General features: G+C 44.9%; 1 protein-coding gene across 1 annotated transcript; it reads right to left on the reverse strand.

Annotated features, from left to right (window-relative positions):
* Nucleotides 1–9,923: 9,923 nt before the first annotated feature.
* Nucleotides 9,924–60,283, reverse strand: LOC138774378 (interferon-induced, double-stranded RNA-activated protein kinase-like). Its single transcript, XM_069955172.1, has 18 exons — nucleotides 60,098–60,283; nucleotides 54,609–54,719; nucleotides 54,094–54,229; nucleotides 52,757–52,806; nucleotides 52,485–52,533; nucleotides 45,754–45,857; nucleotides 42,918–43,050; nucleotides 40,601–40,665; nucleotides 38,616–38,685; nucleotides 37,189–37,244; nucleotides 37,036–37,104; nucleotides 35,925–36,047; nucleotides 33,658–33,765; nucleotides 32,007–32,181; nucleotides 29,702–29,845; nucleotides 29,321–29,416; nucleotides 28,123–28,185; nucleotides 9,924–11,650 (listed from the first exon to the last, which is right to left on the reverse strand). The coding sequence occupies exons 2-18, from the start codon at nucleotides 54,710–54,712 to the stop codon at nucleotides 11,540–11,542; spliced, it is 1,656 nt and encodes a 551-aa protein (XP_069811273.1). The 5' UTR covers nucleotides 54,713–54,719; nucleotides 60,098–60,283; the 3' UTR covers nucleotides 9,924–11,539.
* Between the last annotated feature and the right edge of the window lie 1,516 nt (nucleotides 60,284–61,799).

Consider the following 61,799-nt stretch of genomic DNA (forward strand, 5'->3'; position numbering starts at 1 on the left):
ACTTTGGACCCGTCTATGGATAACTCCTCGGGTCGATCGTCTATCTCCTACACGGCCATAAAGGGGGTCAAGCGAGCCTTTCTATCGCTGCAACTTTATGATGCCTGGCGGCTGTCGCACTCAGCTGATCGGGACTATAGTTTCTATTCCAACCCCCATGGGACTTATAGTCGCATTGACCACATTCTCATACAGCATAGTGCCCTGCCATGGCTCTCCTACACCTCTATTGGCAACATTTTATGGTCAGACCATGCCCCTGTCTTCTGCTCCCTCACACTCCCTTTCCTGTCCAAGCCTCACTGGACCTGGCGTTTGAATGAGTCCCTCCTCTTGGACACCGTTTGTGTTGCTGACCTTAAACAATCGGTCACGCACTTTTGTTCCGATCATGCTGTGGATACTACTTCCCCTATTATTCAATGGGAAGCTCTCAAGTGTGTCCTCCGAGGAGTCCTCATTAAACACGGTTCCAGACTTAAGAGCGAGAAGGCGGCTTCCCTGACAAAAGCGCTTGCTAAGGTTTCCTCCCTTGAGCTCGCCCACAAACGTGCTCTGTCTCTCCCGATTCTGAGGGACTTACAAGCTGCACGCTCGGAGGTTAAACGCCTCTTAGAGGCATCGTGGGGCCGTCTATTGCAGTCCTGTCGTAGTAAATTTTATGAAAATGGCAATAAGTGTGGACGCATGTTGGCGAGGGCTTTAAGGGACAAACTGGCGCAATCGCATATCCCCTGTATCCGGACCACTGCGAATGTAACTACCCATATCACCCCGGAAATAGCATCCACATTCCATTTCTACTACACTACCCTTTATAATCTTCCTAAACCCTCGGCCTCAGTGCCTGAGCCCTTCTCTCCCCCTCTTATTGCTACTCAGATCTCCAGCGATACGGCAGTAACCCTGGAGGAGCCGTTCGCGTTGCACAAACTCAATTGTGCTATTGCACAACTCCCGGGAGGGAAGAGCCCGGGCCCAGACGGCCTGACAGCCCAATTCTACAAAGTGCTTCAGGAATCCCTAGGCCCCACCATGCTCTCGGCCTTCAACTCCATATCCGTCACCGTCCCCTTTCCGCAACACACTACTATGGCCCATGTTGCCCTTATTCCTAAACCGGGGAAGGACCCGCAGACCTGCGGGAGCTACAGGCCCATCTCCCTCCTCAATGTGGACCTGAAACTTTATGCCAAACTAATTGCCAACAGGCTGAACCCACACCTGCCGGCTCTCATCCATGCGGACCAAGTGGGTTTTGTACCAGGGAGGGAGGCCCGCGATAATACTCTCAAGACATTAGACATAATTCATTACGCTCAATCTAACAACATACCCCTGATGGTTCTCTCTTTAGATGCCGAGAAGGCTTTTGATAGAGTCTCGTGGTCCTCCCTGGTACAAACCCTACAACGTGTGGGCATAGGCCCTCGAAAATTCTAGCCCTTTATAACACTCCCTCCGCTCAGTTGAAAATCAATGGCACGTTGTCGGCACCCTTTTCTATTTCCAATGGAACGAGACAGGGGTGCCCCCTGTCCCCCCTCCTTTATGTCCTGATCATGCAAAATCTAATGTCCACCATCCGCTCTGACCCAGACATACGGGGGATCACCATTGGATCCCACGAGTATAAATGCTCCGCTTTCGCGGACGACCTCTTGCTCTATGTCACAAACCCTCGTTTGTCCCTCCCTTCCCTTATGTCTTGACTAGACCGGTTTGGTGTATGGTCAAATTTTAAAATTAACCTTGCTAAATCTGAAGCCCTCAATGTCTCCTTGGACAGCGCCACGGTGCGCTCTCTTCAGGAAAATTTTCCATTTGCATGGCCCCCCGCAGGCATATCATACCTGGGCATACGCATCCCTCCCACATTGTCCCAACTCTTTGATGCTAATTTCCTGCCTCTGTTAGGCCGTTTTCGAACGGACCTGACAGCCTGGACCAAGAAAGATTTCTCTTGGTTCGGGAGAATTAATATCCAGAAAATGACCCTTCTCCCTCGACTGCTCTATCTCTTGCAGACCATCCCAGTCCGCATCCCCGTTTCCTTTTGGAAAAAAGTGCAGAATTGCTTTTCTTCCTTCGTCTGGTCCCCTGGCCGCCCCAGAATCAGACGCGAGGTTCTTTCTGGTCCTAAGGATGCGGGGGGGGGGTTGGTCTGCCAGATTGCCGCCTTTATTATCTATCTTGCGTCCACGTGAGGATCTTGGACATGTTTCATCATTCTACTTCCAAGCTGTGGGTACAGTTGGCACAGGCCCAGTGCCCTCGGCCTTTGTCCACGCTCCCATGGACATGGTCCCCTACCTTGGCAGACCGCACACCTCTGTCCTACACAACTCGCCATACTCTTGCATCTTTACCAGCCGCCGGGTCTCCTTGTGCTCTGTTGGATAGTCGTGGTCCTATGACCCCCGTCACAGATAACCCTGACTTTCAACCAGGTATGTCCCGGACCTTCTTAGGCATGCCTAGGGACACCCCTCTCCGCTTTTATCACGTGGTCAAACGGGGAGCACTGTTACCCTTATCCGAGATTCTCCCCTCCGCACCCCCCTTGTCCAGACACCTGTTTGAGTATATTCAACTGCAGCATTTCTACACGACCACCTCACGTACTCACGCTCTCCATAATACGTTGTCGGACTTTGAAAAGTTGTGTGTGGCGTCTTCCTGTCCCCCACATGCCATCTCTCTCTCTTATCAACTGTTGCTCTTCTCTAGACTGGACCATCTGCCCTCCTTCTGCTCGGCATGGGAGACAGAGTTGGGAAAAACTTTTACGCCTCAACAATGGTCAAAGGCTTTTTATCTATCTCACAAAGCTACTATGGCATGTAAGACACAGGAGACCAGTTATAAGATTTTGTCCCGTTGGTACCGGGTTCCAGCTGCCCTTCATTGCTGGTACCCCTTGGTCCCTGACATTTGTTGGCGTTGTGGGGGCGTGGGAGGCACCATGACACACATTTGGTGGGGATGCCCCAAATTGCGGTCATTTTGGCCCACGGTCTTGCGCCTCATTAAGGAAATTACCGGCATCACTATCCCTAATACCCCTAAAGCGACACTGCTTTTCATGTTCCCCACAGCCCAGTCGCGCTTCAAAAAATCTCTGGCACGCCATCTGCTCCAAGCTGCCAAGTCAGTCCTCCCTCGGAAATGGAAATCCGTCGACCCTCCGACTATTGACGAATGGTTTGCGGAAATAGCCCAGACACATTACATGGAGGACCTCATTGCTGTTACCCCGGCAGCAGTGAAGAGGTACACGGCCACTTGGGGCCAATGGCTCCTATTCCTAGATTCTGATTCTTATAGAACCGCCACGGCCTGAAACCGTCCTTCTGTCCCTAGTCGCCCGAAGGGTGCCCCCCCCCCCCTCTTTTGCCGCCAGGGACAGCCTCTCTTTTATGATCCTCTTGTTGTCTTGTTCTCTCCTGTCCGGTGTGTTTTGTTTGTCGTCTTCTTGCTTCTGTCTCTCCTATCTCTGCAGTACAGCTTGCATATGATAGTACATTGTTTTTGTAATGACTTATGCTGAGATCGACCGGAATACTGATCCCGTTTTTTTCTGGTCATGTTACGGATGTTGACATTCCTACTGTTCTTTGTTACAGTTCACGATTACGATTGCATTCTGTGCATTTACATCATTCCTTGTATTTACCCCTTCCCCCCAGAGGGACTTGCCGTCCCGAGTTCCCATTTGTATTGTATACTCTCTTTTCTTGTCTTTGAAAATAAAAAACTTTAAATTTAAAAAAAACAAAAAACAATATGAATTCACTGAAGTACTAGGACCACCGTAGGACAATTAATACATAACTTTTATTAAGTCAATAAAAATATGGTCCACACAAACATAAACACCAAATTACATGCTCTATATACAGTGTAGTTTCCTGGTGGGCACTTGTAGATATAAGGGAAAGATAATTCTAGTACAACATCAAGGGTAATGAAAAGAAAAAAAAGGGGGAGGGAAGAAAAGGGTTATGGTGCACCCTACTCTATACCCAAACAACCACACTCTCTACCTTTGTGGGGTGCCCACCTCCTTAATACGGTGGCCCCAACCACGATGGCGGTCCCTCTCCTGTTGTAAGTGCCCAGGAGAAAATGAAAAATGTGAAAAAGGTAAAAAAAAATCCCAAACCACCAAGTTTATCATGATTAGGTATTTATTATGTCACACATTTCATTACTACAACACAATATGATTATTTAGTAATTTATCATTTTATTTATATTCTAAAACATGTTGGCATGATAAGACACATAGTGGAACATAGATACTGTTTAATAGTCACTGATGAATCTACATTCCTCACAAACAAAATACTAGCTTTTCATGGTTAAGAAACATGGTCAAAACGTATTGCTAGTCTATCCTCAGGAAAGGCCATTGATAGCAGATCAGTGGGGTGCAGACACCAGGCATCCCCAACAATCAGCTGCTGCATACACAGAAGAACAGCCAGAAGCAGAAGGCTCCATTCTCTATAGAGTGGCCATGATGGGTTACTTTGGCTCAAGTCACATTGAACTGAATCAAAGCTGAGATGTAGTAATCCAGCACAACCACTACCTGAAGAATGGGGCTATCTGCTTCCAGGTCAGTTTTTCTGTGTATGACAGATATTGACATCCTATAATCAGGGTAGGTTATCAATATGTTGAGTCCAGAACACACCTTTGAGTCAAAACGCACATTTTTGTACCATGAAAATCAGTAGTAACCTCTATTTTACAGTGACAAGCCGCAAATAAAATAGCTTACAAGTGTAGGCCCACGGTTCCCTATAGCCTAGCTCTCTGGATGCCTAAATATGATAGGGGTAGGATATTGGTCTATACTAGCACGCTTAAAGTGACTGTACTACCAGGCCCAGGCAGAAGCACTGGAGGCGGGCCCACCCACCCTTAGTGGGAAGAAACCCCAGCCCCTCCATGACGTGACTCCATTAGAATCAATGGAACCCTATCATAGAGGGGCTAAGGTTTCCTCCCACTAACGGTGGGTCGGCCCGCCTTCAGTGCTTCAGCCTGGGCCTGGTGGTACAGTCACTTTAAAGGAACCTGTCATCACTTTCATGCTGCCTGAACCGCAAGTCATCAGGGCAGTTCCCGATGGATTCAACCTAATCCACCAGCCTTGATTAATAGATCTCTTCCTCTTTGATAACCATTGGTTCATACTGCATAAAAGTGATGACGGGGCCCTTTTAAGAATTAAACTGTAGCGTAACAAATTTGGCTTGACACAAAGAAAACAATGACAGTACATAACAAAAATAATGTTAGTAGTATAAGAAATATTACACCCTAAGGGTGCGTTCACGCCTACAGGATCTGCAGCAGATTTGATGGTGCAGATTTAATGTTGTGTTCAGTTATTTAAATGAAATCTGATGCGGATCTGCAGCAGAAAATCAGCTGCAGAACCTGTAGGTGTGAACGCACCCTAAAGGAAAGGAGAAGCCATAATTTTATGTGTATGCCAAGGTCTTCCTCTACCATGAACAGACTGACTACAAAGGCATAAGATCACTATGGCTATAATTATGTTACAGACGTTTTTGCCACTGAATATCAGCCCCATTAATCTGACTAGGGTTACTTCTGCAGCAAGAACTTAGACTTGTACACATCCCATTGAGATGAGGACAATCAGAAATTTCTGCAACTAACCTGCCATGTATGAATAGACCCTATTGTACTACAGAACATTAAGCTTTAAAAAGCTTGTAGTTGTACTTTGTAGAATTATTTTTGGCTTCTTGCCATTGGAGTACACTCTAATGGTTCAGCCAAAAGAGCACTGAGGCTACCTACAGAAACAGAATGCTTAGATGGTGTTTCTGAAGGAGGCACAGGAATCATAAGCCTCAGAACATGTCTGTTCAGAGAAATAGCAGTAAAAGGACAATGCTGCCACCAAAGCCTTAAATTCATAATAATTGTATATTAGGGGCTGAAGAGCCACCCACACTAATGTTAAAGCACATCTGTGAGCTTTATATGCTTTCCAATGTAAGGGCTGCAAATAAGAGCTACTAAACCATACTACTAGTAGGAAAATGGCACCAAAAATGTTGGGTATTGGAAATAAAAGGTATTCCACTCAGGTAAAATACATGCTGAATCATCCCCCCTCCAATGGAGACTAACAATTCATTCCATGCATGTCATTACCTTATATGTCTCTTTACCCCGGTTCAGAGCCTGCTGCTTAGGGCTGAAGACACAGAAAACTGTATAAGAGCTGTTTACTCCATCCCCGTCCTCCCTTTGGAGACATTCCATATAAACAATGTCCCTGTTACCTATACAATCTGTAATGCAGGACAGTTAATCTAAGGTCAAGTTACTTGTTACTTTAGTGTGATTAACCCACCCAGCCTCACGGAGAAAGGAAATCCTGCGGATACAGTTGGCCAGGAACACTGTTTACATGAACTGTCTCCGAAGGGAGGGGGGAGACAGACAGAACAGCACTAATACAGTTTTCTGTGTCTTTAGCACAAGGTAACAGGCTCAGAACTGGGGGAAAGGCAGAAAATGGAATGACATGTATGGAATCAATTGTTAGACTCCAGGAGGGGGGATGATTCAATGTGTATTTTACCTGAGTGAAATGCCCCTTTAAAGTGTCACTGTCACCATGAAAAACTTTTGACATACCATAGAGACACGTCAAAAGTTTTGATCAGTCCGGGTCTGAGTGTTCAGACTAACGATTGGGAGAACGAGCCAGGAGAAGACCGCACTAAGCGATCCTCTCCCAGCTCTGTGTCACGAGGCTCATAACATAAGTCTATAGAGTCCTACTGATTGTGTTGACACAGAGCGTGGGGAGCAGATGTGCTGCAGCGCAGTCCTCTTGTCGCTCGTTCTGACAATCGGTAGAGGTCTGAACACTCATGCCCAGACCGATCAAAACTTTTGACATGTCAACCTTTTCTATGATGACAGTGACACTTTATGAATGCAGTAGCCATATGGTGTATTTATAAAGGGAGTGCAGCCCTTGCATAAGTGATTACAAGCTTACACAACAGCAGGCCATAGACTGCAGCTTGTCAGCCATTGCAGAATTAGTTTAGTTCCCTCCTTATGAATACTGTATCTGTGAGCACTGTATACTTTTAGAGCTCCTATTACCCAAAGGGTTAATTTTTGTGGCATTCTGGTTACTAGGAATACAGACTTGTAACTGCAATATGCTGCCCTTACATATTAAAGAAACACTGTCACTTAAAAAAAAAAACAAAAAACTTTTGACGTGTCCCATAGACATGCCAAAAGTTTTGGTCAATAGGGATCTGTGTGTTCAGGCCCACACTAATCGCTAGATAGAGCCGGGAGAAGTGTGTGGCTGAGTGCTTCTCTTCTCGTTCCATAGACCTATTATAGAACTTGACTTCTGCACAAGATGGGCAGAGCTCAGCCGTGTACTTCTCCTGGCTCTATCTAGCCATCAGTAGGGGTCTGAACACTCAGACCCCAACCAATCAATAATTCTGGCATGTCTTTTTTAAAGCAACAATAACCCTTGAAAATGACAAAGCCCCTCTAATCTGAACAAAATAATTCATGAATTACGATTAACTATTTGATGTGCCCCGAAAATTCCCAGAGGTGACCTCAGGATGTGTTCAGTCAGAAACACTCCAGATTCTTTACCCATGTATACCCAAGTATACAGCAGCCCAGCATGAAATAAATAGTTACTGCTTGTCATGAGGGCATTTCTCCTGTGATCTGAAGCCTTCCTGTTGAAAGTAAATGGATTGGATTTAGCATTACATCCTCCTAAGAAGTAAGCTGCTCCAGCTCCATATTACTGCACTACATCAACAGTGTTGTGTAGTTATGTATCACAAATCTATGAGAATGCAACAGATACTACAACACACAAGCAACTAAGATAGCAGGATTCCTTCTAGGGGTGATACATACAGGTGCATTATGGTTCTGTGTATGGACTGTGTATAGTAGAGCCAAGGATGGGATTGGATCCCATCTGGAGAGGTCAGAAATGATTTTCTAATTTCTCAGGATGGGATCCAATCACATCCTTAGCTCAACAATACACAGTCCATAAACTGAACCTCAATACATCTGTGTGCAGGAGCCCTTACACTACCTGGAGCTTACATATATGAAGGTGCAGTGTCCTCCTATAAGCAGTAGTTACTCTCTATTCTACAACGATTTGCTGGGCATTTACAGTCTGTGTCCATTACTTTCTTATTGGTAGCCCAGCAACTGTAAATTTTTCTGTATTTGGAAAAAAAAAAAAAAGAATAAAGGAAGCATAGAAATCTATAGTCTTCCACAGCTGTGACAAAGGAACTATCCTTTGAAGCTTCTTTCCTGCATCATTTCTCTCTCTGAGCCCCACCTTGCCATATAGTTGCTCTCTAAAATATGATTAAAGAGGTTTTCCCAAAAAGGACAATTTCTACCAATTCACAGGGTGTTATAAATGGGTGATCACTGGGACCCTGCCAAACACTAGCATGAGGGTCCTGAGCCCATTGGGCAGTGAATAGAGATGAGCGAACCGGGTTTGAGTTGATCCGAACCCGAACGTTCGGCATTTGATTAGCGGTGGCTGCAGAACTTGGATAAAGCTCTAAGGTTGTCTGGAAAACATGGATACAGCCAATGACTATATCCATGTTTTCCACATAGCCTTAGGGCTTTATCCAACTTCAGCAGCCACCGCTAATCAAATGCCGAAAGTTCGGATTCGGATCGACTCGAGCATGCTCCAGGTTCGCTCATCTCTAGCAGTAAAGTATGAATGGGTATTCCATACATGTGGCTCTCGCCGCTACGTCCAACACCTATCTCCAGATTGAGGGTCTCCTCCATGCCGCCTGCAGCAGCTAGAGATGGTTGAGAAGCTGAAAACAGCTAGATGGTCTGTTTTATGCAGTTTACCTAACACTCATAGACATTAAACCGCATGGCTCCCCAAACAGCGGCCCTCCAGCTGTTGCAAAACCACAATTCCCATCATGCCCAGAAAGCTAAAACTTTGGATTTGGCTGTCCAGGCACAATGGGAAATGTAGTATTGCAACAGCTGGAGGGCCACAGTTTGGAGACCCATATTGCTCTCCACAGTTCAGCTGGAGGGATGCGGCTCTTGCCAGGCAGTCAGGTTGCTGAAGAAACGTCCCATGACCAGTGAGCCTGACCCGAGCCTGTGAACATCACATGACAATGTATAAAGGCAGCGGCCGTTTCAAGGTGTGAGCCAAAATTAGAAAAGCAATATCACACCCAAACTAAAGACAAGAGTGGTGCTGGAAGAAGGCAGCCATGCTGTTCTAAGCCTGGACAACTTCCCAACTTCTATGGGAGATAAGTAAACTGTGTAAACAAAGCAACAGTCTGTTTTCGGTTTTCTAACCACGTCCAGCGCTGCAGGATGGTTGGAGGCGCCCTCAATCGTGAGATAGGTGATGGTCATAGAGGGGGGACCACATCTATCGAACACGTATGGCATATCCTGTAGAGATATCCATCAGATGGAAATACTTTTTGAAAATAATCATTTTACACTTTAAGGCTGGGTTCACACTACGTATATTTCAGTCAGTATTGTGGTCCTCATATTGCAACCAAAACCAGGAGTGGATTAAAAATACAGAAAGGATCTGGTCACACAATGTTGAAATTGAGTGGATGGCCGCCATTTAATGGCAAATATTTGCTGTTATTTTAAAACAACGGCTGTTGTATTGAAATAATGGCAGTTATTTACTGTTATATGGCGGCCATCCACTCAATTTCAACATTGTGTGAACAGAGCCTTTCTGTATTTTTAATCCACTCCTGGTTTTGGTTGCAATATGAGGACCACAATACTGACTGAAATATACGTAGTGTGAACCCAGCTTTAACATACAATTAATATGCTAATTAACTTCCCAAACAAATTACTTATTTTTACTGATCGGAACTTAGACCAGCGGCACATTTAGTACTTAAGGCTATGTTCACACTACGTATATTTTCGCGGCCGGACATATACGTGTTAAACTTCGGCCGGGAATTTACGCAAGTTGCGGCTGGCTACGTACGGACTCCGAACTTACGCCCGTAGTCTACTTACGCTTCCCGAGCGCCCTACGTAGCGATCTGACAGCGGTCTTTTACTTGGAAATCTTCGCCTAGCGCCGGACATCCCACAGAACCTTTTGGATCGGCAAAGAAAAGTAGAAAACTGAAGAAATCGCCACTACAGACGGGACCGCATGTTACGCTACGGGCGTAAGTTACGGCATTTTCGTCCTCAAACAATGGTCTGGTTCATTTTTTTACGGCGCGGCGTACGATACGGGCGTAAGTTCGTACGTAGTGTGAACTGTGCAGCCGTACATCGTATACTTTCCATTATCCGCAAACTACGTAAATCTCCGGCCACTTATTCACGGAACGCCCTACGTCCGGAGACTTACGTAGTGTGAACATAGCCTAAGCCTGTATGCTTGCTTACTTTATGAACAGCAATATGATGGCGTCAACACTGTTATTCTACATTAAAAGGGCCCAGACCAGCAGTTACAGGTCCGTCTGTCAACAGTTGTAATTGATGACAAGGACTATGAAATCGTTCTGGGCTATAATACTGTCTGTAACTAAGGATCTGTAAGGGTATGGGCACACTAAGGAATTCTCACCGATAACTTGCCGTGGATTCCGCCGCTTGTCCCCACGCTCTCCTGCTTCACTCTCCGCCTGTCCCATAGACTCCATTCTATGGTCAGGCAGATTCTGCGTCCTCCCAAAGAATAGACACCTTCAATCTTTGGGCAGACGGGGGAAACTCCCTGAACATAGAATAGAGTCTATGGGACGGGCGGAGATTTAAGCAGGAGCTCGCGGGGACAAGCGTCGGAATCTGCAGCAAGTTATCCCGGGAGAATTCCTTAGTGTGCACCCTAAAATCAATCAGCTGATTTTACTATTATGCTCAGCTGATGACGCGCTGGAGGGGGTCGGCATGAGGGAGGGCTGTAGCAGTCAGGCCGGCCTCCTGAAGATGACATGATTGTCCCAAGATGGCGGCCGGCGTCGACAGTGATTCCGTAAGTATACTGCATCACACTTTCGGGTCCGCGGTCAGGGGGTGGAGGTTGGCAGGGGGAAACATAGGGAAAGGGGCCATTAACTTAAACAACACACATTACAATGTTTGTATAACTTTGTAATGTGTGTTATTTTGTGAAAAAAATGTTTTAGACCGCACTACCCCTTTAATGACAGGGACACTTTAAGCTTACCCAAAGGATAGGCTATCAGTGTAGACTTTGAAAAACCTTTTACTGCTGATGCATGACAGAGGTCGATTTTTTTCATGAACTGTAATGAGTATAAAATCCTGGGTGTAAAAAGGACTCATCTTAGGTGTGCGTAAATTATGCTATGCTGTGATTTTTTCTTAATGACGTTTGTAGTTATTGGTTCTCCAGTGAAGGCTAGCATTTCATCGAGTCACGTGTCGCTATAGCCTATCGGGTTTTTGAATAAAGAAGAGATTTTTCTCCAAAATATTTCCTCAAATAGGTGGCACTTGGTCTTTTCTTAGGTTCCTTTGACAACATCAACTTGATAATTGATTCCTTAAATTAGGGAGAAAACATAAAAACAAAGCAATTATGACTTAGATATTTACCTGAAGTCAAACATAAAATTTAGTGCACAGAACATTTTTTGTATCTTAGGTGTCATTCACATCACATCCATGGCACATGGTACCATATACAGTGGGGAAAATAAGCATTTAATAAACCTGATTTTGCACGTTTTGCACCTACAAAGTATGGAGAGATCTGTAATATTTATTGTTGTTACACATCAACTATGAGAGACAGAACTTATAAAAAGATTTCAGAAAATCACATTGTATGATTTTTTATTATTTTGCATTACATAGAGTAGAAATAAGTGCTGAAAGCCAGAATTTTTGCTGGTTGCTAGGTGATCAAATACCTTTTTCATACAATAAAATGCTAATTATTTTATTTTATTAAATCATGTTTTTGTGATTTTCTGGATTTGTTCTATAGATTCCGTCTTTCGCAGGTGAAGTGTACAGACGATAAAAATTACACATCTCCCCATTCTTTGTAGGTGGGAAAACTTGCAAAATTGGCAGTGTATAAGATATTTATATTCCCCACTGTATGTGCATGGACAGACACAGGCCCCACTAACTTTAAAGGGGTTATCCACCTAAAATGAAATGCTAGCTGGTCTTACTCACATAGTCCCCCTGAGTATTTTATCTTTCTAGCTGCTGCCATTTCTGAGGGACAAGTTTTTCTAAAAGCAGATCTATATCCAAGATAGGAAACAATATTTCCCATCATGCATCTCCCTCATTGGTCCATTTGCGTATTCGCCCCCTTAGCTTTCTTTCCTGACCACTGCTGTCATTACTATTGCACGGTAAACACAGGACTGTTTTTTTTTATCACAGATTGTGCATCACATCACCCCAGTATGTATTCCATACTAATTGATGATGTAGCAGAGCTTACATGCGCATGGTGTAGCTATGTGCTACATAACAGGCATCTGTTTGCCGGGAATGGGGGGTGTAGTGTAGGTTTAGATCTCTGCTTGCTGACTGTGGATGAAAACATTCTGGGTCCATCCAGACTCTAAGAACATCCATACCACTTACAATATACAGAAATGTGACACAGACAGGTACATATGCCTGCATTCACTGACCGCAAGCAGAGATAGAACTATAACTTTTCATATTACAGAAACAGGTCACATGTAAGTCTATGCAAGCAACACAGGTGCATGGAGATAATACAGATCATGTCTTCAAGTCAATAGACAGCTAACCCAGCCCCCCAGAGAGGAGATCCCATGTCCAGTGACTACAAAGCAAGGGAAAGAGAGGGAGCGGAGCTTGATCAGAGTGGACCCAAAGTACAGGATTTTAGATATCCAGAGTAGATAAGAATGAGAAAAAAGACAGGGAAGGGGGTGCAAGATAGGTTATACATGTACATTAGAAATAGGGTGGTATTGGGAAGGGGATTTGTTTAGAACAGTGTTGTCAATAAGACCTTGAGAGGATTCACATAAACATTTTAAAGAGTAACTGTCATGTTTTTTTTTTATTGCAGAAATCAGTAGTATAAGCGATTTTAAGAAACTCTGTAATAGGTTTCATCAGCCAAAAAAGCCTCCTTCTGTGCTCAAGAAGCAATCTCCCAGCCTCCCCCCCTGACTTCTTATCTGTCCATTATCAGGCAAACACGTCTTCATTACAGAGAAGCCAGTGAAGACGGGTTCTGCTCTCTCCATTGTAAGCCTATGAAGGGAGTAGGGGCCGAGGGAGATGAGGGAGCAGGAAGAGGTGACATGAAGGTCAGCTGTTTGTAGACTCTCTGGGCACCTAAAAAGAGGATTTTTTACTCACCGTAAAATCTCTTTCTCGTAGTCTTCATTGGGGGACACAGATACCATGGGTATAGGCTGCTGCCACTAGGAGGCGCTGACACTAAGAAAGAAACAAAGGAAGTGACTCCTCCTGAGCAGGATATACCCGCCCACAGGCACTGAGCTAAACCAGTTTGTACAAGAGCAGTAGGAGAAGTCAAGAACAGGTAAAGTAGGAATAACACCAAAACGGAGAAAACTACCATACCGAGGAAAAACCCAAAAGAAAAATGGGTGGGTGCTGTGTCCCCCAATGAAGACTACGAGAAAGAGATTTTACGGTGAGTAAAAAATCCTCTTTTCTCGTGCGTCTTATTGGGGGACACAGATACCATGGGACGTCCAAAAGCAGTCCATGGGGTGGGAAAGATAACCGCTAGACAAGAGCGCTTGGCGAGAAGGCACAGAATAGCACCAACACAACCATCAACTAGGAATAGAGCAAGGGAGGATGCTGAATGCGTCAGAGAAAACCCCGACAGGTCCGCGGCAAAGGAAAGCAGGTCTAGTCCCTGGAGCAACGTGCTGCACTGCAGAGTGGGTTGTGGCCTTCCTGGAAGCCAGCAACATGATGTAACATTGAGTCCAACAGAACTAGTAAGCTAGATGTGGGGAAAAAAGCAGACGCCCAGCCAAGTAGGCGACCACAGGCGGCAGGGACTTACTCTGAGGTGGAACAGAAAAAAGGCAAATACAACCATGACGGGAGAGACTGGAAAATGTTTCGTGGCACCTAGAGGCCTAAGGCGTCAAATAAAGGAGAAAGGACTGAGAGTCTCTCATAGAAGGTGCCACATGAGATGCAGGAGAAGCTGCGTCCCTGACTATGGAGCAGGGAAGAATGGCCCGGCTGGAAACTCCATAGGCCTAGGAGTACAGTCTTCACTGAGAAGAGAAAGCCATGGCCTATGACATGAGTTACCCCATCTGAGAAACACATACATGTTAATAAGAATAAAGCTTTCCAAGCGTAATGCAGTCCAGGGAAAGAAGGAGAGGGAGAAAAGAAAACCATGATCTGAATCTTGAGCAAGTTGTCCTGAAAAGAGTACAGTAGTACCAGGTACCCCGCAGTGTCCGGCAGAAAAGATGAGCAGAGGAAGCCGGTAGGCCGGGAAAAGAGGATTTTTTACTCACCGTAAAATCTCTTTCTCGTAGTCTTCATTGGGGGACACAGATACCATGGGTATAGGCTGCTGCCACTAGGAGGCGCTGACACTAAGAGAAACAAAGGAAGTGACTCCTCCTGAGCAGGATATACCCGCCCACAGGCACTGAGCTAAACCAGTTTGTACAAGAGCAGTAGGAGAAGTCAAGAACAGGTAAAGTAGGAATAACACCAAAAACGGAGAAAACTACCATACCGAGGAAAAACCCCAAAAGAAAATGGGTGGGTGCTGTGTCCCCCAATGAAGACTACGAGAAAGAGATTTTACGGTGAGTAAAAAATCCTCTTTTCTCGTGCGTCTTATTGGGGGACACAGATACCATGGGACGTCCAAAAGCAGTCCATGGGGTGGGAAAGATAACCGCTAGACAAGAGCGCTTGGTGAGAAGGCACAGAATAGCACCAACACAACCATCAACTAGGAATAGAGCAAGGGATGATGCTGAATGCATCAGAGAAAACCCCTACAGGTCCGCAGCAAAGGAAAAAATGTCTAGTCCCTGGAGCAACGTGCTGCACGGCAGACAGAGTGGGTTGTGTCCATCCTGGAAGCCAGCAACATGATGTAACATCGAGTCCAACAGAACTAGTAGGCTAGATGTGGGGAAAAAAAGCAGACGCCCAGCCAAGTGGGTGACCACAGGCGGCAGGGACTTACTCTGAGGTAGAATAGAATAAAAGGCAAATACAACCATGACGGGAGAGACTGGAAAATGTTTCATGGCACATAGAGGTCTAAGGCGTCAAATAAAGGAGAGAGAGGACTGAGCGTCTCTCATAGAAGGTGCCACATGAGATGCAGGAGAAGCTGCGTCCTTGACTATGGAGCTGGGAAGAATGGCCAGGCTGGAAGCTCCATGGGCCTAGGAGTACAGTCTTCACTGAGAAGACAAAACTTGAGCACAAGAGAAGCCATGGCCTATGACATGAGTTATCCCATCTGAGAAACACATGTTAATAAGAAGAATCAAGCTGTCCAAGCATAATGCAGTCCAGGGAAGGAAGGAAAAACAAGATCAGAATCTTGAGTAAGTTGTCCTGGAAGGAGTACAGTAGTACCTGGTACCCCGCAGTGCCCGGCAGAAAAGAGGAGCAGAGGAAAGCCGGTAAGCCGGGGAAAAAACAACTCCATGGGCTGTTAGAGCCTTAGAAAGGAGGTTGATCATATAAAACACTCCGCTCCAAGGAAGCCTAGAGGTACTCGAGAGCCTGGAGTCCCAGAAGAAAACTGTCAAGGGAGGTCAAGGTAAGGCTGATGGGCATGGGAGTTGTCACAGGACAATGGGCACAACAGGTAATACATAGACTAGAGTCCATATGTAAACTAGATCCAGAAACCAACGCCTCAAAGGGTGAGCAGAGACGTTGCTTGGTAAGAGCAGAACAGCAAATGTAAGTCCTGCCAGAATGGGCCAGTGAACAACCCTGTTTCCAAGGAGAGGAAACCCTTAAGGGATTAAGTTCTCAAGGAATCCACATGGGAGACAACATAAGGGAGGGGGATGGCCAGTCAACAACAAGACCAAGGACAAGGAATTCAAGCAGGAGTGCTCATAGAGGCCAGTGAGGGTCAGAAACCCACACCTGCCTGTCGGAAGAAGCTATTACGGAATAGCAGTCCTCAGGAGGATACTTATACTAAATATTCCATCCTCCTGGAGGAGGGAAGGGCTGCTTGAAGATTTTCTGAATGAGTGGTAAAAAACCAAACCCAGGATGGGGGGGTCATGCACAACAGTGCATTAAGCCAGGGAGAAGGAGTAATGGTGTAAGCGGGAGCACTGCAAAACCCTGAACTGAGAGCAATGCTTCATAGTCCATATGGCCAAGCAAGGACACCTGGAGAAGCTAGACCACGAAGAGACCATACACCTATGCTTAGGACGGTAGAGAAACCGTACAGGCAGTAAACATGAAATCCTCACCCTGTGACACTGCAGCTGCCTAAGAGAGAAGACTAAATACTTGCCATGTTGGCCATAGGCAGATGCAGAAGGAGAAGTCCTAAAGTAGCACTGTGATAGACATGTAGGCAATTGATGTCCTACATACACCAGGGGTAGAAGAAACCCTTTACTGTTTTACCTGAGGAGCAGAGAGGCCTCACTTCATCCAGATCAAAGAGGGGACGGCCTAAGCAATTCAAGCCATACTACTGGGGAACAGCCAGCGAGACAAATGCCAGAACATGGTAGTTATGCCCAGACAAAGGACAGAAGAACTACCCTGACAGTACCAGGATGAAATAGTGACCGGATCTGTATGCTGCCGGCCACTCAGAGGACCAGAGTATGAGAGTCCAACAGTCCAGGGGCAGGTAAAGCGAGGGGTTCTGTACCTCGTGTAGTGGGACACGTAGCAGGATGCTTGGGCTTTAGAAACGATACAGCCCAAGAGGAATACAACAAGGTTACGCTGCCTGAGAGCAGGTAATGAGACTTGTTAGTGGAAACATATAGAAGACAACATGGTGTAGTAACAAGTTACCCCATGATGATCCCCTGAAGTGACAGGCACAGATCATGGAAGTCCTACGAGGATGAAAGGTAATATACAGGGTAACACGAGCAGAGTAGCTGCAAGCAGTAAGTAACAGAAGACCAGCATTCAAGAGATACAAATACCTGGACTGGAAACAGGTAACGTGCCTGGTCAGACCTGTAAACAGAAGCCTACAGTGTGTGCTCTGGGAGCAGGGAAGAGAACAGGACTGTGTCCCAATGTAAATGAGGACTGGATACGAGAACTGCCCAGCATCACCAGGATAGTGAGCAAACCTGAAGGTTGTGTATTACATCGTGTAACAGAATACCACAATCTGTGCACACCGAACTACAGGTAATGTAGTTGGAGCCATATCATGCAGCAGAGGGGAGAGGTCTGAATAACCTTGTACCACCACCTGGGAGGGGGTAACATGTCCAGTTCTATGTCTGTGACATCATGTAGTAAAGGAATCTATGTCATGAAGATGAGAGGCAGGTCTGAAGCACCGCCCGCTAATGGGTGATGTGAGTGACAGGACTGGAAGCTCTGAGTAACACCGGAACAACGACTGGCAATGGGTGATGAGTCTGGTCCCATAACCTGTCTAACAAACCATGTAGCAGACGGTTCTGTTGTGAGAGCACAGGAACACAGCATAGTAATAGGTAATGTGTCTGGTTCCATGTCCTGCTTGCGACATCATTTAGCAAAGGATTCTGCCTCAAGAACACAGTAGTCCCCTTAGGAACGGTAATGTGTCTGGTCTCATGTCCTGCTTGTGAAACCATGTAGCAGAGGGTTCTGCTCAGAGATAGTTTGTCAACGAGTAACGTGTCTGGTTCCATGTACATACCGTGACACTGTGTAGCAGAGGGTTCTGCTCAGGGCACAGATACACTGTCTGGAAACAGGTAACATGTCTGGTTCCGTGTACTTACCATGATACTGTGTAGCAGAGGGTTCTGCTCAGAGCACAGATACACTGTCTGGAAACAGGTAACGTGTCTGGTTCTGTGTACTTACCATGACACTGTGTAGCAGAGGGTTCTGCTCAGAGCACAGATACACTGTCTGGAAACAGGTAACGTGTCTGGTTCTGTGTACTTACCATGACACTGTGTAGCAGAGGGTTCTGCTCAGAGCACAGATACACTGTCTGGAAACAGGTAACGTGTCTGGTTCCGTGTACTTACCGTGACACTGTGTAGCAGAGGGTTCTGCTCAGAACACAGATACACTGTTTGGAAACAGGTAACATGTCTGGTTCCGTGTCCTGCTCGTGACACCGTGTAGCAGAGGGTTCTGCTCAGAGCACAGATACACCACCTGGATAGCGGGTAACGTGTCTGATTCCATGTACTTCTCGTGACACCATGTAGCAGAGGGTTCTCAGAGCACAGGTACGCCACCTGATAGCGGGTAATGTGTCTGGTTCCATGAACATCTCGTGACACCATGTAGCAGAGAGTTCTCAGAGTACAGATACACCGCCTGGATAGCGGGTAACGTGTCTGGTTCCATGTACTTCTCGTGACACCATGTAGCAGAGGGTTCTGCTCAGAGCACAGATACACCGCCTGGATAGCGGGTAACGTGTCTGGTTCCATGAACTTCTCGTGACACCATGTAGCAGAGGATCTCACTGAGGGCACAGAAACACTGTATGGTGATGGGGAATATGTCTGTGCGTATGTGGTTGGAGGGGAACCAGAGTGTCTGTATATAAGTATTAATGTAATCTTATATATATAAAATCTGACACAGAGGTGTCAACCAGCACCAAAAATGCTGGATCTGCAGACCAAGGGTTGCTGGAACATTATATGGAACATTGGCCATAATAAAACATGATGCAAGCCATTCTCATATATGTAATGGTGTAATAACCACTTCCACCAGTAGGTGGCAGGAGAGATGCATCAAGTGTCCCAAGCTGCTGGAATAGAAGGGCAGTGTGTGTGGTAGCTCCATCAGGAGACCGCACACACACACATGGCAGGGGGAGGGGGAAGCAGCATCCCTCAGTGCAGGCTCTGGAGAGAGCCAAAAGGGGGAATGCCACGGTCCGCGCTGCACCCGAAAAGGGGCGGGGCCTACCGGGAGGGGGCGGAGCATCTTACTGTGAAGGCTCCACGGAGAGCCACAGGTAAGATTAAGGTGGGATGCTGAGGCCCACCCGACTCCCGAAGGGGGCGGGGCCTGCCGGGAGGGGGCGGAGCATTCCAGTGCAGGCTCCACAGTTAAGAAAAAAGGCGCAATTCTCCGGGCCGCGCGGCACCCGGAAGGGGCGGGGCTTACCTGAGAAGGCGGGGCATCCCCAGAGCAGGCTCCAGTGAGAGCCAAACATAATGAGAAGTAATGAAGAGGGCCGCGCAGCGCCCGAAAAGGGGCGGGGCATATCAGGAGGGGGCGGAGGTAGCCCTGTGTGTACTCTGGAGAGCCACAATATAGGGAAAAAAGGGCAGGATGCCGCGGCACCCGGTAAGGGGCGGGGCTTAGGGAAAAGGGGCGGAGCATCCTTTAGTATGGTCTCTAGAGCCACATGAAAAGGAAAAGTGCGGGAAGCTGCGGCCTGCGCAGCACCCAGTCAGGGGAGGAACATCCCTCACAGTGGCACCCAGAGAGAGAGACACTAATAAAAATAAAATGGTGGAGAGGGCTGGCCTGCTACCGACTGAGGGGAGAGGAGTATCTGCCTGGGGAGGGCTGCAAGTGACTGGAGAGGGAGAGCTGCCTATGTGGAGTAAAATGGCGGCCTGGGAGGGAGGGCAGGGGGAATATACTCACCTATATAGGAGCACATACTCACCATTGTCGTCTTCAGCCGGTGGGTGCCTCACCTTAACGCGCCAAGCTTTGGGGGGCGAGGCGGGAAGGGGCTGTGCGGATACAGAGTCCGCAGAAAGGCGACCAGATAGTCAGACTGATCTGGGGCCCTGGTGTCACGTTGCCGGCCGGTGGCGACCGAGGGGTCACAGCCCATTTACATTTATGGTCTGTTCCCTGGTCGCATAGTGGGGGGATCAGGGTGAGTTTTAGATAACCCACCGTGCCCAAGAATCCATAGGACCTAGAAGGAAAAAGAAAAACCAACTAACTAAACATAAAGGAAGAAACTGGTCTGGAGAACCCAGACCTGTGTCTGCCTCCTACTGACACTAAGCTAAACTGGTTTAGCTCAGTGCCTGTGGGCGGGTATATCCTGCTCAGGAGGAGTCACTTCCTTTGTTTCTCTTAGTGTCAGCGCCTCCTAGTGGCAGCAGCCTATACCCATGGTATCTGTGTCCCCCAATAAGACGCACGAGAAAAAAACAACTCCATGGGCTGTTAAAGCCTTAGAAAGGAGGTCGATCATATAAAACACTCCGCTCCAAGGAAGCCTAGAGGTACTCAAGAGCATGGAGTCAAAGAAGAAAACCGTTGAGGGAGGTCGAGGTAAGGCTGATGGGCACGGGAGTTGTCACAGGACAATGGGAACAACAATTAATACATAGACTAGAGTCCATATGTAGACTAGATCTAGAAACCAACGCCTCAAAGGGTGAGCAGAGACATTGCTTGAGAAAGGAACCTTATACGGGATCCAATGGCCACATTGAAGATATTAGCGGATCAACCAGCTCAACCGGATCCCTAGGCAATTGGAAAGGCGAGAGCCAGATGCATTCTGGTGGACAGAGCAACAGGAAAACAAAGGGGACTTTAATGGTGAATGAGAAAAGATGATCGAGAATTGGCAACTTGCCGAACAAATGAAGCCTGGCCAGAATGCAATAGGTTCGGAGACGATAGAGCCTTAGGTAGGGCCAGACATAGGCCAGTGAACAACCCTGTTTGCAAGTAGAGGAAATCTTTAAGGGAGAAGTTCTCGAGGACTCCACATGGGAGACAAGATTAGGGAGGGGGACCGGGAGTCCCATCTGGAGAGCATGGCAGGTCAACAAGAAGACCAAGGACAAGCAAGTCAAGCAGGAGTGCTCATAGAGGCCAATGAGGGCCGAAAACCCACACCTGCCTGTCGGAAGAAGCAATCTCGGAATAACAGTCCTCTGGAGGACTGTAGGATACCTATTATACTAAATATTCCATCCTCACGGAGGAGAGAAGGACTGCTTGAAGATTTCCTGACTGAGTAGTAAAAAACCAAACCTAGGATAGGGGGGTCATGCACAACAGTGTGCTACTCCAGAGCGTAGGAATAACTGTGTATGCGGGAGCACTGCAAAACCCTGAACTGAGAACAACAATGCTTCATAGTCCATATGGCCAAAAAAAGGACACTTGGAGAAGCTAGACCACAAAGGGACCATACACCTAGGCTTAGGACGGTAGAGAAACAGTACAGGCAATAAACAGGAATCCTTACCCTGTGAGACTGCAGCTGCCTAAGAGAGAGAAGACTAAATACTAGCCATGTTGGCCATGGGCAGATGCAGAAGGAGAAGTCCTAAAGCAGCACTGTGAGTCATGTAGGCAGTCGATGTCCTACATACACCAGGGGTAGAAGAAACCCTTACTGTTTTACCTGAGGAACCGAGAGGCCTCACTTCACCCAGATCAAAGAGAAGAGGCAATGTGGCTGGTGCTGACCAAGGACAGCTTCCTGAAGTAGAGCACCATGAGACAATAAGAACAAACCTCGCTGAGGGCCATCCGCAGTATAGCAGAGGGGACGGTCTAAGCAATACAATACTACTACTGTTACTAAGCCATACTACTGGGTAACAGCCAGTGAAACAAATGCCAAAACATGGTAGTTATGCCCAGATGAAGGACAGAAGAACCACCCTGACAGTACCAGGATAAAATAGTGACTGTACCTATATGCTGCCGGCCACTCAGAGGACCAGAGTATGACAGTACAACAGTCCGGGGGCAGGTAAAGCGAGGGGTTCTGTACCTTGTGTAGTGGGACACGTAGCAGGATGCTCGGGCTTTAGAAAGGATACGGCCCGAGAGGAATAAACCAAGGTTACACTGCCCGAGAGCAGGTAATGAGACTTGCTAGTGGAAACATACAGAAGACGAAATGGTGTGGTAACAAGTTACCCTATGATGATCCCCTGAAGTGACAGGCACCAATCATGGGAGTCCTACGAGGATGAAAGGAAATATACAGGGTAACACGAGCAGAGTAGCTGCAAGCAGTAAGTAACCAAGGACCAGCATTCAAGAGATACAAATCCCTGGACTGGAAGCAGGTAATGTGCCTGGTCAGACCTGTAAACTAGACAAGCAAACAGAAGCCTACAGGGTGTGCTCTGGGAGCAGGGAAGAGAAGAGGACTGAGTCCCAATGTAAACGAGAACTGGACACGAGAAATGCCAAGCATCACCACTATAATGCACTATAATGAGTGGACCTGAAGAAGGTGTATTACATCGTGTAACAGAATACCACAATCTGTGCACACCGAACTACAGGTAATGTAGTTGGAGCCATATCATGCAACAGAGGGCAGAGCTCTGAATAACCTTGTACCACCACCTGGGAGGGGGGTAACATGTCCAGTTCTATGTCCGTGACATCATGTAGTAAAGGAATCTATGTCATGAAGATGAGAGGCAGGTTTGAAGCACCGCCCGCTAAGGGGTGATGTGAATGACAGGACATGTGTTGTGCTTGTGACATCCTGTAGCAGAGGGGGTAGCTCTGAGTAACACAGGAACAATGATTGGCAATGGGTGATGTGTCTGGTCCCATAACCTGTATGACCAACCATGTAGCAGACGGTTCTCCTGGTTGGGAAACCGTGTAGCAGAGGGTTCTGCTCAGAGCCCAGATACACCGCCTGGAAACAGATAACGTGTCTGGATCCGTGTCCTGCTCGTGGCACCATGTAGCAGAGGGTTCTGCTCAGAGCACAGATACACCACCTGGATAGCGGGTAACGTGTCTGGTTCCATGAACTTCTCGTGACACCATGTAGCAGAGGGTTCTGCTCAGAGCACACATACACCGCCTGGATAGCGGGTAACGTGTCTGGTTCCATGAACTTCTTGTGACACCATGTAGCAGAGGGTTCTGCTCAGAGCACAAATACACCACCTGGATAGCGGGTAACGTGTCTGGTTCCATGTACTTCTCGTGACACCATGTAGCAGAGGGTTCTCAGAGTACAGATACACCGCCTGGATAGCGGGTAATGTCTCTAGTTCCATGTACTTCTCGTGACACCATGTAGCAGAGGGTTCTGCTCAGAGCACAGTAAACTCTGTCTAGTAGTGAGTAACGTGTCTGGTGCAGTGTCCTACTTGTGACACCATGGAGCAGAAGGATCTCACTGAGGGCACAGAAACACTGTATGGTGATGGGGAATGTGTCTGTGCGTATGTGGTTGGAGGGGAACCAGAATGTGTATATAAGTATTAATGTAATCTTAAATATATAAAATCTGACACAGAGGGGTCAACCAGCACCAAAAATGCTGGATCTGCAGACCAAGGGTTGCTGGAACATTATATGGAACATTGGCCATAAGAAAATTTGATGCAAGCCATTCTTATATATGTAATGGTGTAATAACCACTTCCACCAGTAGGTGGCAGGAGAAGCTGCTGGGAATAGAACAGTGTGTGTGGTAGCTCTCCCGGGAGACCACACACACGTGGCAGGGGGGAGCAACATCCCTCAGTGTAGGCTCAGTGTAGCCACAATCCTAATAAAAAGGCAGGATGCTGCAGTCCGCAGCACCCGAAAAGGGGCGGGGCAACCCGGGAGGGGGCGGGGCATCACAGTGAAGGCTCCACAGAGTTAAAAAGATAACAAAAATGGTGATGCTGCGGCCCTTACGGCATCCGAAAGGGGGCGGGGCCTAACGGGAGGGGGCGGGGCATCACACAGTCAGTAAGTCCCAGCAACTTAAGAAAAATGTTGGGATGCTGCGGGCTGCGCGGCTCCCGAAGGGGGCGGGGCCTAACGGGAGGGGGCGGAGCATCCCACGGTGCAGAATCAGCCACATAAGATACAGGGCTGGATGCTGTGGCCCACGCGGCACCCGAAAGGGGGCGGAGCCTAACGGGAGGGGCGGGGCATCTACAGTGCAGTAGTGCAGGCTCAGCAACCTAAGAAAAATGGCGGGATGCTGCGGCCGACAGGGGGTGGGGCCTAACGGAGGAGGCGGAGCATCCTCCAGAGCAGGTACTCCAGACATAGCCACAATAGGGAAAAAAGGCGGGAAACTGCAGCCTGCACAGCACTGACAGGAGTGGGCGATCCCTCACTGTACACCCCATGGCACCCAGAGAGAGAGGCACAAGTACAAAATAAAATGGAGGAGGGGGCTGGCCTGTTACTGACTGAGGAGAGAGCCACAGAGGTACAGTGACCCTGAGGGAGTGGAGCATGGGGAGATGGAGAAATCCCTGTGTGAGGAAAGCATGGCCCGGGGGTTGTCTATAAGAATACAATGGTGGCCTGGGAGGGAGGGCAGGGGGAATATACTCACCATATAGGAGCCCATACTCACCATTGCCGTCTTCAGCCGGTGGGTGCCTCACCTTACGCGCCAAGCTCTGGGGGGCGAGGCGGGAAGGGGCTGTGCGGATACAGAGTCCGCAGAAAAGGCGACCAGACAGTCAGACTGATCTGGGGCCCTGGTGTCACGTTGCCGGCCGGTGGCAACCCGAGGGTAGACAGTCCATCTATATTTATGGTCTGTTCCCTGGTCGCATAGTGAGGGGATCAGGGTGGGTCTAGATTACCCACCGTGCCCAAGAATCCATAAGACCTAGAAGGAAAAAGAAAATCTAACTAACTAAACATAAAGGAAGAAACTGGTCTGGAGAACCCAGACCTGTGTCTGCCTCCTACTGACACTAAGCTAAACTGGTTTAGCTCAGTGCCTGTGGCCGGGTATATCCTGCTCAGGAGGAGTCACTTCCTTTGTTTCTCTTAGTGTCAGCGCCTCCTAGTGGCAGCAGCCTATACCCATGGTATCTGTGTCCCCCAATAAGACGCACGAGAAACGCTAAATTCAGGTGTCAGAAAGGTCAGTGCTTATCTAAGAACTTACTGAGAGAAGATTGCAGGGTGTTGTGCTTTGCAGAAATCCTCCGTGCTCAGTCACTCCTAACAGCCCCTCCCCTCTCCATAGCCACATAATGGAGAGAGAACTGCTTCATTTGATGTGAGGGGGGAGGCTGGGAGATTGCTTTTTCAGTCCAGAAGGAAACTCTTTTAGTACATAAAACCTATTACAGAGTTTCTTAAAGGGAACCTGTCACCCCCCGTGCCGGGGTGACAGGCTCCCGACCCCCAGTTAGAGACCCCTATACTTACCTCATCCCGCCGGGTCCCGCTTCTGGATTCGGTCGGGTCCCGGAGATCTCAGCCGCTGCAGCCCGGTGCGCGCGCTGACAGATGAGTCCAACGCTCATAGAGAATGACGGAGCGCTGGACTCTCCTGTCATTCTCTATGGGTGTTGGACTCATCTCTCAGCGCGCGCGCCGGGCTGCAGCGGCTGAGATCTCCGGGACCCGACCGAATCCAGAAGCGGGACCCGGCGGGATGAGGTAAGTATAGGGGTCTCTAACGGGGGGTCGGGAGCCTGTCACCCCGGTACGGGGGGTGACAGGTTCCCTTTAAAATCGCTTGAACTGTTGATATTTAATGTTTTCAGAAAAATGACCAGTAAATATGTGCAAATTTGATATTTATTTAGGTCACGTTCCGAAACCTTAAAAAGTCTTAATATCAATAAACCATCTGACAGAAATCAGGAATTTCTCTGTAGTATACCTTCAGGACTGGATCTGTAACTTCACACATTTAAAATATTAAAACAAGTTTTACATATTTTAAGTTCTAAAAATCTAATTTACTTTTCTCCAGGAACTACACTACCCTTACCCGGGACCTATCTCACACAACCTGTGTACACTAAAGGGCTTTTAAAATGTGTAATAAAAAAGTAAAATAAATTTGTCGGTACCACTGCTGGTTTTGGTTGAAAAAATACTGATAAAAAGACAAATGCCTAAGGGTAGATTTACACATACCAAGTTCGTAGCGTATTTCTCGCTGTGCGTTTCATAACTAAATCTTCATCATTAGTGAATCGGAAGCCTTATTAAAGTATTGTGTTGTCACCCAAAAGTTATACAAATCACCAATTTACACTTATTACGGGAAATGCATATACAGTGCTTTTTCCCTGCACTTACTACTGCATCAAGGCTTCAATTCCTGGATAAAATGGTGATGTTACAACCCGACTCCCAGAGCTGTGCGGGCTGTGGCTGCTGGAGAGGATGATGGCAGATGGATGCTCAGTGTCCCTCCAGTGCCCTGTGTCCCTCAGTGTCCCCCTGCCATCATCCTCTCCAGCAGCCACAGCCCGTACAACTCTGGGAGTCGGGTTGTGACATCACCATTTTATCCAGGAATTGAAGCCTTGATGCAGTAGTAAGTGCAGGGAAAAAAAGCACTATTTCTGCATTTTCCTGTATATTGGTAATTTGTATAACTTTTGGGTGACAACACAATACTTTAATAAATTTTTTTTGCTGGACTTCTCCTTTAATTAAGTACTGTGTTGTCACCCAAAAGTTATACAAATTACCAATATACACTTATTACGGGAAATGCACATACAGTGCTTTTTTCCCTGCACTTACTACTGCATCAAGGCTTCACTTTCTGGATAACATGGTGATGTCACTTTCTGGATAAAATGGTGATGTCACAACCCGACTCCCAGAGCTGTGCAGGCTGTGGCTGCTGGAGAGGATGATGGCAGGGGGACACAGGGCACTGGAGGGACACTGAGCATCCCTCGGCCATCATCCTCTCCAGCAGCCACAGCCCGCACAGCTCTGAGAGTCAGGTCGTGACATCACCATGTTATCCAGAAAGTAACATCACCATGTTATCCAGAAAGTGAAGCCTTGATGCAGTAGTAAGTGAAGGAAAAAAAGTACTTTATAATCATTTCCTGTAATAAGTGTATATTGGTGATTTGTGTAACTTATGGGGGGGGCAATACAATACTTTAAAAACAAATTTTCGCCAAACTTCTCCTTTAAAATGATATTGTCACTCCCTTTCCATATAAGGAGTTTCAGCACCATTTTAAGAATATATTTTGGACGTTTCATATCCTTTATAAAGGTCTTCATGGTGGGACCTATACACCAATGCTGTCACAAGAGGGGGCTCTGATGTCACAAAGGCTCTGGTGTAGGCAGGGATATGGGGCACAATGGCCGTGAAGACTCTTCCAGATGGCACTATCCACCAACAATAACATGCCTTTGAGTGGAGAGACCACCAAGAAATCCTTTATACAGTAAAGGTAGCTTCACACATAATGGATTCGCAGTGACTTTTACGTTGCGAATCTCTTGTGAGGTATTGACATCCTGTTGTGAGTATGTAAATGCTACCCCCCCCCCCCCCCCCAGCTGGAGCATACTGTTGCTGCTCCTACGATCTGGGGGTTCACAGCGTCTGCACGTCCTGCTCACCCACTCACACCCCGCTGGACAAAAACCCCCGAAGCAAGCCAGAGTGCGGAGCAGGTACAGTATGCGCCGGCTGGTGGGGGATTAACTTACATACTCGTAGCAGAATGTCAATCCCACTACGAGTATGTATTCTCTTAGAAAATAACAGGCAATGGATCCGCTGCGGATTCGTTATGTGTGAATCTGGCCTTTGATATTAAATGTCCAGAATATAATACTAAGAATGGTGATGAGAACTTCTTATATGGAAAAGGGGGGTGACAATATAACTTTAAATAGGCAGTGACTATATTCTCATATAGTCACATTCTTTGGAGATGAAGAGCCATAGGACATAACGGTACAGAGTGAAATCCGCTGCAAACTATATGAAAGTGTTCACTCCGCCAGAAATGGGAAGATGAAAACTATGTGTCCCTGTGAACACTCACATACGGTATATCCCACAGGCAAATAAAAAAAAAAAAAAAAAACAATCTACAAACAAACAAACAAATTTTACTATACCTCAGAGGGATACCGTTGTACAAACTTTGGAGGCAATTCAGCATTTCTCAGTTTCTCCCATTCCTAAACACAAAAATGATTTTTAGATAACAAGTTCCACAATTTTCTGGATGCATGGCTACTTGTTACCATGTGAGATTATATAGTAGATCCAGTGTTGAAAACAAATAAACTGAAAAGAATATTTTGTGTGACTTTTATAGTTGTGAATAGATGCCAGGTCTCAGAGAAGTCTTAGGGCTGTATTACATGACCCAATAATTCAGATAAGCAAGCACTGACCTACTAGATTGGTGCTCGCTTACAGAGCCTATTACAAGGCTCGATAATTGTGCAGCAAGGGCTGTATATGTGTTTGTATGTCTATATGTGTATGTGTGTGTATGTATGTATATATATAAATATATATATATATATATATATATATATATATGTGTGTGTGTATATCTATCATTAGCTATGTCCGTGCAGCCCTTGCCTTTAGTGTAAATAATAAACATTACACATAACTCTCCATTCTCCTGTTTTCTTCTACATTCTTTCTGCTCCCTGCAGCCGTCACTGTCATTTTTGAGCCGGTCTCTGAAGGGACAGGCTGCTCAGCCAATCACTGGCCATGGCACTGTCCCGTCTTGCCCAGTGGTCCACTAAACACCCCGTCACTTCAGACACTGGCTCAGAAGTTACAGCGACGGCTGTGGGAACGAGCAGAAGCTAGAAGAACATAGGGAGCATGGATAGGTATGTATAACATTTAGGTTTTTATTTTTTACATATTCATCTACCATTGGCCAAGAATCGCTACATGTAGTAATGTGAATCCGGCGGCCAATTATTTTTAGGCAGAAGTAAAAGACATAATCAGCTGATTATCAATTTCATTAACTGATCGTTGTCCTTATTACACAAATCAATTATCTGCAGGCGAGTCAGTTTTTATTTTCCCTCCTCCGGTTTTACGGCCAGAATCCACTGATGGTTTTCAGAAGCCTCCTGAAAAAGGCTTTCTCATCAGTGTTTTCTGACCATAAAAAACAAGTAAAGGGGGTCTTACACAGGTCAATCATCATACATGTGTTCCCACAGTAGCTGAAACCACACCCCCACGCGGTCACCAGAAGCTATATTTATTCTCAGGAAAGGATGTAGATGCGAAATGAAGGCAAAAATGTAAAACAGCTATATATTCACAACCTACTTTATAGTTGTATTTATTGTCAAATATCCAGAAGAGTTCGATTAATATCAGCCCCAGCGGGAAGATGTCTACTTCATTTTCATAAGTTTTATTCTTCTGCAAAGAACAGATTTGTAGTTGTCAATACTAATACAGATCAATCAGGTACTATGTATATAGTATAATAGTATAGTATAGTATAGATTATGGCAACAACGGCCGTACTTATATGTAGTGTGAACATAGCCTTAGCCTGAGTTCACATTATGTCTCTGCACTCTGTTTTAAATCGTTATTTTAAATTAACATGCAGGAAGAAATGGTCAACCACGTTTTTGTGTACATGTAATCTCTCCACTGGGCATCAGCGTAAGGTATGAGAGCCATCTATGTATAAGTCACCTGTTCTGGTGCCATGTAACTCTCAGTTCCACATCCAGCAGTTCGCAAAAGGGCTTCTTCACTGTGGTTATCACTTATTGGCGTCACCAGTCCGAAATCTGCGATTTTCACAGTCATATCTTCTGCAAACAATATATTTGCTGGCTACAAAAAATAATAACAAATATTTATAAAACATAAGATGCTAGAGTTCAACAAGCAGGATTAAATTCTGTAAATTACTTTGTATTCAGGTTCCTTGATGCAATTAAAAGTAGTATTCCTATCTTAACTAGCAGTCATACTCGAGGGATTGTTACGTTAAATTTTTTTGCAAATACTTACATTAATTTAGCAAACTTGCCTCCTCCCGATATGTTGCTCTTTCCCTCCTATTGTTGATCGCTCATTGTCTAGGTTACTGGATAGTGCTTCGCTGTAAAAGCAGTTATCACCCTGGTCTATATATAGCTATACTGTAGATGTGTACAGATAAATATATATAAGTTATATTATAGATACAGGTAAAAAGTAGCACAGCCTTATGTGTCCTCCTGGATGCCAGCAGTTCAGGTGTAGACAGCAACCAACGTAGACAGCACTCCAATAGTCCAAAATAATTCTAGCGTGGTTTATTTAAATCACAGCAAAAAAAAAAAAAAAAAAAAAACACAGTGAACAGCACATAATACAGTGAAACGTTTCAGCTCGTTATCTTGAGCCTTTTTCTCTCTCTCTCTCTCTCTATATATATATAATATATATATATATATATATATATATATATATATATACACATAATTATGTATACCATAGCTATGTATATACTGGCCACAGCACAATGGTGGTCAGTAACCTAGATAATGAGCTGTCAACAATGGGAGGGAAAGAGTGGAATGAGAAGGAGGCAGGTATGCTAGAGAAAAAATTATTTAGTAAAATATTTAACATGATGACCTGTACAAGCTTAATTTTATTGGTTGAGACCGGAATTCCCCTATAATATGAGCACTGGATCAGAGAATCAGTGGATCCCAAAAAATCTGAATCTTTAATTTTAAAACCTTTGTTATTTTTATCAAGGAATCACACAGACATGTAAATTAAGAAGTAGAGAGTGTGCACATCCTTATTAAACAGAGTTTAAAAGAAGAAGTAGGGAGCACTTTAAGGGTATGTTCACACTGAGTAAACCAGGGGGGATTCTGCGGCGTAACTTTCCGCCACGGAATCCCACCTGTCTCCCGCGCGCGCTCTCCCATAAAGATGCTATGGCACACTGAGGCAGGCGGGACTCTGCCTAATTTACTCAGTGTGAACATACCCTAAGGGCCCTATTCCACAGTAACAATAAATCGGCCCATTATCGCTTGGTGGAATAGAGAGAACGATCATGATCGTGTCATCGGCTGATCGTTCATTTAGGGCCAGACTTAAAATCATTGTTTCCCCACCGCGCATCGCTACGATTGAATAGCGGTGCACGGCGGGCGACCGACGATTTGAGAAGCAGCAGCAGCAGCATACATTACCTGTCCGGTCTTCTCCTCTGCTCTTCTCCTGTCCGGTCTTCTCCTCTGCTCTTCTCCTCTGTCTTCCTTCCCGGGTCCCACGCGGTCTAGCTTCAGAATGGCCTGTCAGCTGGCAGAGCGCTCAGCCAATCACAGGCCGGGACCCCCGTGGCCTGTGATTGGCCTGTCAGCTGACAGGCCATTCTGAAGCTAGAGCGCGGGACCAGGGGAGGAAGACAGAGCGGAGAAGAAGACCTGACAGGTAATGTATGCTTCAAAGGCTGCAAGAACATCGGTAACGATGTCCCTGCAGCCCTCGCTCAACGATCATCGGGCCGTGGAATAGGCCCAGTAAATGAGCGTCGATCTAGCAGATCGGCGCTCGTTTACATCGTTGATCGGGCCCTCCTCGGCCCGTGAAATAGGACCGTAAGGTTTAATTAAATTGCATTATTGCTAAAATCTTGAATCCCTATCAGGAGCACTTATAGCAAATGGGGTCCACCTGTTCTCCAATATCCTATGTCGTGAGAGCAGCCAGAAGTAATAATCAAAAAGTTGGTTGCGCAACAAGGTGTTCTCTAATCCAAATATCTTTATGGCACAAAAACACAATCCATATGTCCCAACCAACACGTTTCGGGTACGCTTAACCTTTAATCATGGTATTATGAGGGTTCCATGATTAAGGCACCAAACGGCTGATCAGTGAGGGTGTCGGTACCCAGTCAATCCTCTACTGATAGCCTATCAATAGTTTTCTATTCTGACCCTTTAGGGTCAAGTTTGCAACAGAGTTGAGAATATCAACCTACTTTTAAGTCTCTGTGGATGAGATTATTCTTGTGAATGTACTCTACTCCATCAACGATTTGCCTGAAAATGTTAAGACTTATGCACTTATCCACGGTTGTCATGCTAGTGATCCACCTTTCCAATGAGCCCTTTGCACACCATTCCATCTGAATGAACAGGCTCTCCTCTTCATGTCTATTGGTTAAAAGTAAACCGTTACAATGTGATTTTGAAATTATATGATGTAATACAAATACAGCACACATATCATGACTTCTATTTCTTACAGTGAACGTCCTTTTTATGCCATGTAGTTTTAAAGGGATTCTTCCATATACAGTCATTATCACAGGATAGGGGATAACAGTCTGATTAGTGGGAGTCCGACCGTCATTGATTTGGATTATGGTGCCAAAATTGTCCCTGGAAAGAATGAAGTGCACCTCACCTGCATACCTGCTGCTTAAGTCATTCATTTTCTATTGTTGGTTCTTTAAACAATTTAAAAAATATACTGTATATATTTTTAAGGAAATCTAAGAAACTTTGTCTCAACATTTTTTGACCCTTAGAACTTTTTACCTACAAAGCTATAGTTTGTGCCATCATTTATACTTTTTATTGTTACCATTATGGGGTAGATGGAACTTTTTGATCTATTGCAATGATCTGTTTAACACAGGCTGTATCAGCAGTGTGCACTCTGTGGCAGGCTGTACCTCAGGATACCCTGACAACTAAACAGAGTCAAGGCGTCAGGACTTATTTTTCCCTGTGCCTAGCACCGCATGTTGCTAATAATGTTGCTAATAATACCAAGGGGCGCATGCATACAGCACAATGAATCTTAGCACTAGGGCTGAGTGAAAAACAGCCATTTTTGTTTTACATGGCCTGACCTGGAGGAGCAAGCGAGCGCTAACCACTCAGGCCAGTGCTTGCTTGCTCCTAATTCCCCGCTAGCTGCCTGCACTAGGGATAGCCAAAGGGAGCTGCGGGAGGGGCTCCCTGGATGATATTTAGATAGTCTGGGGAGCCCAAAGGATATATTGCAGCGCTTTCAGCATTGGGCTTCGATTCCGGTTGTAAACCAGCGTTCAGCTGACATCGTATCGGCTGATCATTGTTTACAACATGAGCTATTGCACAAAGCGATTATCGCCTGGAACGGCCAGTAATTGGCCAAGTACGGCCGATAATCACTTTGTGTAATAGGACTCCAAGTGTGATACTGTTTTTGAAAGAAGGCAACTATGTTTTGTCTAATCCTGAATAAACCTGCCTAGGAGTGGCCCTGGACAGCAGTTACAGCATGGTCTACAGCTGCAGGAGTGAGACAACAGGGAAGCAGGTATATATTCATACGGAGCCTGCTGCCATCTGCCCCGTCCTACTGCTGAGGTAATCACTGCCGAGACTGCTGAGACACACCTCGTATATGGAATGTCACTGGTGTGACGTTACCTGTACAGGGCAGGGCGTATTAAACTAGTAAGCCAGCCAAACGCTGCGTCAATGACATACTGTGTCACATGACCGACCTAGGGAACTCAACAACTACGCGGAATTGGAAATAGAAGCAAATTAGAAGGGCTAGGCGGGCATGTGTATTAAACTAATAAAAGGGTAAACTGGCAAACCTCTTTAAACACAGAGTAAGAAAAGTATTACCTGCCACTAAAATCTTTAAAGATATCTTGTCCAGCCCAGGAATGGTAATACCGAACAATGTTCTTATGTTCTAACTGAGCCAACGTCTGGATTTCATTCTCATCTTTTCTATTTAAAACACAACAAAAAATTGACAAACGAAAAATATGGGACAGGACAAAACGTACTGCCAACGCTCCCCTCCAAACATGCACTTACTCCGTCCACAACTCATATATAAAATTTAGGTATATAAAAAAATCTAATTATATAGATACTACTGTAAAACAGCAATATAGGCTTTAGCCAATATCTAGCTTTGACTTAAAACTTAATCTCTTAGAACATAGTGCAATATAGTAATAAATTATTCCCTTATGAATAGAGTACACACACATATTATGAGGGACAGTGCAAATGAACCACACTCCCCTCACACTTTGTTTAGTCATAGTTTATAAACACGACACTTGCATTTCCCAGGTGCTGAAATGTGATTGCCATCAGGACTACAAATGTTGCAAATGCCATCTATCGGTCGTGGTCCATCGCATTCTGCAATTTTTCATTGGGTAATCTTTCACACTCCCTAAAGACTGTGTTCCCACATTTGTGTTTTGGCTGCATTTCTCTGCTGCTAAATCATGTTTTGCCAGTTGCTGCTCATAAAGCACAATAAAAAAAAAATTTAATGTGTTTTTAATGCGCTTTCTCTGCAGTTCTCAAATGTAGGAACATACAGCCTAATAAGCAGCTTATCACATTGTCTGTTAAAGGGTTACTCTAGCTTTTAACATTTAATAGGCCCCGTTTACACAGAGCAAGGGGGGCGGAATTCCGCCGCGGAATGCTGTTAACCTCTGTCTCATAACGACACTCTATGGGAGGCGCACACGCCGCATCGCTCAGCGTCTATCAGCACTGAAGAATGAACATGTTCATTCTCCAGCGCTGAGAGAAGCAGCGCGCGTGCCTCCCATAGAGTGACATTACGACACAGAGGCTAACGGCATTCCGCGGCGGACAATTCAGCCCCTCTTGCTCTGTGAATGGGGACTTACCTATAATAATATAAAAAAAAAAAAAAAACAGGTGGGACAGCCGGCAAGTTCTCCAGCACCGGAGGAGGAGTTGTAGAGAGTGTGTGGATATGTGCATTGCAGCTCTGACTAAAGAAGGTGTGGAAACAGCCAACTCACTGCACTGCCTGTAGGAGCTGATGGCATAATTTTTCTTTTCATTCTTTTTTTTATTGCAGTTAATGGGATTGCCAGGTGAGCAAAAGTGAGGTAAAGCCTTGTGCTCCTCAGCATTGAACATTTTTCAGCACCTTCAGAAACGTGGAGAGTTGGGTATATGCCCAGATCAGAATTTCCAATCGCTCCAAAGTAGTCTACATGTGATTATCGGGAATTAGACCTGCCCTCCATGTCTCGGAAGGGATGCTTCTAAGATTCCTGTTTACAGAGGAAGATGTGCAGCTGATAACAATGAATTGTAATCAGCGTTTTTCCCGTCCTCATGTGATTGCTGTCACTTTTGCATAAACCAATTATCAGCTGAAAGGGTGTTTCTAGCAACGCGTCTGCGCATCGGTCTGGGTCTGGCTGCTAAGAACCCCGCCAATCGCTAGAACAAAGGGGCAGGCTTGCACGGGAGCGCACTCTGCCCCTTCATCCCCACTACAGGGAGGTGAATTACTTAGACTGCTAGTATTAGCAATTTACGGAATTCACCTCCATCTAGTGGGGATGAAGAGGCAGAGTGTGCTCCCGCCCATGCCTGCCCCTTCGTTCTAGTGATTGGCGGGGTTCTCAGCAGCCAGACCATAACCGATAAGCACTTCTGACATGTCACTAAGCCATGTCAGAAGGTTTTTAAAATGGTAGTTACACTTTAAGCTGTCTTTTATTCCCAAACAACACCCTCAAATTGATGAGACCTTTTAACAAATGCAGCCCATGTGCCCTGTTAAGGCATATGGACATTATAGAAGCTAGTGAAGTGTCCTGGATTCCTGGATAGGGAGCAAGTCCAACAATGATTAAAATAGACCAGTTGGCTTTTAATGACTGTAAACCAATTTTAAATGAGTGGTCTTTTCCATCAGTTGATAGGTTAAATTTTCTTGTAAAATATACATAACTCTAATGGGTTTTTTTACCCCCACACTAGCTGACATATATTTGGGACATATTGGAGGTGTCAAAAAGCAGGAACAGAATGATAAATCTGGGCCATTGTGTTGTCCTGTGTGGTAATGATTTATTTCTTTACAAGATACTTACTCTGAACGCCTCTTTACTTTTTTAACAACATAGACTTTGTTATCAAGCTTTTTTCTTGCTTTGTAAACTGTCCCGTATGAACCAGAATCAAGAAGTACAATACTGTCAAAATCCTGTTGAAAGCTGAAAAACAGAATTTAAACATAAAATATCAGCATGCTTATTTAGTTTACAGCAAGCAAAAAGACCACGTAAGCTACAAATAAGAACCATTCATAGGTTCAATATACGCTGGCACATTAGAAGACTAAAGCCTTCTGCTCCCCAGAGCACCCCCCCACCACCACCACCACCAAGACATGGAGCTGAGGGGCTAAGTTGAGATCATCATGTGCAGGCGAAACACACCTCCACAATACATCCAAAAACTGCAGTGTCTCTGCAATAACGGGTACACTATTTAACATCACGTGCAGGTGTAGTTTTGCCTGCAAGTGACAATGACAACACCTGGCCCCTTTGCTCCATGTCTCGGAACCAGTAGGCAAGCAGATCTAATCTGTAAACGAAGAGACAAAGAGAAATAAACAAATATACCTACATAATAGTGAAAATCAGAACCACAACACAAGAAAGGTTTAAGGTTAGATTCACACCAGTGTTTTACCCTCCGGCACAATTCCATTTCTCTTTTCCATTTTGATAACAGAGGAACAGAAAATAGCGCAGCAGTCATATTACCCATTCACATTGATTTCAATGGGTTTTAATTATGCTTCGTTTCCATGAAATTTTTTGTCCGTCCAAAAAAATGGATCACGAATGGAACATACCCATCTCTATTTCTTTTACATTATAGTCAATTATGATGGATTTAAACAGAAGGTGTTTCCGCTAATGTCCATTTGCAAGTTATATGTCATGATCAGTTTTTTTTTCCACTGAGAATGTACAGAACGAGTGAGAAACTAGGAAGGAATATAAATGGATATGTAAACGGATGCCGACTGAAGCAAACTGATGTAAATTATCCGTTTTCTTAAGCCACAGTGCATAAACGCAGATTTTTGTAATCTGTTTGTTCTGTAAGTTCATTAAATATGGACAGATCTGTTCATGAACTCACCCTAATACAGATCTCAAAGCATATAATGTTCTTGATGTAACTTACATTTTGTCTTTGGTCACACCAGCTGATACTGGCTTAAGGTTTTTGAAGGTAGGTGCCAACTCAATGCGTCTAAAAGGAAATCAAAGGTTTCATGTTAACAACAATGGGAAACACTTTTAATATTTATTGCATTATAGAAAAAAAAAAGTTTACCTATGTGTTCTGTTTGATGCTGATGGAGTCCCACCGGCTGAAGAGCAAAATGTAATCTAAACAAAATAAGGACATGTAGGTAATTATTATTTCTAATGCATTAAGAAATAGAAAAGTCAACTTGTAATAAGCAATACTCAAAACTGTTTTTGCAATACCTCTAAAAAGCATTTACCCTCTTCCCTCTCGAACTTCAGGTTGTATACTGTAACAACATTACATCAATCTTTTACACAACCATTAATAGCTTGTTTAATGTGACAAAAACAGAAGAAACAAAGATTCTAAGTGCAGTTACAAAGGATCAGCAGCAACACACATTTGCTGCCATTTTAAATTCACTGGAGCCAATCTGCACAACGGACCACTGCCAGATCAGCGGCAAATTCATCTGTTAATCCAGAAGTCTGGGTCTCCATGGACATGCAAACTATAGCCTTATTGTGTCTCCATATCCATAGAGACACGAACCTCTGAATTAACTGAGGAGCTTGCCACTAATCCGGCAGTAGTCCTTTGTCAGAGGTACACTTTAAGGTCACATTCACACAACGTATGACACCGGCCGTTTTGTGACTTGGCCGTGTCACAGAAGGGCCAGTGTCAGTGAAGTTCATTTCTATTGAATTAGAATTAGATGCACCAGCATCTCAATTCACCATTGCACACAATGGAAAATATGGCCGAGCCACGCTCACCATTGTTTGCACTGTCAGGGTTGTGTGGTTGCTATTCAATGAATAGCAGCCGCCGAAAACTGACATGTCAGTTTTCGTTGCAGTCGCTTGCAATCCTGGCCGGAGAGTATACTATGTGTATACACTCTGTCTGGGATTCCATTAATTGTCAATGCAAAGTATCTTTTAAATTAATCACGGCTATTGTAGCAAATTGCAACAACGGCCGTGATTAATTTAAAAAATACATTGTGTGAACATGGCCTAAAGCAGTACTCTCATTTATCTGAACTGTTGACATGTCGTTCAGATATGTCAAGAGTTTGGATCACACTGGGTCTCATTCCTCTCTCTTGAATATCTAGCGGACACTACTAGAAGCCAGTCAAGTGAGAGGAAGAGAGGGGAGGGACAAGATGCAAGTGTTACAGAGCTTTTAGAGGCAGTGTTTGGTGGGCTTTACGAACACATTATATAACTTTTAGGGTGTGTTCACATGTACAGGATCTGCTGCAGATTTGCTTTAAACCTCAACTACAACTCTGTGTCATAAAATCTGCTGCAGATCCTGAGCGTGTGAACACACTCTTAATGAGCCTAATTTTATATGCCCAGAGTACCCCTTAAAAGATGCTGTGCATTATGCAACACATTAGTTTAGTTAATTTAATGTATACGGTACAGATTTTTTCTTGAAACTTTTTTTCTTGAAACTTTTTATTAGAGCTAAGTAGACAAATTCCACAGTACCAGGGAATCACTTCTTTCTGACTGTACAGGTGCACATTCTGTCTTCTGCACACTTGAACGATCTTCAGAACTGCAAGATAATGAATGGAGATACATACATTTCTTTTTATAAAGAGCGATCAGATTTGCTAAGTTAAAGAGTTGGAAAAATTATTGTTCCTCAGGAACTCATATAATGCACAATAAAACTACCGTATAACCTTTCAGTTAGAGTGTTACAGCGATCTTTGAATAGAATAAAACATAACTATTTGGAAATATTTGCAAATTAGGCGATACAGGGAAGGCTTTAACCTTTGACGATTGCCTATTTTTTCTGCAGAGTCCTCCACTGTCAATTGTGGAATAAATGTCCACTGGACTTGAAAAGTGTAATAAATAAATAAATAATAGTAAAATTTTAAATGATTCTTCTTTTCCCATTTTTAAAATGAAAACAAACATATTTAGTATCCCCACATGTGGAATTGTCCAAACTATTAGGCTACGCTCACAAACAGTAAAATAAAAGCAAAATATGCCCGAAAATAGGTACGCCGCTGTATTTCTAATCTAATAATGTGTGACATTAAGGTCTATGAAAAAACTACAATTCGTGCACACATTAAAAATGTGCTTTGTAGTCCTGTAAAAAAAAAGAAAGAAAAGAAAACTTATGTAGATAGAAAAATAAAAAGTTAAGACTCTCAGAAGAAGAGGAGGAAACAGGAACACAAAGTTAAAGTAAACCCAGTCTTGAGGGGTTAAAAGCTCATTTTCCATTTGGTAATAAAAAATAAATAAAAAATACACACATTTATTTATTTTGAATTAAAACAAGGTTATTGTCCTATTCAAAAACAAATAAAAAAACTACAAAAATTAATTTAATATTTAAGTAATATGAACATGATCTAAAAAATTTAACTGAACAGGGCATGGCCTAGGTAGGTGGCAGAGAGAGGACATGCCGAACAGGAGCTCTAGGGCCCACACATTCTTACCAGGACCCGAACGCACATGTCAACTCTCAGACCACTGCACAGGATGCCAAGGGGTGAGAAGAAGCTGACCACACAGCCACTGGTAATCCTTCACAGATTCCTGGCCCACTTTGCCCGCTCTCCTCCACAGCCAGCCGCCACACAGTCTCGTGAAAATGGCTGCGGCTGCAGCTGCTTGGTGTGATAAGCATGCTCCTGCCCCTCCCTTCCCAACCTCAGCCAGCCTATTCCCATGTGCTTTATCACCCCCTGCCTTATGTGTACTTAACCATGCAGTCTGTAAAATTTTGAATAAAAACAGATTTAAAAAAAAAAAAAAAAAAAAAAAACCTGCCCATTTTTCTTTTTGTGACATGGATCAGTGACATGTGAAAGGGGCCTTCTAAATGTATGTTGCAAATGTTTCAACTGCGGGAGGAGTGAATGAGGGCGTTTGGAGCACTGGGAGGGGGGCAGGGCTTATTCCTTCTAGTGATGATCATTGAAACAGGTTGGATCATGCGCTGGGGGCGATAGCCTTGCCCCCAGTGCTCTAAACGGTCCTACTAAATGTGGTATGAAACTACAAACTCCATGGAAAGAGCGCCAAGGATGAAGGTAAAAAAAAAAAAACAAAAAAAAAACTTACCTTCATCCTCACTTCCCCATATGGACAATATGTAGATACCAGCAGGTTAGATTCATCTCCCTTTAAACAGAAGATTGACATTTGGAAATGGGAATGTTTGCATCTTGCAAAGTGTAATAGGAATATTTAAGAAACTGGAGAGGGGGGGCATTTATTATGACGCCAGTCTTAAATTAGCCCCAGCCCCATTCAACCACCCAGATTTACTAATAAGCGCGACTCTCAGTTAATCTGACGGGACCTACAGCTGCTGCACCAGGTGTAGAATCTGCGCTCTCTCAGTGGTATAAACCAGGGGTAAAGTTTAATAAAAGTTGGCCTGTAAGTACAGTTAATCAGCTGAACCAAGTATCCGCTAAAGAAAATGGAGTTACCTGTTGGACCTAGAATTACCGTGTTCTGCTTCTTCTAAATCATCTAGTCCTGGGATCTGCTGGAGCTGGAATGATCAGAAGATTATGATACTAAATCATTTTGAAATTGCTTGTTTTAATTTGCTTCTATTGTTAACGCAAGCATGTCATATTCGCCCTATTGTAATGTGATGTGTATAATACTCTTGATTATATTGGATATTGTATATGTTCTTTCTCCTTCAACAAACAGAGTTTTAAAAAAATGATTTTGAACTTGAGGGTTTGTTTTGCATATTTCTACGTCCAACAGCAGTGATAAATACAGTTTTATAATCTCTCCTTACCAATGCTACCTCTAGTATTATCAATCTTAGTTTTTTTCTCCCAAAAAAGCATTAAACCCTTAAAATGATTTCTATGAGCATCTGCTTAATTGCCCATGGGGATCAGGGTAATACTATAGTATTACATTAATCCATTAGATTGGCACTCTATTGCTATGACAAGCTGTACCTATCGTAAAAGAAAAGAAAAAAAAGAGAGATTTTTCAGGAGCGGTACTGTTTCTTCAGTCTGAATAAAGCTCTCCACAAAAATAGCACTTACACTTTGGGAGTGGTGCCTCAACACTACTCTCCTTGGTTAAAAAACGCCCAACTAGCAATAGATCTGGTCCGCTGCTATCCTTCCGGATCTTGGTAATCCTCACCAGTATTACAATATGCCAAAGAAAAAGGAAAAAACTAGTGAAGGCGGACATAATTCGGTTATACATAGCTTGCGTGCAATAGTATACAAGCTAATTACTTACGTCTTTAGAGGGGAGTATAGCAACACACCCTCACACCCCAGACCGGGATCCTAATAGTTATGCTCAGCCAATCGCGGCTGAGCAGCTCATAACGTGCTAGAGGGGGGCCAGCATGAGGGAGGGCTGGAGCGGTCCGGCCGGCCTCCTGAAGATGACGTGATCATCCCAAGATGGCGGCCGGGGTCGACAGTGATACCGTAAGAATACAGCATCACACTTCTGAGTCTAGCGTGTGTGTGTGTGGGGGGGGGGGACATGGGGAAGGGGGCCATTCACTTAAATAACACATATAACAAAGTTGTATACCTTTGTAAAGTGTGTTATTTAGTGAAATAATGCTTTACCCCTTTAAGAATTTTATATCTGGGAGTCAAATGGTACTGTTACTGGTAGTTTTTCAGAGAATTATAAAATATGGGAATTTTTAGTTTGGATTTATAGGTAGGAAGGAAATGGGAGGGGGAGGGGTCATAGAAAGAGAAGTGTATATTAACATGTTCTGTGACTAATGGTGGATGTGTCCCTGAGGAAGGGGTTGTAGCCCCTAATACGTGTTGGACTGTGGAATTATTTTTTATTTTTTTACCTGTATTTGATCTCCTGCATACAGCCATTCTTGTTGTTGTAAGATCAAGCTGTACAGGGGTATATAGTCTCGGTGAGCAACAGCTCCATCAGACGTGAGTAATTGGCTTCTGTACTATTGCACACCAGCTATGTATATCTATTAGAGAATTGTGTCTGCTCTCCCTTGTTTTTTGCTTTTTCTTTGGCAAGGTATCCATCCACAGACAGTTTTGGGGTATTTGCCGTTCATCAGTGTGGAGCACTGACCACAAATAGGATATGCATCCTCAGCACAAAACGGGACTATACTACTGGGACACCTACCTATTCTACATTCAATGTTGTATACCTGATTCTGTACACCATGGGGGAAGATTTATGAAAGGGTGTAAATATACACCTGGTGTAAACATACACCTGGTGTAAACTGCCCAGAGCAACCAATCACAGTCCTCTTATATTACCTCCTATTTTACCAGAGCTGAAAGCTGAGCTGTGATTGGATGCTGTGGGAAGTTTGCACCAGGTGTATATTTACACCCCTTCATAAATCTCCCCCCAAGTGTCTTGCTGTTTTTTTCCGTTTTTCTTAATTTTTTTTTTTTTTGGGGGGGGGGGGGGGCGTTTCTCTATGAAACAGGACAGAAATTTAAACACTAATGGTGTCACCACACAGTGCACACATTAGATCTGAGTGATCTGTGGATGAATTAACTTTTTCTTGCCCTATTACGAGATATATGGTGATATCAGCCCATTGGGCCCTAACACATGTAAACTTTTGGCCAAATAGTGGAAATATTGTGTCTCTGAGAGCATATAAATCACATTGCTTATATGTGACAGGAGAATTTGTCCTCCAAGGTCATCCTGTTCTGGATCTTAGAGGGAGGCTTCTTTGAGAACCAACACAAAACACCATAACTTGTTTAGTTTGTTATAGTACAAGTAGCGTACCGGACGATCCCCAGGATATTCCTGCTTTAACACTTTTAATGCCAAATGTGCAGCATTCTTCTTTGCTTCTTTCTTGTTTTTTCCTGTAGCTTCCGGAAACCTCCTTTGACCAATTAATGCACTGCAGAAGAATCTACAAAACAAGAAAGTGCTTAAAGTGACACTGTCACCTCCTTTTTGCATTATGACTTCTCTACTCAGGTGTAAAGGGTAAATTTTGCAGTTTTCATATCCTATTTTATATCATACGTCATGGTGCTTGTTCCAGTAAAAAGTGATCTTTAATCATTTGGAGATTGTGCTACCTGGACGAGGCTTCACCGCCGCAGCACCACGTAGCCCCGCCCACAATACCACAGTAGGCCCTGTCCCTCAGTGACATCATCACCACATAGGCTCTGCCCTCCCAAAGGGGAGGACAGTGTCACTTCAACCAAAACCAGTCCAACACCCAAAACATGCTATTCAGCAAGAATAAATCATTTGCTTACAAATCGAAAAATAGTAATGTATGTTTTTTTTCTTCAATAGCATGACATATAAGTACAAGACCCTAAAATTGTTTTATTTGGAAAAACACTCCACCAGTTTACAAAAAACAAATGGCGCAATCTAAATGGGCACATGAAAGTCTACCTCTTCACGGCTGCAGGCTCTGTGCTAAAGATAGGAGCGCTGTTTATTGACACTAGTTGACAATAGTGGCAGATGCATAGCACTCTTCTTCACATCTTCAACTACGTTGTCAGCCATCATTTCCACTCAAAGTAAATCAACTATTATCAGTTAACAGCACTGATTCCCCTTGGTCCCTTGTCCATCGTAGGAGGAGAACACTAGGCATAAGCCACTGTTGCCTTTGGTGGTGGTGTAAAAGTGTGGGCAGGTAGACTAGGCAAATAACTTTCAGAAGGCAGCACATTGTGAATAGTAGAAACACTAGTATTTTTATAGCTGCCTAGTTAATGTTGGTAAGAGATAATTGGAAGCTTTACTTTTCAATGCACAGTGTAGACCCTCAGACACAGGATGCATGCACAGTGTTCAGCAAATCAGAGAGCTTGCACTATCCATGTCCTGCCCCTATTTCCTGTGTTGTTTCTTGATCAATCTATTACTACAGATGAAGTTACCCAAACAGGTAGCAGAGATTAGTTTGCAGGAAAGGGAGACACCCAGTGGCCAATTCTTTATGGCTTTTTTTTAGATTGTAAGGAAAAAGTTTTGGTAAAGTATTTTATCACACTTGCTATCAGATAGAGCAAAGTTGTTTGAAAGGACAATGACAATGTAAGTAAGAGATTTAAAGCGACTCTGTGCCCACAATCTTCCCAGCCAAACATCTTGTAATTTCGAATAGCTTCTTTTAATCCAAGATCTGTTCTAGGGTCCGTTTGGCAGGTGATGCAGTTATTGTCCTAAAAAACAACTTTTAAACTTGCAGCCCTGTGTCAAATTGGCGCAGCCTAGAGTGTCTAAGCCCTAGGCCTGCAACGCTCTTCTGTCCCTCCTTCCAACTCTCTTCACCATTAGGATTTCCCCAGGAAGGATTTCTCCTATTCATCACTTGTCTGAACACTGCACATGGGCCTTAACTATTCAGCACATGTGCAGTGTTTAGATAAGTGATGAATAGGAAAAATCCTGCCTGGGGCATTCCTAATGATGAAGAGGGCAGAGTGGGCAGGTGGAGGGATGGAGAAGCGGTGCAAGCCTAGGGCACAGACACTCTAGGCCACACCAATTTGACAAAGGGGTGCAAGTTTAAAAGTTGTTTTTTTAAAAACAATTACTGCATAGCCTGTCCTAAGTGTGGTGAAGTAGGTACGGATCTGGAACATGGTTTATACTCCTGTCCTATAGTCCAGACATTTTGGTCGTCATTGCTAACATGGTTGGAAAATAAATTTCATTTTACCTGTCCGCTTACTCCGCACCTCATACTGCTACATATCCCCCCACCCGATGTTATGATTATGATGGTGGCTTACAGGGGAGATGCCCTCCGTAGAACAAATTCTTTCACAAATGAAATATTATTTGCAAATGGATCAGCTGGACGCCGAGCCAGCAAGGGAACAAAGAGCGAAATCATTCTTTAAAAAATGGAAGACGTTTATAATAACCTTTCTGGACCAGGCGGAGATTCGGAAGGTGACGCTCCCCTTCCGGAATACCACATGGTACCTTAAGGCAGATGTGGCAGGCTCTTTAGGAATCCTACAAATTTGAGATTAAGTGCTGCAATGGATGGGTGTGTGCGAGTACCTATTCCTGCGAGAGGGGAGAATGTTTGGAGGATGGGGGGGGGGGGGAGGGTGTTTAGGGGATGGGAGGGAGGAATATGGGGATGTTTTTCTCTAATTTTTCATGTTCTTTCTTCTTTCTTACCTGTACCTACATTCTGGACCCTGTCTTAGATTACTCCCCTGTTATGTACTAGACGCACACAGATGTACTTACACTGATTGTATGACTTACTGCTATATTTTGTGAAAAATTGAAAATAAAAATATGTTTGCAAAAAAACAAAACAAAAAAAAAAACAATAACTGCATCACTTGCCGAACAGGCCCCAGGACAGATCTTGGATTAAAAGCAGCTGACGTACAAGCGGTTTGGGGGGGGGGGGGGGGGGGCAAATAGTGGGTACAGAGTCACTTCAAGTATGACCAAGTACATTAGGATAAGAGTTTCAAGAAAGGAATATTCTAGTCATGTTCACATTCTCCAGATTAACATTTAATTTGCCAGATCCTGTTATACAGTGACTGGAAATATTTAGAGGGATCTAAAATCAGGGTTATAAAAGGTATCCCTACATATTGTCACTTACTCTGGCAAATGAGAAGGTCCTCTGCGCTCATCCACAAAAATATAATTCAAACATTTATTTCTCTGGCAAAATTCATTGAAGAATCCAACATAATTTACGTCAATCTAAATAAAAGATAAAATAAATTATTTTATAATAATTCTATAGTGAACATGTTTTTTTTAAACATATGTAATAATGTGATTTTATTCATCGAAAGGTTTTGTCCATTTTATTTTACTTATAAATAGAATGTATAAAGAAAAGACTGATACTCCACTATCTATTCTTCACTTTGTATTCAATAATTGCAATTAACAAACTGAATATGTGACCACAGCCTAAGATCCACTTTTGTTTTGGTATGTATTCATTTTACATTGCATGTAACTGTATAGGCAAACGTATTAAAAACACACTAAATGTAGTGTTACCACTCACAAACCAAATACCTATTCCAGGCGTATAAAAGGCATATACTTCCTCAGTCCTAGTCAGCTGGCGCTAATGGGAATGTAGGATCTGGGAATATCAAGGGCCTAAGGTTACTGACCCTAGTTTGGAATAGATATCTTGCTAGGCCTAGCTCCTTAAAAGGGTAGCCCCTTCCCCCCTGGGGCCTTTCCCTTTCTACCAAACCCTATAATCCAGATGGGGGGGCCACGATTGGGTGTTAAAGGGTGTATTGAGAAAATGACCTAATGATTAAATCAAGTTTTTATGTAAAACATTTTTTTAAGAATTTTTGGTGAAGTTTTTTCTAGTTTTCCATTTTACTATCTACATTAGGGATGCACGATGCACCGAAATATCGATACTACTATCGATATTTCGGGCAAAAAAAACTATTCAATACCAGGATTTCCTGGTATCGATACTTCAGGTTACGCTGCATAATAGTGCAGCTTAACATAAAGTACAGTGCAGAGAACATGGCCGGCGGCTATCTGAGTGCCGGCCGTGTTCTCTGTATGCCTCTCCCTGCCCCCTGCGGTCACCTCCGCTGCGCGGCTCTCCCTCTGCTCCCGGCGGCGCCATTTTCAAATAGCGGGCACTTACTGTGTAGATGCGGCTGTCACACTGATAGCGGCATCTAACCACTCCGTATGCAGCAGGGGTCGGCTACTGTGTGTAGCAGAACCCCTGCTGCCGGTGTCTCTCTGATAATAGAGTCCGGCTCGGCCAGACTCTGTTATCAGGGAAATGATTTATGCAGCGGAGCCGGAACTGGGGCGGCTGGGGAGAGAAGACTGAGAGCAGGAGGTTCCGGAGAGGAGGCGGGTGGATGTGCAGCACATGTGAGGATCCAGCCGGCTGGCAGGTGGGGGAGGTGGCCAGGGCTGTGAGGAGCAGACATCAGTGATGTGGGGGGGGTCGGCCTTGCTCTGGCTATAGTGTGTGTGGGATCCTGTGTAACCTCCTCTTCCTCAGCAATCTTGGTGATTGGTGCAGATAGCAGCTGTGTGGGAAGTCAAGGTATCTGATGCAGCAGAGCTGTCTTAGTGAAAGCTGATGCAGCAGAGCTGTCTTAGTGAAAGCCGATGCAGCAGAGCTGTCTTAGTGAAAGCCGATGCAGCAGAGCTGTCTTAGTGAAAGCCGATGCAGCAGAGCTGTCTTAGTGATAGCCGATGCAGCAGAGCTGTCTTAGTGATAGCCGATGCAGCAGAGCTGTCTTAGTGATAGCCGATGCAGCAGAGCTGTCTTAGTGATAGCCGATGCAGCAGAGCTGTCTTAGTGATAGCCGATGCAGCAGAGCTGTCTTAGTGATAGCCGATGCAGCAGAGCTGTCTTAGTGATAGCCGATGCAGCAGAGCTGTCTTAGTGATAGCCGATGCAGCAGAGCTGTCTTAGTGATAGCCGATGCTGCAGAGCTGTCTTAGTGATAGCCGATGCAGCAGAGCTGTCTTAGTGATAGCTGATGTAGCAGAGCTGTCTTAGACAGATATCACTAACTTTAGTTTTAACGCAATAAAATAAAAATAGTCCAAAAATTGGTATCACTGTAATAGTGCAGGGGTATTATATTTCTACCACTGTATTTTGTTTTGTTTTTTTATACTTTACTAAGTATCGAACTGGTATTGAGTATCGAAATAAAAAACTTAGTATCGGTATCGAACTCAAAATTCTGGTATCGTGACATCACTAATCTACATAGAAAAAAATTAGGAGGTGTCTTCAATTTAAATGGAATCTATCACCAGGTTTATGTTGCCTTAAATGAGGGCATCCTAAATTATAATATAATTGCAGTACTGATCAGTGTATTACTTTGATGATTCTGTTCAACCGATCTCCTAATATGTAGGATAATAGGATTATTGCCGCACTCCCCGCCCTCCAGCTGCTGATTGAAAGTTGACTGATAGATAACTTCCAATCAGCAGCTGGTGGGCGGAGTTTTCTGCTTCTAATGAATTTTCAGGACTACTGGGCTCATGCACATAATTGAGAGGACTACTCATTGTCCATGTTATTCAAAGACATAGGACACCATAAACCTGCTGACAGAGTCTCTTTAAGCATTGTCAGCATGTATAATGATAGTAGTAAAGACACAGGTATCAGTACTAACCTGATACAGTTGTGCAATCATGCAGGCACAACTCTACTGTGAACTGTTAATCTGCTGCCTGACTGGGGTAGAAGTGTGCAAGAATGTAGATCAACCTCCAATAAATATAAACAGTACAAAAAAAAGGGACACCCCACACACACACACACACAACTTTATGAGCAAACACTTTTAGGCCGGGTTCACACTATGTTAAACTCTGTGACCCGGACAGTAATAGTGAAGATCATCTCAATGAATAGTGGATGCACAAAACTGACATGTCAGTTTTTTGTTTGGCCGGTTGGGATCCCGGCCGGAGCATATGCTATGCGTATGCGCTCTGGCCGGGATTTCATTCATTCAAATACAATTTATGTTTTGCATAAATCACGGCTGTTGTTGCAAACTGCAACAACAGCCGTGGTATATGCAAAACATACGTTGTGTGAACATGGCCTTATAGTGCACAGGTCATAAAAATGCATTTCAGCCCTAAACCAGAGCGTTCCTCAGGTTCCCCACATTCCTGTTAGCACTAGCTGACCAGGACTGAGACAAAGCATATGTTTTATATGCCTGGAGTAGACAACTGGTTTATGGGAACCCTAAATTAGGTGTGTTTTTAATCTAATAAAAGTTGTTATAGTTTTTACCTTTTATGTGAATTTCCCTATTAGCAAACCTTAGGGTCCATTTACACAGAAAGACTACCTGACAGATTATCTGCCAAAGATATGAAGCCAAAGCCAAAAACAGACTATAAACAGAACTGGTCATAAAGGAAAGCCTCTTCTCAAATCCTTTCCTGGCTTTGACTTCAAATCTTTGGCACAAAATCTGCCAGGTAATCTTTCTGTGTAAATGGACCCTTAGCCATACCTGCATTCTGTGAACGATGTAGAACCTTTTACCATTAAAAAGCTGTCCATTCTACTAGTATCATGTTGTAGCTCAGCAGAAACTGAGCTGATAGACACATAGGGGGGGGATTTATCAAACATAGTGTAAAGTGAAACTGGCTCAGTTGCCCCTAACAACCAATCAGATTCCACCTTTCATTCCTCACAGACTCTTTGGAAAATGAAAGGTGTAATCTGATAGGTTGCTAGGGGCAACTGAGCCAGTTTCACTTTACACCATTGTGGGTCCACACAATGCACATTTTCATCGCCCACACTCATCATCCACACCATACACACTCCCATCATCCACACCATGCGCACGCCCATCATCCACACCATGCCCACTTCCATCAACCACACCATGCCCACTTCCATCAACCACACCATGCACACTCCCATCATCCACACACTACCACACACTCTCATTCACACAATTTGCAAAAAAAAAACAAAAAAACAATCACCTGAATTCACACACATTCACAGATCGGCGGCGGCCCAAATGAATTGCGCATGCGCGGGAAGCAGCCCGTCTCCGACGGGACATCTTCCCTGCGCAGCTGAGGTACATAGAGCCCACTATGCATGTATGAATATGCATAGTGGGCGGGCCAGGAGGGGGCGGACTGGGCAGGATGTGGTGGTGCTCAAAGTTGGAGAGTGACGCCCCAAATGCTCTTAGGCAGCAGATTTGCATAAGAGCACTTAGGGAATTAATAAAGAATGCGGAGGAGAAGAGGAACGTTAGGCACAGCAATATGCTCCTAAGTTACTGAGCTTCTGGGCATATCCAACAGAAAAAAAGAAAAAATTGGCAGCATCTCTGTGCCTCTGTTCACACTGCAGGTTGCACGCTGCTTGTGGCAGACAAAAATACAAACAGTGCAACAGCAACCCACAGGTGCAAGATCTTACCGTATATACTGCTCCCAGTGTACACACGATAAAAACCTGCTCTGCAGATATAAAAAAGTAAAGATCTTAGCAAAGTATTTGATCAAACAGCTAGTGTGAAAATGCTAGAGTAGGGACCATGGGGGAGACTTATCAACAGGGGATTTTTCTAGATGTGGTCTATTTCTGCTTTGGCAAGAATAGACTGGTCTATTTAAAGTGCAATTTACTATCAGAGATAAGCCTGGTCTATTTTCTGTGGTGCTGATTTTTTGGCTCAGAATTGTCTCTAAATAGTCTCATTGGCCCTGGTTTGCCTCCTAGTAATGAGCATTTTCTTCTCCCTTTCTTTTCCAGATACCGCCATGCAGAGGACTACGTCGGATTTGTTTGGACTACGTCAATGACCGGCGGACTTTAGGGTACAAACACACACACACCGTATACGCAGTGTATTTACTGCTGCGATACGCAGCAGATTACATCTAAATAACTGAACACAGCATCAAATCTGCACCATCAAATCTGCTGCAGATCTGCTGCGTATACGGTGTGTGTGTTTGTACCCTTAATGTGCAATAAAATGGTCAAGGTGGGGTGTGGGGTGTTTTTATTTGAATAAAAGAAAATTTCTAGGTGTATTTGTTTTCTTTCATTACTTTATAGGCTTAGTAGTGGAAGCTGTCTGATAGACGGAATCCATTACTAAGTCAGGACTTAGTGTTAGCCGGTATAAAATGATTAACACTAACCCCCCTATTATTACCCCAGTACCCAATGCCACCAGGGGTACTGGGAAGAGCCGGGTGCCAGTGGTCCTGGAGCGTCAGAATTGGCGCTCCTGGACTGGGGGCGGCAGCAGGCTGGTAATATTCAGGCTGGGGAGGGCGAAAAACAAATGGCCCTTCCCAGCCTGGTGTTACCAGGCTGCTGTTGTTTGTTTTTTTTAATCTGGCTGGTTATGGAAAGGGGGGGGGGATCCTATGCAGTTTTGTTTTTTTTTAAATAAATAATAATAAAAAAAAAACACATAGCATCCCCCCCTTTTCCATAACCAGCCGAGTTAAAAACCAAGCAACAGCAGCCTGGTAACACCAGGGTGGGAAGAGCCATTGGTTTAGGCCATTGGTTAAGTACCCTGGGAGCCAGACTGTAACGGCCATGCTGGAGGTCACCCAACTTTCCCAGCATCCTGTAAGGGTTAACCTTACAGGATGCTGGGAAAGCTGGGTGACCTCCAGCATGGGCATGGCAGTTACAGTCTGGCTCCCAAGGGCTTAAGCCCCTGGGAGCCAGACTGTAACTTCTGTGCCGGGATTTTAAATTTCCCGCCCAGAAGCAGACTGCTTTCTGCTTTTGGGTGGGAAACCCTGTAGGCAGGGAATCCCGGCTTAATTAAGGGGATTCCCTGCTCCTGTACTGAAAGGAGGGATGCGTTAAGCACCCCTCCTTACTGTACAGCCCCAGGGGGTTAGTAGTGATGCTGCTGCATCACTACTTAACCATTTACACTCCGTGGACCGGGTGCACTGCACCCGACCCACGGAGCAAACTCGCTCCACAGTATATAGGTGGTGAAATAGACCACCTCTAGTGTGGAGTGAGTTTGCAACACATGTGGGACTATTTTAGATAGTCGCACATGATAAATCATGCCTACTTTCAGCTTAAGCTGAAGTAGGCATTGTCAGTCTAAGTAGGTGAAATGTCGCAAAATTTTGCGCAGCTATGCGGGTGGCCAAAATTTTGTGACATTTTCACTCCACAAAAATGGTCTATAATGATGATAAATCTCCCCACATGTCTCTGAGGACACCTTAACGTGGTGACATGGCACATTCTGTTAGATCAAATAGTTTGCTAAGATCCTCATTTTTCAATATCTACAGAGCAGGTTTTTATTGTGTGTACACTGGAAGGAGTATATACAGTAAGATCTTGCACTTGTGGGTTGCTGTTGCACTTTTTGTATTTTTCTTCTGCGGCACTTTTCTTCTGCGGCACATCAGAAGTTTCTCTGGGCAGAACCTGCTGATAGTGCCGCTTTAAACCTTCAGAGTCCAGTAGTTTTAATCAGTGAATAACAGCTCTCTCTTTATGAACACTCATACAAGGAAGGCTGTCAATCACTGAGTAGGACTACCTATTGAACCACTAAGCCAGCATGAACAAGGTTTGAGGCTATGTTCTCACATAGCTTTTAATTAGCGTTAATTTGATGCGATTTTGAAAGAATCACTACAAAAATATTTTACAATGACTGCACAATTATTAGAGCATATAGACATGGGTTATACAGTTAAGAGATAAAATCATAGAATTTTATTACAGTTTAAAAAAAAAAAAAAAATGTAGAAAACTGATTCGTAATTACATGTAACAAAAATTCTGTAACATACCACAATGTTACTGGCAGCTCCATTAACTGGTGACGGACTCGCTACTTCTCTGTGAAAATATAATATTAAAGCAATCACTCTTACTAGCCCTGGATATGGGTATAGCCCTATTTTATATATATATATATATATATATATATATATATATATATATATATATATATATATATATATATATATATATTATATATACCCCACACAATGCTTTAACACTACTGATTCCTTTCAGTGTTTGTAGGACTACAATCATTATGGACAGGTATCTAAATTACCTATGTAATGCTACTTGAGTGCCTGAAGATACGTTTCCTGCTGGCTGAGCCTGCAAAATAAAAAACAGAATTAGCAGATATTACATGATATAAAGAGGAATCAAGTTACCCTATTTTGTAGTTCTATGCATTGTGGACTAAAGTACTGTCTTATCAACCCCACTCCTTTTTTCCTCTTAATTTAAAGTAAGAAATTCTATTAGGAAAAAGTCAGACTATGCCACCAATACTATATTCACTCTATATCCTTTTTACTCTTTTGCTCCCTCACTGCTCAGTCTCTTACATTAGTTCATAGTTCCGATCATCTACTGCAGGGTTGTCACAATACCAGAATTTGGATTAAAGGGTCACTGTCGTTTGTAAAAACGATTAACGTGTCATAGAGACACGTCAAAAGTTTTGATCAGTTTTCGACCAGTAATGGTCTTTATAAAGTTCTTGATGTTATGGTTCACCTCTGTAGGATTGTGAACCTCTGACGAGCATCTTACTGAGCTACTTGAATACCTGCTGCTTGAATTACACTGCTAACAGCATGGGAACGCTGCAGAGGAGAAAGGTAAGAGATATACCCTCCTCCTCTGTGCCCCAATAGGGGCCTATCAGCAGGTTAGATTAGTCTAAGGGCCCTATTCCACAGTAACGATAATCGGCCGGAGAATAGAGAGAACGATCAGCCGATGATCATGTCATCGGCTGATCGTTCATTTAGGACCAGACCAAAAATCATCATTCCCCCACCGCGCATCGCTACGGTTGAATAGCGGTGCGCGGCGGGCCACCAACGATTTGACAAGCAGCAGCATCATACATTACCTGTCCAGTCTTCATCCCCGGGTCCCGCGCGCTCTATCTTCAGAATGGCCGGGACCGCTGCGGCCTGTGATTGGCTGAGTGTGGCCTGTCAGCTGACCGGCCATTTTGAAGATAGAGCGCACGGGACCCGGGGATGAAGACAGCGCGGAGAAGAAGCCTGGACAGGTAATGTATGATGCTGCAAGGACATCGGTAACGATGCCCTTGCAGCCCTCGCTCAACGATCATTGGGCCGTGGAATAGGCCCAGTAAACGAGCAGCAATCTAGCAGATCGCCGCTCGTTTACATCGTTGATCGGGCCCTCCTCGCCCGTGGAAAAGGATCCTAACCCTCTGATAGTTCCCCTATAAACTGTGCCCTGAGGACAACTAGACAAAAAGTTCTCTGGAATACCCCTTAAGTTACTGTATATTGGGGATATTTACTTTGTATTTTCAAATAAAGTCAACTTTTTCTTTCCTGGATTAACCTTTTTATACACTTAATATCATCCTGTTCATCTACTCCATAAACTCACCAGTTCATGGTTTCCCTGGTCTCGGTTGAGCAGAGAGAGGAACGCCATTTTGCATGCTAGGTTTTCAGCTGCCTTCTTTGTTTTGTCTTGTCCTTCTCCATATTTTTCTTCATTTACAAATGCACAGGCGGTAAATCTAAAAAAAATAAATAAATAAATTATATATGTGTGTGTGTGTGTGTGTGTGTTTTAAATCCAGGTTATTTCTGTGGTCTATCCATACTATTTCTGTGTATCTGTGACCATATATATGTTTCTTTTAATATTTGTTATTGTTTAAATATTGTTTCAATAAAGTAATCATTTCTTATTAACTGAGCAAACAATTTTTCTTTGGTGGGTTGATAGATAGATAGATAGATAGATAGAAAAACATAGAATGTGAAGCTGAAAGATGCTAAACATGTCAGATGTATAGCAGGATTGCCTGACACCAGGACGAGAGTCATAAGGCTAGCTAGTGCGAAATCCCTATACAGCTACTGAAAGAATAAACTACAGAGATTCCTCTGTACCTTGGATCATGAGATGGTCCTGTCCTGGAGATGTCAAAACGGAAGGTGAGCCCAGACAAGGTACACTGGCGTATTAGCATTCCTTTATAGTTCTGTTCTTCCATAATGTACCTGGATAAAAGATATGTGTATAGTCACAAAGATATGGAAAGTTAGAATGTGAACAGGGTTTACAGCAGGGGTGGGGAATCTTTTCCATGTCGAGGGCCAGTCGGGAATTAATAAAATCATTCGAGAGCCGCATACTGTGCGCGGCAATTAGTAGCGTGGGTTTGCAGCAACCGGGGCAAGGCAAAGTATCGTTCCCCTAGTGCCCCTGCTATTGTAGTTAACCCCCCAATCATATCCCTGGTAGCCTAGTTAACCCCCCCAGTCATGACCCTGGTAGCCTAGTTAACCCCCCCAGTCATGTCCCTGGTAGCCTAGTTAGCCCCCCAGTCATGTCCCTGGTAGCCTATTTAACCCCCCCAGTCATGTCCGTCCCTGGTAGCCTAATTAACCCCCCCCCCCCCAGTCGTGTCCCTGGTAGCCTAGTTAACCCCCCCAGTCATGTCCCTGGTAACCTAGTCAACTCCCCCAGTCATGTCCTTGGTAGCCTATTTAACCCCCCCCCCAGTCATGTCCCTGGTAGCATAGTTAACCCCCCAGTGTTGTCCCTGGTAGCCTAGTTAACCTCCCCAGTGATGTCCCTGGTAGCCTAGTTAACCTCCCCAGTGATGTCCCTGGTAGCCCAGTTAACTCCCCCAGTCATGACCTTGGTAGCCTAATTAACCCCCCAGTCATGTCCGTCCCTGGTAGCCTAGTTAACCCCCTCCCCAGTCATGTCCCTGGTAGCCTAGTTAACCCCCCCCCCCCCCCAGTCATGTCCCTGGTAGCCTAGTTAACCCCCCAGTGTTGTCCCTGGTAGCCTAGTTAACCTCCCCAGTGATGTCCCTGGTAGCCTAGTTAACCCCACAGTCATGTCCCTGGTAACCTAGTCAACTCCCCCAGTCAGGCCCTTGGTAGCCAAATTAACCCCCCAATCATGTCCCTGGTAGCCTAGTTAACACCCCCCCCCCCCCCCAGTCATGTCCCTGGTAGCCTAGTTAACCCCCAGCGCCTGTCCCAAATAAAAAAAAATAAACATCCCACTTACCTTTCCTCCGCTCCTTCGTTGCCCAGTTCCTCTTCTCTCCCCTCTAGCCTGTGCCCCTCTTCTCCTGCAGCTCCTGCTCTGGTGGGGAAGGGAACAGCACTCACAGCATCCTCCAGTGTCAGAGACACAGGAAGATGCTGTGAATGCCAGCTCCTGCCCCACCAGAGCGGCGCGCAGATCACAGGGGAGCCGCAGGCCGCATCTCCCGATCAGTATGGGTCTAAGCACCCAAACCGACCAAAACTTTTGACATGTCTCTGTGACATGAGAAATGTTTTGTGAAGTGACAGTGACACTTTAAAGAGTACCAGCAACCAGAAAAAAAACAAAAAAAAAGCTTTTGACATAACCAGGAGAAACTAGCAAACTAGCAGGGAGTTACCAATCATTCAGGCAGCACCACAGAAAGGACACGTCAAAAAGGTTTTTTATGGCAGATACCCCCATTTAAATTACTTTACATATTGCATGTGGACAGTGATTTACTAGCCAACATGCAGCAAAATAGTAAGGCCCCATCACACATCCATCATGAGACATACCAAAAAGCATGAACATTATTTCCAATGGGGAAGATGTAAATTAGGAATAAACAAGATATGGCTGTGTTCACACTACGTATATTTCAGTCAGTATTGCAACCAAAACCAGGAGTGAATTAAAAACACAAAAAAGAATCTGTTCACACAATGTTGAAATTGAGTGGATGGCCGCCATATAACAGTAAATAACGGCCATTATTTCAATATAACAGCCGTTGTTCTAAAATAACAGCAAATATTTGCCATTAAATGGCGGCCATCCACTCAATTTCAACATTGTGTGAACAGATCCTTTCTGTGTTTTCAATCCACTCCTGGTTTTGGTTGCAATACTGACTGAAATATACCGACTGAAATATACATATACTGACTGAAATATACGTAGTGTGAACGCAGCCTAAAACTGTAATGCATAGCGGAATGAGCGTATATACCATAGAAACAGATGTCTACCGCATCGTCAGCTGCTCAGCTGTGATTGGCTGAGCATGAGCATAACAGAACTCGGCCAATCGCAGCTGAGCAGCTGATGACGCGATGATGACAGGATCGTCCCAAGATGGCGGCCAGGGTCGACAGTGATTCCTAAGTAAACTGTGTCACACTTCCGAGTCGACAGCCGGGGGGGGGGGGGGGATTGGGACATGGGGAAGGGGGCAATTCACTTAAATAACACGCATTGCAATATTGCATAACTTTGTAGTGTATGTTATTTAGTGAAAAAATGTTTTAGACCGCATTACCCCTTTAACCTATGCAAGGTATTATACATCAGTTTCTATAGTATATACTAGGGGTGGGGAAGTTAAAGGAGAAGTCCGGCAAAAACTTTTATTAAAGTATTGTAATGCCCCCCAAAAGTTATACAAATCACCGATATACACTTATTACAGGAAATGCTTATAAAGTGCTTTTTCCCCTGCACTTACTACTGCATCAAAGCTTCACTTCCTGGATAACATGGTGATGTCACTTCCTGGATAACATGGTGATGTCACACCCTGGATAACATGGTGATGTCACACCCAGACTCCCAGAGCTGTGCAGGCTGTGGCTGCTGGAGAGGATGATGGCATGGGGACACTGAGGGACACAGGGCACTGGAGGAACACTGGGCATCCCTCTGCCATCATCCTCTCCAGCAGCCACAGCCCGCACAGCTCTGGGAGTCGGGTCATGACATCACCATGTTATCCAGGAAGTGAAGCCTTGATGCAGTAGTAAGTGCAGGGAAAAAAAGCACTTTATAAGCAATTCTGTAAAAAGTGTATATTGGTGATTTTGGGGGGCAATACAATACTTTACTAAAAGTGTTCGCCAGACTTCCTTGAAGCTTTAGCTGTCCAGGCATGATAGGAATAGGAAATGGAGGGCCGAAGGTTTCCTATCTCTGGTATATATGCTCATTCCACTATGCACTACAGATATATCCTGTTCATTCCGGGTCTATCTTGTATAGGAAAAGCACCACACATCTTTTTCTATGGAATATATGCTCCTTTCACTATATATTCCAATCACTCCAGGTGTGTCTTACACAGGTAAGGTACTATACATCTGTTTCAATGGGATATATGCTTATTCCACTATGCACTATAGATCTATCCTGCTCATTCCGGGTCTATCTAACTAACAATTAAATCCTTATTTGACATCTTTCCCCGTTGGAAATAATGTTCATTCTTTTTAGTATATCCCGTCCCTCATTTCAGTTTATGGGTCAGGGCACAAGAGTGTGGATTCCATGGTCCTTGCATCTGACCAGAGCCCAGACCATAAAAAAAGAACCGGTCTTACATTGATATCAACTGTAAGGTTCCGTGCACACGGAGAAAAACTGGCGGAATTCCATGTTCATTCTTCAGCGTGGAGAGAGGAGGCATGCAAGCCTTCTATAGACTGTCATTATGACAGGGAGGCCGCCAGTTTTGCTCCGTGTACACGGAGCCTAAGGGTATATTCACACTGAGTAAGTCAGGCAGAATTCCGCAGCAGAATCCCGCCTGCCTCAGTGTGCCATAGCCTCTGCTAGCTTGCGCGCCTCCGCTCTAAGAATTAACTTGTCAATTCTGTGAGCGGAGAGCGGCGGCAGTGGAATCTCTATCATACACAGACTATGACACACTGAGGCAGGAGGGGGTTCTCCCGCGTGGTTTCGCCTGATTAAGGGTATGTGCACACTAGAGAATCCCGACAGAACACCTGCCGCAGATTCCGCAGCTCACACCTGCTCACTGACGCTGGAGGCCACACGCATCTCTACTGCTCTCATAGACTCCATTCTATGGTGCCCACTCATACTTCGGGCGGACGGTGGAATCTGGCAAACCATAAAATGAAGCCTATGGGAGCAGTGGAGATGCGCGCGGCCGTGAGCTGTGGAGTTCATGGCAGGTGTTCTGTCAGGATTCAGTACTGTGCACATACCCTAAGGTTGAAACACCATAGATTGTGATTGTCGTCATGGTCCGCAATTGTTGCGGGCACCAGATAACTCTATAGGTGGTCTGTGAATCTTGTGGATGTGTTCAGAGGGGCTAAAAATTAACACGATACCCCTTGTACAATGCTCTCAGACACTAAGGGGCCAATAACACACAAAAATTATCTGACAGATTATCTGGCAAAGATTTGAAGCCAAAGCCAGGAATGGATTTGAAAAGAAGAGAAATCTCAGGCCCCATTCACACGTCCGTGTCAGTTTTTACTGTCAGGAAATCCTGATCAGGACGCCTTTAATGTCTTCAGGAAAGTATCAGGATTTCCTGACAGTAATCCGTTTTTACCTTCAGGAAACCATCAGGAAAAACCTTCAGGATTTCCTGATGAGAAGAAAAATAGGACATGTATTTCTGCAAACTGGATGGTCACAGCTTGCAGAAGTACAACATCCATCATGCCCGGCTGACAGGTCATGATGGAAGTTGTACTTCTGCAGTCTGTGGTCACCCAGGTGGCAGGACATGATGGGAGTTGTACTTCTGCAACCTGGGTGGCCACAGGCTGCAAAAGTACAACTCCCATCATGACCTGTCAGAGGTTGCCGCGAGTGGCCGCGGGGGTGGGGTGATGTGGTCTGGTGCGGTACTTGCAGAAGAGGCGGCGGACGAAGAGGCAGCAGGAGGCCGGGGCAGAACGTGGGCAGCGGCGGAAGGTGGTCCGGGTGAGTGGAAGTCCGGACGCTTTGCTAATGTGCATCAGGAAAGCGTCCGGGGCCCAGGCGCTCCCATAGACTCCTATGGGGGCGTCCGGGCCAGATTTCCGGACGAAAATAGGACCGGTTCTAAAAAAATCCGGTCCTATTTTCCGGAACGGACACCCTTCCGGAAATTTCCGGACGAGTGAAGGGGGCCTCAGGCTTTTCTTTATGACCTGATCTCTGTCTATAGTCTGTTCCTGGCTTTGGCTTCAAATCTTTGGCAGATAATCTGTGTAAATGGACCCTAAGAAAATCCTACTACACTCCTCCCAGTGTGTGCACTGGCTGCGGCTCGTCCATAGACTGCAGGTGTTATTGGTATATTCACCTGTACAGCAGTGTCCCCCCCCAGCCTGAGGCAAAACTACATCTCCCAACACACCCCAATAGAGTTCAGCTGTTAGTATATGATGGGAGTTGTAGTGCTGCAACACCCATCACAATTCTTCTGGGGAACTACAAATCCCAGCAATGACAACCCACCAGCTACAAGCTGCACACTATGTATAACCCAGACAGGAGGTCACGTGGTGAGGCTCTGGGGGTGTGCAGGACAGGGTGTCTCTCCAACAGTTGTGGAACTACAGCGCCCAGCATGCCCGGTAGTCCTCACCTGCTGTACCGTCCCGCTCAGGCATCCGGTCCCGGTGTGTCAGGAGAAGCTATCACAGGGACAGCACCGGAGAGAAGCAGGAAGGTCCGGGGCGGGGTGACGGGGAGGTAAACGCCGGTTTCAGTTTCGTTTCTCCCATGTGATAGTGAGGAATCCGAAATTGTGAGGCAGCGAGGGAGACGGAGGTCACGTGACTGCGGGCGCGCGCAGTGCGGTTAAACACGGGTCGTGGCGTACTTTTTCGATGCGATTTTTGCAAAGGTAAAGAGCGGTTTTATCGAGATTACGATGGAAGCCATGAGATGGACTGCAGGAAAAAAAAATTATACAGAAAGTGAGGACTTTTCCCTATAGATATGACTTGTACAGTTTTGCAGTTAATGTAGGATATTGCAGAGTAACATCATATCCTGTGATTATTTTTATTTTTTTTGCAATGACATAGTGGTCAGCATTGTTGCCCCCCATAATTATCAGAGGGCTTGTCCGTTCCATGGAATTTTTGTGAATGGTATGGAAATTAAACAACAACAAAAAAAGTTATACTCAAGTCCCCCAATCCCTCCATCCTGCCCACCTGATGGTATCCAGCCTTACATCCCGCTAAGTCACTGGAGCAGTCAACTACTGCTGGTATCGGGGCAGGTGAGTATAACTTTTTCCCCCGTTTTTGCGCCAGCCTTTGCACAGAAAATGTGTGGGACTGATGGATATGTACCTGCATCATGTAAAACTTCTCCTGAAATAAAGGGGAAAACTCTACCCACTTTCTCTTCACTGAACTTATTGATAGATGTTCACCTCTCTGGCTTACATAGATTTCCAGTATTGTATTCAAGTAACTGGGGTCAAAATGTTATATAGTTTCCTGACGCCAGTTGATTTAAAAGGAAAAAAACAAAAGAGAAAAGCCTTTAAGGGTATAAACCCACACGCCGTATAAGCAGCGTATTTACTGCTGCGATACGCAGCAAACACGCAGCAAAAACGCAGCAGATTATATCGAAATAACTGAACACAGCATCAAATCTGTACCAACAAATCTGCTGCGTATTTGCTGCGTATTTGTTGCGTATCTGCTGTGTATACGGTGTGTGGGTTTGTACCCTAAGGGTGCAAACACACAGGACGTATATGCAGCGAGTTTCTCGCTGCGTAAACGCAGTGAAACTCGCTGCATTTCCCGTCCCTGTGTAGTCAATGGCAGGCAAAATCGCAGCAGGGATGAACATCCCTGCTGCGAGTTTGTCTGCAGTCCGCCCTTTTAACCCCCCAGGCCGCCGGAGCGTATACTTCACCTGATCCTGGCTTCGGCGGTTCCCAGTGTCTTCAGCAAGCCGGAGCGGGGACCAGGTAAAGTATATGCGCCAGCCGCCGCCCGCAGCCTCCTTAACACATCCTGCAGCCCCGATCCCACGGGCGCCCGATCGGCTGTCGGGCGGGCGAGGGGATGATCAGGGCTGCAGGACGTGTTAAGGAGGCTGCGGGCAGCGGCTGGCTGGAGCATATACTTTACCTGGTCCGGCCACTCCGGCTTGCTGAAGACACCGGGAACCGCCGGAGCCGGGATCAGGTAAAGTATACACTCCGGCGGCCGGGGGGTTAAAAGGGCGGACTGCAGACAAACTCGCAGCATCCCTGCTGCGATTTTGCTTGCCATTGACTACACAGGGACGGGATATGCAGCGAGTTTCACTGCGTT

Source organism: Dendropsophus ebraccatus, chromosome 15 (genome assembly GCF_027789765.1).
Source record: "Dendropsophus ebraccatus isolate aDenEbr1 chromosome 15, aDenEbr1.pat, whole genome shotgun sequence".
NCBI lineage: Eukaryota > Metazoa > Chordata > Amphibia > Anura > Hylidae > Dendropsophus > Dendropsophus ebraccatus.

Bases quoted from the DNA above. Each gene is read 5' to 3' on its own strand.
- LOC138774378 (XM_069955172.1), bottom strand. From the start codon at position 54,712: ATGGAAGAACAGAACTATAAAGGAATGCTAATACGCCAGTGTACCTTG. The intron at 40,666-42,917 runs GTACGCTACTTG...TGATCATTCCAG, and splicing joins AATATCCTGGGGATCGTCCG to CTCCAGCAGATCCCAGGACT. The intron at 32,182-33,657 runs GTAATACTTTTC...TTTAACCAATAG, and splicing joins TTTAAAGATTTTAGTGGCAG to ACATGAAGAGGAGAGCCTGT.